At 35.4% G+C, this 72,089-nt stretch overlaps 4 protein-coding genes across 5 annotated transcripts in view; 2 read left to right on the top strand and 2 right to left on the bottom strand.

Annotated features, from left to right (window-relative positions):
• Window positions 1-7,048, top strand: part of LOC11446268 (protein TPLATE) — an 8,660-nt gene extending 1,612 nt beyond the window's left edge. Inside the window, exons 2-7 of the mRNA XM_003622164.4 lie at window positions 258-854; window positions 1,777-2,138; window positions 2,478-2,781; window positions 3,171-3,293; window positions 5,203-5,658; window positions 6,248-7,048. Of these exons, the coding sequence (XP_003622212.2) occupies window positions 258-854; window positions 1,777-2,138; window positions 2,478-2,781; window positions 3,171-3,293; window positions 5,203-5,658; window positions 6,248-6,754 (2,349 nt within the window). The 3' untranslated portion in view covers window positions 6,755-7,048. The remainder of the gene's footprint in view (window positions 1-257; window positions 855-1,776; window positions 2,139-2,477; window positions 2,782-3,170; window positions 3,294-5,202; window positions 5,659-6,247) is intronic.
• Window positions 7,049-13,139: 6,091 nt separating this feature from the next.
• LOC11446895 (sister chromatid cohesion 1 protein 2) lies at window positions 13,140-19,718 on the bottom strand. Its single transcript, XM_003622161.4, has 14 exons — window positions 19,470-19,718; window positions 18,102-18,357; window positions 17,976-18,013; window positions 17,843-17,889; window positions 16,917-16,975; window positions 16,010-16,806; window positions 15,767-15,884; window positions 15,313-15,449; window positions 14,872-15,242; window positions 14,675-14,761; window positions 14,124-14,160; window positions 13,989-14,010; window positions 13,769-13,901; window positions 13,140-13,507 (listed from the first exon to the last, which is right to left on the bottom strand). The coding sequence occupies exons 1-14, from the start codon at window positions 19,585-19,587 to the stop codon at window positions 13,406-13,408; spliced, it is 2,322 nt and encodes a 773-aa protein (XP_003622209.2). The 5' UTR covers window positions 19,588-19,718; the 3' UTR covers window positions 13,140-13,405.
• Window positions 19,719-34,561: 14,843 nt separating this feature from the next.
• Window positions 34,562-39,516, bottom strand: LOC11439820 (ankyrin-3). The gene is made up of 4 exons (XM_003622157.4): window positions 39,079-39,516; window positions 37,243-37,518; window positions 36,745-36,882; window positions 34,562-36,296 (listed from the first exon to the last, which is right to left on the bottom strand). The coding sequence occupies exons 1-4, from the start codon at window positions 39,376-39,378 to the stop codon at window positions 34,773-34,775; spliced, it is 2,238 nt and encodes a 745-aa protein (XP_003622205.1). The 5' UTR covers window positions 39,379-39,516; the 3' UTR covers window positions 34,562-34,772.
• A 31,386-nt stretch (window positions 39,517-70,902) lies between these two features.
• Window positions 70,903-72,089, top strand: part of LOC11437846 (protoporphyrinogen oxidase 2) — a 9,780-nt gene continuing 8,593 nt past the window's right edge. For both annotated transcript variants that reach the window (XM_003622154.4, XM_024770596.2), the window contains exons 1-2: window positions 70,903-71,041; window positions 71,205-71,244. In XM_003622154.4, coding sequence (XP_003622202.1) covers window positions 71,011-71,041; window positions 71,205-71,244 — 71 coding nt within the window. In that variant the 5' untranslated portion in view covers window positions 70,903-71,010. The remainder of the gene's footprint in view (window positions 71,042-71,204; window positions 71,245-72,089) is intronic.

Below are 72,089 nucleotides of genomic sequence, written 5' to 3'. Positions count from 1 at the left end.
CTAGTCATATGAAAATATCTTTGGTGCTAAATAGGTCAAGCTTTGAACTATGTATATTTTTGGTTTCTCATCTTTATATTAGTTATTATGACATTTATGTTTGTCGTTAGTGGCTTAGTACTGTCTTGTGCTGAAATGCATTTTATTCTGTATTCTGTATCTTGTGATACTTTCGGTTTGTCTAAAAGTACTGCATGTTTGATTAGACAAAAGTGATACAGTAGTGCTTATTATTGTCTATACATGACTTGTTGTAGGTTTCACTCTTCAAGAGGCTACTTTTGATGGTGAGAAACCTGAGAGCAGAATCTGATCGCATGCATGCTTTAGCTTGTATTTGTAGAACAGCTCTTTGTGTGGATTTATTTGCTAAGGAAAGCGTCCGAAGAGGTCAGAAACCTCTCCCCGGAACTGATATTGCTTCCCTTTTTGAAGATGCTAGAGTGAGCGATGATCTTAATAGCGTTACAAGTAAAAGCATTTTTAGGGAGGAGTTAGTTGCTTCACTGGTGGAAAGTTGCTTTCAGCTGTCTCTACCTTTGCCTGAACAGAAAAACTCGGGCATGGAGGGCAGGGTCATTGGAGCTTTGGCATATGGAACTGGTTATGGTGCATTAAACTGGACGGAACCTTCTTTAGAAGTGGTGGAAGTTTGTCGGCCGTGTGTTAAATGGGATTGTGATGGCCGCACCTATGCGATTGACTGCTACTTGAAGTTGCTTGTTAGGTTATGCTGCATATTTGATACTAGGAGCGGTGTAAAGAGAGTCAAAGATGGAGCTTCTCAGGACCAAATTTTGAATGAGACTAGATTGCAAAACTTGCAACGTGAACTTGTGAAGAATTTACGGGAGGTACGCAAACTATAACACCTCATATTCAGCATTGCTTCCATATAAAGATTTCTTTTTCTGACGATTGCATGTATGTGGCCAATAGCATTCAAACGGTGCTAATTATAATTATTGATTTTTTTTAATTGGTAAATATAGAGTTAAAGACCTTCAACTTTACCCTACTCCTCAAACTTCTTTCATTGTGGCAATTTAATCTGCTATTATGACATCTGTGTAATGCCAAGAAAACTGACAATGAAACTATGCTGGTAATATATGAATTCATTGGTGAACACTCAGTTACTCGCCTCCATGGTGTGCTGAATGATTTTTTACCTTTTTTGAACTTGCAAGATTTTTATGAGTCCCCTAGGACATTTTTTTATTTAACCCTCAATTAAGACATCGGTTATAATGCCAAAAAGTTAATCATGAAATTTTGTTGTCGATGTGCTTCATTTGTCAATCATCACTTTAGTTCAGTTACTCACCTCCATGGTATGCTAAATTAGTTTTACATTGTTTGATCCTGAAAGATATTTTATGAGTCCTCTAGGACATTTGTGTTTTTAAATTTTGTATAGAACCTCAAGGGCAATGTTTGAATTAGCAGGTTGCTTTTCTGAGCAATTTTGTTTATTCTACAACTACATATGATATACCAAAGAAAATTTCTGTTTCGTTTTTGATTGAAGAGGATAAGTTTCTTCACATAGATGGTGTAATTTAAAATAAATGTCTGTTGAAATTATGAAATTTTATATTTCTAGCCCCTTGTACATTTGCCATTGCTTCCTTTATTTTATTACATATGCAAATCGATTTTACATAATTGGAGTTTCCTCAAACACTTGAACTTTTATACACGTGTCTTGCATACTCAGATATAGGTGTTTCCTGGACTTCAATTCTTGTATATTAATGGCTGTGAATGTAACAGGTTAATACACCAAGAATATTGGCCCGACTTATATGGGCTATTGCGGAGCACATAGATATAGAAGGATTGGATCCACTCCTAGCAGACGACCCAGATGATCCTCTTAATGTCATTATTTCAAATATTCGTAAGGTTCTTTTCAATATTGACTCAACCGCAGATACAACAAATAGAGTTCAAGATGTACAGGCAGTTCTTATATCTGCTCAAAGATTGGGATCACGCCACCCTAGAGCTGGACAGTTACTTACTAAAGAGCTTGAAGAGTTTAGGACCAATGCTTTGGCTGATTCTGTAAGCAAGCACCAGTGCCGTTTGATATTGCAAAGAATCAAATATGCTTCAGGTCATCCTGATAGTAGGTAGGAATGTTATGCAATTAATGTTTACTACTGCTGTCTATTCACATTGTCACTGGTCTTTATGTCATTCTTGTGTTTCGTCAGTTCACTCTTTCTTTTTCCTTTTATGTGATAATTTTATTGAAATTCTTGTTTATTACCATTGCGAAATTTTACTTGTAATGGTGCTGGTTGTAGAAAAGCTCCCTGCCATTTTATTCCTGCTCTAGTTCGTGCTTAATGGTCATTTCTAATGTAACAATATTGTGTGACCTTTGTTACGCAAATCATAGATTTAATTCATTATATTATAACTTATTGCCATTCTGTCTCTTATCATTATTATTACCTTTTCCCCAGGTGGGCTGGTGTTACAGCAGCCAGAGGTGATTACCCATTTAGCCACCACAAATTAACTGTTCAATTTTATGAAGCATCTGCTGCTCAGGATAGAAAGTTGGAAGGTTTGGTTCACAAAGCTATTTTAGAGCTATGGAGACCTGACCCCAGTGAACTAACCCTTTTGCTGACCAAAGGAGTTGATGCCACTTCACTTAAGGTTCCTCCTACTGCAAATACTTTAACTGGAAGCAGTGATCCTTGCTATGTTGAAGGTTATCATTTAGCAGATTCAAGTGATGGGAGGATAACTCTGCATTTAAAGGTCAAAGCCTTCTCAATTTTTAGGGTTCCATATGTCATTTCAAAACATTTATGCATTATATTTACATATACTTTTTCTTTTGTAATGGTCGTTATATTAGCGTGTGAATAATATTCCGGTAAAACCAAGTTTACAAATTCCAAAAAAAAATTGGTGTAGTTATTCTACTCAGGCATGCAATAGATTCCTAAATTCATATAGAATTGACAATAGTTACAATTTTAATAGATAAAATAAAAAAATAGAAGGCATTATAGAATTGCTCAATAGTTACAATTTTAATGGTAAGATTATGTAGATTGACAATGGACAAAGGATATTATTTATTTTATGGATAAATTATTTAGATCGACAATGTTTCTCATTTATAACAAATGAAAATGCTTCAGGTCTTAAATTTAACCGAGCTCGAACTAAATCGGGTGGATGTACGTGTTGGATTATCTGGTGCATTATATTATATGGATGGTTCTTCTCAGGCAGTGCGGCAGTTGCGTAATCTTGTTTCACAGGTTTGTTCTTCTCTTAAGTGCATATTCTATTCCCTGTTTGAGATAGCTATTTTTCACCTGCATCTTGGTTATTCTCTCTCTTTTTGTTTTACATGTCTAGAATTTTGTTACCGATATCTTTATGTCTGAGTAATACGATGCCTAGATTGGATTCAGACTGACGTGTCAAACAGGAAGGCTTTATGAGCTCAGCCTGTTTTGACTCTTTCAAATGAATTAAACACAGCCTCTGCTTGATTTATACTGACCATATTCTTTAGCCCGACTAATATTTTTGAACATATGAAAACATGGCCTAGCCCAAACTTTTTTACAGGCTAATCAAGCACGATGGACTACTGCGATATCTTGACCATTTATTTAGTTGGTTTCGCTAGAAATTTACAACTAACTAAATTTTAGTTATAAGTAATCACCCGCAGCTCACTGTTGTAATTAACATTAACTTGCATATGGAGTGTGTTTGGGTTACGTAACCCAAACACACTCCATATGGAGAGGTACTGTAGAGTGACGCATATTGAACTGGACTAGGACATTCTGCTGGTTAGTGAAAAGAATGTGACAAGGACGTAGACAAACTGATGTGATGAATTCAAACAAATTAACATAACCAAAAAAAAAAACACATACAGATATGGAAAATGATGGTAATGATGTCAATCTCTGGCTCTTGAATTATGGAAGTTTTTGCAAATGGTTTTCAGTAGTCAGTTTTGTGACCATCAGAATGTATTTACTACCCCATCAACTGTGCTGAATGGGTTTGTCAGCGAGGAATGTGGGCAATTAGTTGGTTATGTTTTGAGAGGTCTGTCAACGTAGAAAGAAAAGAATATAGAGAGGTGGTATCATGAGGAATGGGGCTATCTTGGCATCCTCTGATGTAGCTTAGTTCTGGGGAGTATAGTGGAAAACTCATTTAATCTTTTTCATTTATTAAATAATACACTTACTTTTTACTGTTATGTTCTTTGGTTTCTATCCAGGGAAACACTTGTAATCATTCAGACTTAGTAAATAATACCCTCACTTTATACAATTTTGTTCTCGGGTTCCTATCAGATTCATCAGAAGTTTACAGCCAGCTATTTCTAAGTTTGAAGAGGTCTTACAAATGAAGGAATTAGGAATAGATCACCATTTTAAATAATGTGATACACAATAACATAAAACAAGAACCAACTCTAAAGAAAATGTCACCCATCCTTGTAGTAGTAGCTCTTTACCTTTTTTTTATTAAAAAAAAGATCTTAACTTTCTATTATGACGATTTCTATCTTCTTCTGTGTTGTCGTTTTTTCCTTCCTTTCTGTAGTTTTTCTACTCTAGTTGATCCTGTCCCCCACTAAACTTGGTTCTGCATGCTGATAATGAAGACAAGTTAGAAGGTTACCAATTTGTGATATATGGATTATGTTCCTGCTTGTTATATCTTGTTAGGAATGTAAGAGTACCCAAGTTAATAGTGTACACTAGAAGAGACATGTATAAATAGAAGTACGAGGGGGAAACTGAGGGGTATTCAATTTACAAATTCTGTTAACCGTTTCGGTTGTAACTGCCTTGCAGTTGTGAAGGGGAATTCCCCTTGATCAATAATACTCACTCCACTATCTTTTCTTTTGTCTAATCTCAATCTATCTACTATAAATCTCAATCTTTATACCGCAATCTGTTCTGGACTATATACATATCTTAGCAGCCTTTTAGGCATTACTACCTGATAAGTTGGAGTGTAGACCTTCGCAAGTTTGCTGGATTACTTCAAATTTTGTGCTAATTATTGATTTTAAATAGTTGTACTATTCAAGGTTTGCATTGTCTCGTTATACACATTCTTTACTATTCTTCTATTTGCAATAGCACTACTTGACCCATGTTCCTGGTGATGATGTTACCTTTTCAGGATCCAGTGCTGTGCAGTGTAACAGTTGGTGTTTCCCACTTTGAAAGATGTGCCCTTTGGGTTCAAGTGTTGTATTACCCATTTTATGGTAGTGGTGTTGTTGGAGACTATGAAGGTGACTATGCTGAGGAAGATCCTCAAGTCATGAGACAGAAGAGAAGCTTAAGGCCCGAATTAGGTGAACCCGTGATTTTGAGATGTCAGCCTTATAAAATCCCATTGACTGAGCTGCTTCTACCGCACCAAATATCACCTGTTGAGTTTTTCCGACTGTGGCCCAGTTTGCCAGCTATTGTAGAATACACCGGTACATATACATATGAAGGGAGTGGCTTTCAGGCTACTGCAGCACAGCAGTATGGTGCATCACCTTTCTTGAGTGGACTGAAATCCTTGTCTTCCAAGCCATTCCACAAAGTTTGTTCACATATTATCCGCACAGTGGCAGGGTTTCAGGTTAGAATTTGCTGTCTTATCTTCTTTTCCTTTTTATGTATTTCTGTTTGAAATAGTTAAATAATGTCCCTGTTGTACCATTCCTGGAATTACCTAGGGTGCATCTAGCCAAACAGTTTACAAGTGTTTATCATAAAGCATTTAAATATAAACTATTTGTATAATAAAGAGATAATGTGGCTAAACTGTTTTATTAGTTACATGTTTTCATAACCTATAAGCCATGGCATGCAGAACTTATTGAAATAAGTTGAAAACAACAAAGGAACATGTGATAACTCCTAAGATTTCATAACCTCTCCCAAACTTTTACACAAGTCCTTATATCATAGATAAGCTTTAATAAGTTCTTTAAATTTAAAATGCGCAGTTTTCTTAAAATTTAGCAGTGTTACTATTCAATGTATGTTCTCTGTTTGTTTTTACTTGTATATGTTTATATTCTTTTTTTCCAGAAACAGTTAATGTGTACCTTAAGTTTGAGAAAATAACTCACATAACATAGGATAATAAGCAATGGACTAAGTAGGGATTATATGCATTGCCTCATGAATTTGCTGACCTTTTGCTCCGTCCTATTCTGGAACAGTTGTGTTATGCTGCTAAAACATGGCATGGTGGCTTCTTGGGGTTGATGATTTTTGGTGCAAGTGAAGTAAGTAGAAATGTGGATTTGGGTGACGAGACGACAACCATGATGTGCAAGTTTGTGGTACGAGCATCCGATGCATCTATTACTAAGGAGATTGGGTCAGATCTTCAGGGTTGGTGTGATGACCTTACTGATGGTGGGGTGGAGTATATGCCTGAAGATGAAGTGAAATCGGCTGCTGCCGAGAGACTCCGAATATCAATGGAAAGGATAGCCTTGTTAAAGGCAGCCCAACCACGACCCAAGACTCCAAAATCCGACGACGAGGAAGATGAAGAAGAGGATAAAGAGAAAATGAAGGATGGGGATGAAGATGAGAAAAAGAAGGGACCTTCAACACTGTCCAAATTAACTGCTGAGGAGGCTGAGCATCAAGCACTTCAAGCAGCAGTACTACAAGAGTGGCATATGCTCTGCAAGGATAGGACCACTGAAGTTAACTAACTATTTTCCCTTTTCTGTATTAATTTGTTATGTTGTGTGTTTTTGTTTTTCTTCTTTCGAGGCTTTGAGAAATGAATGAGTATATTCTTGGTAATCCCTCTTTTCTTATACAAATTAGATAGAAACCAAACTTCGCCCGAGAAACTGTCCAGTATCTGAGTGTATTCCTTGTATTATTCCCTTCCCAATTTTTCAGGAAAGCGTTTTGTATATGTACTGTCGAGTATTTGAGTGTATTCCTTGTATTATGTTTGAGCATTTGTTGGAAATGTCAAATTTTTTAGTTAAAATGTACTTATATTTAGCTTATAAAACCTCTATCATTTTTCAATGCATTTTTATTTTTATTTTCTATAAATTAACCTGTATGATGTTTTTTTTTTTGGTCTAGTAGCCTAGTGGCTAGAATTCACCTTTTTTGAGGTGAATAAGTGGGGTGTCCGGGGTTCGAACCCCTGCACATAATAGTGCATGTCCCTGCCAATTGAGCTATGCTCACGGGAACACCTGTATGATGGTTTTATTGATAGAAAAATGGATATGTATGAGGTGCAATATAAGTCACGCCTGACGCCTTGCTCACTTTCTTGTATTTCTTATTAATAAATTAGTCAGTTTAGTGCAACGAAGAACCATTTCTTGTCCCACTTTACATCGAAGGACACCGATTTCATCCTCAAAACAGGACCCTGGCACTTTGATCGAAGTTTCCCAATTCTTACGGGAAGGTATTTCTGGTGATGAGAAACATGTTGATCTTAACAAGCATTCACTTTCTAGGACATTTTTTAGATCGGTTAAACTGATTTAAAAAAGGATTGAACCAATTTAAAAGGTGTCCAATGGAAGTTAATTGCTGCTTGAAAGCCAAACGGCGGCTAACTGCCGCTGTGGTATGTTTTTGAGCAATTTCAAATGTGATATGAACAAAACTCGTTAAAGATTGTGAAGCAATATAGAGGTGAAGGCCGAGTGTCTCCTTGCCCAAGTTTACCTATGACTGGAGGGAACACGAGAAGGTAAATAGTTCAAGCAATTGCAGCAAATCACAATTTACTCGCTCCAGCAGCGACAAGGTTGAGGCAAAGCAACCATTATTTTGTATATGCTTCCTCTTTCTTCAGCTCAGTGCCATTGTTTACATCAAACAAACAAGAAACGTTAAAACAATTTTGTATTTTCCATTTATGTCCAAAATTATTATCATCACATCCCCACACGCACATGCACATACATATGCCGTACTACACACATAGTTATTTATTAGCTTAATTGGACTTTTGGTCCCCTAAGTAATTTGTTGTTTTCATTTTGGTCCCATAACTCGTAAAATTAACGTTTTGGTCCCTAAAAAATGTCTCCGTTAGTCAAATTAGTCCCTAACCGTTAACTTTAACTTCAAATGCCTTAAGTGGAATAAAAACAATGTGGTCCACCATAGATCTTATTAATTCTTTTAATTTTAACCATTCAATATTTTTTTTATGAAAAAGTGATTGTTAGATCGTGAACATCTATTGTATCTTACGGTATACCATCAATAGCTAATTTTTTTCGGATTACATCATCTCCTTCCTTCATCTTCTACCTCATCTTCATACCCTCTTCATCAAAAATTCAAAATCCAGAAGAAAAAAAAACCAGATCTATCACAAATAAAAAACATAACAACACTCAAAATCATGAATGATTTTCATATCTATCATATGTTTTAAACACAAACTAATACCCATAAATTTCAATATCTATCAACACAAACTTATAAATTCATTCCGGTCATCCATCATAAACAATCGTTACACCATCTTTTCGAATCCCGACTAGGCGTGACAGTTGGTGTGTATTGAGGTGAATTCATGCATAAAACAATTATTCATGAACATTTATAAAGGAATCAACAAACCGTTAAATTAACATAGGTAGTTTCATCTTGGATTTGTTAATTTTACGTTAGTTCAACATATTGAAAACTAACAAATCACTATAAATTGTGGTTTTTTTTTTTTATGCTGTTGTTTGGAGGTTTTTTTAAGGTTGTTGTTGTTGGGGTTCTGTCTTGTTGTCGTGAAAATGAAGGAGGAAGAGAAGAGAGAAGGTTTTGTTTTATATTGTTCTTCTTCACCATTTTCATTTTCAGATCTCTCTTTTTTTGTCCCCTAATTCATTCCTACTTCAACTTCTTCGATTTCAATTAGATTTTGTTTCTACTTCTCAATTCACTCACCCATTCGAAATGATTTGTTCCAGAAATTAATCATATTTGTTTTTGGTCTCACGTGGTGAAATGAATAGTGAAGAACAAGATTCAAGGAGATGATTTCTTGGTTTATTACAATCATGTTGTTTTATTTTGTGTGATGGTTGTTGTTTCTGGAAATTTTTTATGAGTTTTGTATGAATGTTTATGAATGTGGTGTTGAAGAAGATGAAGAAGGGGAAGGAGGAAGATAAAGAAATGGAGAGAAGATGATGGAAAGTGAAAACAATTAGGTGCTAACGGTCCACTATTAAACGCAATGGACACTCAATCAAATGGTTAAAATCAAATCAAAAATTTTAGACATTAAAAATCTAACGGAGGGGACTAAATTGACTAACGGAGCAAAACAAGAGGGACTAAAACGTTGATTTTATAAGTTATGGAATCAAAATGAAAACAACAAATTACTTAAGGGACCAAAAGTCCAATTAAGCCTTATTTATTTCAATGTGTCATCTTCTACACCTTTCACATCATCAACTTAATTTTTCAAATTCAAATTTCAACCCAAAAATAATAATGGACCCACAAACAATTAATTTCACACTTTTGAATACAAACGGAAAAAAGCAGCAGAAAGTATTTATTTTGAAATATACTCTAAGGCAGGGCTGTCCATGAGAATTCGGAGGCTCAGCTCGGGGAATGAATAGAGGTCAGTGATTAAATCAAATTTTTTTTTTTTTTTAAAAGAGCGATGTTCTATTTATATTTTTTAAAAGATAAATATAAGGTGCCGTATATATGCGGTACACTCAGAGGTGAAAATGACTACCGTATACATGAGGAACCCCCACCTAACACCAAAATCAATCATGAGGAACCCCCACTCTTGAGGCCCATCCTTGAGGGAGGCCCAACTCGTTTGAGCTATTTGCACCCCCTCAAGGACGCCCCTGCTCTAAGGTCTATTTAAGGGTGAAGATTTACATTCCCGTCATTACTATAGTGGAAGTTTAAGAAATATATGGATACTTTTTTTTTCCTACTCACATTGAGAAGATTTTTCACTTTAATATGTGTTCATTCATGTTTTTCTTAGTTCATATTTTAAATTCACAAAGGAGGAAAAATATGTAGGCATTTTCCAACATACATAACTAAATTAATTTTACCTTTGAGATCTAATCGACCTTGAGAGTTGATAGAGTTGTACTGTCTCATTAGACATATGACATACAAGAAGATGTATGTTACACGGTTTCACCACCCAAGCAAACCGCATGAACATTCCTGAATAAAAGACACATACCTGCACAATTCTATTATTGTTAGAACATTTACAATATAAGTAGAAAATTAAAACCATATCCTCAGTTGGTAAAAATAATATATAATATATGTAAGGTCTGGGGTTTGAACCCCGAGGCGACCACTACCCAAAAATGAAAATTAAAACCATAAAATTGGAGGAGAAGCATTAAAGGTGTGAATCCAATGCAATTTTTAGTTTCTGAATGCTGCCATGCAAAGCTTCAATCATTTTTAGAAATAATTTTAAAGAATACCATAATATATATGATTATACGACAATTCAATCATATTTCGTTCATTTTTAAAAATATTTTATAGTTTGTTTAATTTACCAAATCTAAAACAAAATCCCCCTCTCATTTCGATCTAATCCAATCATTATATATTAGAATATAAAATATTCATTGATTAATTTATTAATATATTGTATATTAGTTAAAGAATTCATTCATTCTCGTGAGTGTTTCATTATGCTCTGATATGTATTTATACAATGATGTTGTCTTGGGTCTCATGTATCTCTAACTTGGGCATCAAATGTTTCTAACTTGTACCTCAATTATCTCTAACTAATATACAATATATTAATAAATTATACAATAAATATTTTATATTCTAATATTATATATAAACTTTTCACGCTTTCAATCACATTACATTGGTTATAGTTGATGTATAAATCAATAGGAAATGTGTCGAGAATTATAGAATCATGCAGATGAAGATTATAGATGTAAGTAAAATAGAGAGCATATGTGTATTTATGAGAATAATATTCATAGAAATTAATATTTGAATAAATATAGATTGAATAAAAAGACAACATGTATAGTCTTATTTATAGACCTGATACTAACTAGAGAAGTTAACTAACCATAAACACCTAATTATAGTGGTTAATTGACTATAACCACCTAACTAACAGTTAGCTAATTTTAACTACCTTAATAACTAACTCTATCTTCCATCCAAAGTCTTCACGCTTTCAATCACATCACATTGGTTATAGTTGATGCTTAAATTAATAGGATTTGTTAGGTATATCTGAGCACTATTTTGCATACATAAGAGTATGTTTAACTTGGTCAATCCAGGAACCTTGCAAGACTAGCATGATTCATAAATGTATTTAGATAAATAGAATTTTGCATAATCAATTTTGGAGAAAATTTATTTATATAGAGTAGTTGAAACCATATTACAAGCCTCTAATTTGTATAAAAGTCCCACATTGCTCATATTCTCGTATTGTTAGGTGTATAAATATGGGAATAACACATAGATATAATAGTGAACAAAATAGGGGAAGAACAAAATATTTGATTTGATCCTTTCCTATTTTGCACATTTTTTTATGGAAAATCTGAAAACTACTTAAATATTTTTTGGGGAAAATTTGCTTCACATTCTAATATTACGTATATTATGCATTGTGCAAACCAACTGAGTTAAACTTACGATGATAGACACGGTTATTTAGCAATACAAAAGAACTCGAAAGAAATGCCAATGAAATTATTTGAAAGTCTAATCTAGTCAATTATAATAGATATATAGATAGGGAACATGTCATTTTACTTGAAATTTACTTGTCTTCACGTGGTAGTTTTCCATTTTGTTGGCCTATTTTTTCACAATATATTTTTGATTAAATAAGTTTTTGATTTCTATAAAAATATTATATTCTTTTAGTCTAATTAAAAAATTTCTTCAAACAATGGTTCTTCAAATGTCTTCGATCAATATTGTTTGTCTCCTTTAAATGAATTCATTTGCATCTTTTTAACCAATGGTCTAAAATTCCAAATTGTCATCCAGCTTTTAGATTTTAAAAAGCGAATAGTGTTTTAGCCATTTTCAAAGTGCAAAAACAAGTACTTAAAACCTAAGTTATCAATGTGATTTACACAAACAGTTACAACTTACAACTCACAGCAACAGTGCAGTAAGTAGGAAAAGTAAGACAAGACAGAAACATTCTACAAAAAATCACAGATAGTGCTATGCTATGGCGTCTCTTCTTCGTCTTCCTTTAATCCTTCCCAAATAAACTCCCTTTGAATTTTGACCACCTCTCTAGGTCTTCAAAAAGGAAAGATAAAAGATTGGGTTTGCACTAAGAACCACATTAATCAGCACTACTCTACCTTCAAGACTAACATACTTAATCCCCCAAGAACCTAGCCGCTTCCGAAGGACATCTAACATAGGTCGTGAAACACTCAATTTCTGTGGATTAGCCCCCAAGAGTAGGCCAATATATACAAATATCCGACAGTTAACATGGATGCCATCTACAAAAACTCCCATTAATGAACTCTTCCACAAATTAAGATTTAGTCCTGATGCCAACACGAATCCCCTCAACACCGCTTTAAGAACCCACAGATTCTCCATTATTGCCGCCTCTCCTATACATAAGATATCGTATGCATATTGAGATTTGCTTTTTGTATTTGTGAGGTGCTAGGGAGAATCGACGACTATGGTGCAATAGTAGAGACAAATTTTTCATCATAGTTCCTCGGATGTGTTGAAACTATGGGAGGAAGGACAATAGGTGGTGTGAAGGGAAAAGGAAAGAGTAGGAAAAGATAAAGCAATGATTCTCAGAGGAGATTGAACTACTATAGGAGAATGGAGAAAAATTATCCTCAGTACATAACCTAATAACAAGGTTTATAAAGTAAAGTATAACCCTTCAATAGGTAAAATTTCATCCTAGTGCAATAGAAATATTCATCCAATGACCACATGGAAAACAAACTTTAGAAGGATATAATGACAGAAAGGCTTCAAAAGAAAGTAGTGAAGATGAGAAGAGTAGTTATCAGGTAATGTGACAAAGGTATTTAAAATCATGCACAAGACTTTAAAAACAACTGTATCTTTTTCAAGAGCACCATCATTTGATGAAATGTAATAAATATGAAAGAAAAATGCAGAAGATTTTCCTGCAAATTGGAGTTTCTAACTCTGCCATCACTGTACAAAGGAAAATTGTGGCAGAGTATTTCTAAATATAATTTAAACTAATGCCATATATTAAAAAATTTACTTTCTAATATACCTATTTCCTTTCAACTTTCTTTTCCTAAATGAACTCTGACATCTACCTATGTCAGTTAAACAGACTATCAAACTCCAAAAGTTTTATCAAGTTTGGGGAGTTTCTTAACAGCAATATCACCATAAGCTTCATTTTGTTGCACATCCACATAATTGGTAGTTTTCAAAACCTGAAATATTAAACAGAAAACAAAGATTAAAATCTCATTTCTGCAAAGAACATTCTCAAAATCGTTAAATTTTTTAAAAATAACGAGTAGTTGGTGCTTAAGTAAATCCTTTTCATCAATTAATTTTGCCAGAAAAAGATTATGTTTTTCTATATTAAGATTTAAGACACGAACCCTTTTTATAACATATACTTATTTTATTTTTATTTTTTTGAGGAAATTCATAACATATACTTATTATAAAACACAAATTAAACATACCAGGATTTCATAAAATAGCCTTGCTGATTCTTTCCGGGTTCTTCCTTGTGAAACTTGGGACAAGTTCACAGATCCCGACTCTTTCTGTTTCCCTGCATCTTGAAAACTTTTGCTCAAGTATGAGGCTACCTTCCTGTACATCATCATAGAAACAAATATAAGCCAATATTGCAAACAATGATAGAAATGTTGATATTCAAAAAGCCGAGAACCATCTCACCTGGTTCTCTCAGACCACCCAGCTGCCGTAAGGAAAAGAATAAAAAAACAACATAATGTTAGAAGGACCAAAGATTATTAAAATTTAACGAAAATTATTAAGATTTAGAAATGAAAGAGTTTATGGAATTCTTACACATTTTTGAATTCTCAGTGTCAGATGGATTCATCTCCTGCAAAAAACATAGCATATGCCAGGATAAATCATTTAGATAAGCTTGGGAACAAAATAACATTGTGAGAAACCATATTTTCACATTTGCATCGCTCGAAAAGCTGACTATGATTATTTTTCATCAGAAAAATGATAGAGCTAAGCTTTGGTACTTGAAAACAAAAAACATAACTCTATCATGAACCAAATATCACAAAAGCTTGAACTGTTATGTGATGAAATATCAATGGTTTCATGCTACATCTAGAAAACAGCCCCTCATACTCTTTGTCCAGGTATGACCAACACCGGTCCTGGTGATTGACCAGGCGTGGTCGACAACAAATAGCTGCCCCGGAAGTGAACAGGGTGTGATGGACGGTGGCCCGAACATCATCGGAGCAGGCATCGCTGCTGCTGCCTGGACAACCCGGACCAGGGCTGGCAGTGGCCTCTGTTCTCTCTAATTCCACACAAGCTACTCAAGAATAAATGTGGTAGAAAAACAAAACTTAATACATGATAGTTGTTACCTCATTCACGAGATTGAGATCTTCATCCACTGCAAAGCATTGCTCATTATCCATTGGTTCATATGTATTTGAGGTTTCTTCATTGAACTGCAATTTGGTTTTTCTAGGTTAGTTGTGTGGAGAATAATGAATTTACGTGAAAGATCTCACGGTGTACCAAATATCAACAGAAATTTCATAGTTTAGTTCTTCATTACCTCTTCAACCATATCAGCACTCCTTTCCAAAGATTGCTCTCTCTCATGGGGACTTGAAGGCACAAAATCATCTGAATTTTGAGTTTCAGTTCTCTCATGTTGCTTAACTGTCCTAACTTTCACATTTGGGCACAAAGGAGGTGTTTCTGGAGCAGCTGCTGTGTGATCCGAACTACCACAAGTTTGAGACTGAGACACATCTAACTCCCCTATAGTTTCTGAGAACCTTGGAGGAATTTCGATACGGTCTGGAATGCGAACAGCTCGAGATTCTGACACACCTGACTCTGGTAGAGTTTCCTTTATCTTAAGAGAGTTTGGAATCTTCATTTTCTTACTTGAAAACAAGGACTTGAGCTTTGCGGAGTGGCCTGCAGAAAAACAAGGTTAGTAAGATGTAAAGTTTATAACAAAAAGAAAAAATGATAAATTCAAACTTACAAGTAAACAGAGATTCATTGAATCTATCCAGAAGACTGGAAAGCTGATATTTTCTGTGTTTATCAAGCAAAGAGAGACCTAATGGTCTTCGGACAGAGACCAAGTCACTTGCATCAAGTATGCTCCTTTTGAGTACCCTGAAATGGATCAAAATGCAGCGTGTTCAGTCAGAGTTCAAAGTAACACTATCTTGAGGGCAAAATGAAGACTTGAAAGTCCTAAAAAGAACTGAATTAATAAAAACTCAAGTCCAAAATATATATTAGAATGTAAGAACTTCAGATATATAAAACTATCCTTTTGAACTAGTCCTGTGTTCTAGGAAGCAAATAATAAAAACATTTAAATCTCAATGACATTAAACAACTTCAGACATAAGAATGGATAGCAAAAGAGCATGGTTGAAAAGAATAATAGGTAAGAATATTTTCTGTATTTATTATCTATCACATACTCAGTAGGCAAGACCATCGTTTTATCAATAACAAATTTTCTTTTCCTTGAAAAGCGAGCAGATTCGGTTGCAGTTGGTGTAGGAATAAGCTTAAACTCCGACGTAGTAGAAGTAGAACCTGCCAAAATAGAATGTTGAGTACGAAAAAGAAATAAGTAGAATAATGAAGTACATACGAAAAATGAAGAAAAACATTCAGTAGTTGCATTTTCAAAGATTCTATAAAATAATGGTTTTATAAACCTGGTTTTGGCCTTCCGATTGAACCACCTTGAAACTTAGACTGAGGAGTTGGATCAAGAATTGTGGACTCTGCAGGATTAACACTAGATTGTCCATGTTCAAATGAAACCTTTTTTTGAACTTCTAAATTTCCTTGAAACTTAGACTGAGGAGTTGGATCAACAATAGACTCTTCAATGAGTTCTCCGGTGCACTCTTTGACAACAGAAGACTGGTTGTGAAGAAAATTTTCATTTTCTTGGAAAGCTAATGTTTCATCAACGCCAACATTTTCCAGATCCATTTGGCATAATGATCTTAATGATTCCATTGCCATATTATGCTCGATACCAATTTGTCGAGACTCATTAAAGGATGCAGAAGGTAAAACCACTTCCTTCTGTGTTCCCAAAAACATACTGATATCTGTTGATTCCTCTTGAGAGATTCTACTCTCTTCATGGAACTCGTCCACATTTTGACTGGATACGCGGAAAGCTAGTGTTTCATCAACGCTAACATTTTCCTGATCCATTTGGCATAACGATCTTAATGATTCCATTGCCATATTATGCTCGATACCAATTTGCCGAGACTCATTAAAAGATGCAGAAGGTAAAACCGCTTCCTTCTGTCTTCCCAAAAACATACTCTTATCTATTGATTCCTCTCGAGAGATTCTATTCTCTTCATGGAACTCGTCCACATTTTGACCGGATATGCGGCTTTGCAATATATCCTTGCTTGCCAGTAAATTTGTTGAACTACTCGAAGGAAAAGCTTCGAAGTCAAAGTTCAGCAATGGAGTTTCAAGAACACTGTAATATGCATATCACAAAATCAATAAGTTTGATGGAGAAATTATTCATTGATTCTAAAAGATATTCAGCAGCATGAATTCAAAATTTTCAAAAATTGAGAAATGTACTTTTCAGCCATAAAGTGGTCAAGAGAGCAGCTAGTTTCACCCAAACCAAAATCGTCAAACTGCAAATCACAAAAACTAAGATTTTTAGGATTGCCAATCAAAGAATCAAAACAGAACTGTTTCCATATTTTCTAAAGTCATCAAATCTATTGTTTCGTAAAGTTAATACTGTCAACAATATGAAATCAATGAGCTTATAACATATTATGACTTCAATTAAGACGGAATTCAATTTAACTGGGTGATCCAGTCCAGTCATTCAAACATACATGATGACCATAGTTATTGTACAATTATTCAACTCTATTTAATACAAACTTATACCGAATTATATCATATAGATTTTGTAAGAAAAATGTTATTAAATATTTTCTGCCTTTGTTTTTGCTTCATTATTATCACAAAATTCATAATTGAAGTAAAAAGTAAAAAACAATTGCACGACATTGAATGTAGTGAAAAACTATGAGGTGGTTGTCGAATATGAATGTCAAAAGTACCAATTCATTTAAAAGTTTACGCTTTTAACTGGAGATTCAAGCAAATATAGCATCTTGTATGCTGATAGAAACCAACTGGTATTACTAGCGAAAATACAAAAAATCTCAGAATAACAAATTAACAAACTCCTTAACTAACTAACTAACTAACTAAGCCTCTTAACCAAGGTTCTCAAACTCTGAAGTTTACGATTCTAGGCCACAAAATATTTTCTTGAAGCGGGAAGTAATCAATAAGAGCTACACATATATAAACAGGGAAAAGAAAGAGCATTTATTAGACAGACACGATTCAATTGGACATATATTTGCAAAGAGCCAAAGATAAACAAAACAGTTACATTGATCAAGTTAAATGGAAGAAACATCATTCAGATAATCCTCAAAGGATTGATAAACTATAATGTAAAACCATGGAACACGTACCCTCTCCTGAGAAAACTGCATGAATCCCGCAGTATTTGACAAAACATCTGTTTCATTTCACAGTATATTACGTAAACATTAGTACAAGATTAAACATTTACTATGAAATTAAAAAATTAAAACAATTTAATACCTTTTAGAGTGATTTGTTCTGGGAGAGCAGTATGGAATCTGAAATCAACAGAAGACAAGTTATGCAATGCTTAAAACAAAGAAATGTCCCTAACCAGTTAAACTTCAGAAATTAATGAAACCTTACCTGGAAGTATCTTCAGGTGTACCGAGATCGATAGCATCCAAATCAAATGTTTCTGGCATGATAAAAGACATGCGCAATTTCTCCACAGGTGTGTTGCTCTTTGTTTTGATCACAAATTTGTTGATTCCAAAAAGCACCTTGTTGCAATCATCGAGTAGATACTCAACCTGCTTTGAGTATATTTTAACAACACCAGAAAGAAGATATCCGAGCAGTCGATAGGAAACAGCATCCATTTCATGATGCAAAATCTGGTCTGTCGAAGGTAAAATTTGAAAAACATGTTAGCTAGATTCTACATGGAGGATCATAGCTAGAGCTTACAACATCGTTAATAATCTAGTTCAACTCGCTTATAATCCATATTTAAGTTCTCTTTACCGATCTTTAATAATATATTTAGTAATAATCAAATAGATTAAACTAGAAAATAGGATAAGCTAAATCCGATCAAATAACACACCACATCCTATCTAAATAACAACCAAATCCTATGTAATATATCAAATCAAATCAGATATTAACTAATTATAAACTACATTTGATTATATTTTGATATTGCCCTACAGGGAATCTATCAAATTTGACTCATTAAATAAAAGTTAAAATGCAGATGCTTCTCTTAGAATGTATGTTTGAAGCCTAATTGAACGACCTAAACTAAACTCCTAGTCTATGTTTCATGTTCAATTAAGCTACTGTTATGTTTCATGTTCAATTAAAGCTACTTGCCTAGACCTATAATTTATCTGGGAATTAGGTTTTATCAAATATCACAATGTCATAGACAAAAATGTCTTCCACCATTGATTTTCACTGCAGTTTATCCAAAAACATAAATAAACTCAATAACATGAACAAAATTGTAAAACAGTCTCCCTGATCACCAACTTTTTAAACAAAACGATGACACACCAACCAATTAACAAAAAAATACATTCTTTTTAACACAAATTTCCCAAATAATTTAACACAGAAAAAAATCACAAGTAAACACAAAAATGAAGAAAAAAAATTAAACACAAAATTAAATTAAAAAAAAACACTAAAATTCTCTGATCACCAATGCATTCTTTTCTCATTCAATGCCCCTTTTTACCAGAAATTTCCCAAATTAGTAAAACAGAAAGAAAAAAACTAAATTTCTCAAACCACTTACAAACACAGAAGAACATCATAAGTAAACACCCAAAAAAAAAAAAAAACTGCAAAACAACCATTTTCTTGTCTCTCAATGAACCAATAAACAACAAAAACAGTTAAATTTGTAACTAAAAAAAATAAAAAATGTTGTTTTTCCATCATATATTACAAAACAAACTGAAAAAAAGGGGAAAGGGTAAAGAGAAAGAGAGAGAAAAGACTAACCCACAGCAGAAGAAATGTCACTATCCAAAATTTGAGCTTTCTTAAGTTGTTTGAAGAAAAAAGCTGCAACCCACAATGGATTTTTACTTGAACATAACCCTTTCTTAGATTTCAACATTTTCTTCTTCTTCTTCACAAAGTACTATGTTGTTTTCTGTCTTTGAATGAAAGAAAAAGTGTACTATGATGTCACTTCACTCTGCTATGTTTCAGAAAACATTGTATGAAAATAAGAAACGGTCGAGTAAAGTTTGCCACACCAAAAACAAACTACTTATATATCAACTAACCTTTCTCCAAGTTCATGAATCAAACAAAATTTACAATAAAATAATATTATTTTTTATTTTTGTTATAATGACAATTAAGGTATCTACTATCTACTTTGACTATAAAGTGTATTAAATTTATTTTATTTTCTTATGAATAAAATTTCTAATTTTATTTTATTGCTTTATTTCATTTTATTATTGTGTTAATAAATGATTTTGAAACTTATACTCTTTTTATTTTTATTTTTTTGACAAAATTATCCTCTTTTTCATTGTTATCTAAATAATACTAAAAACACATTTTATAACACTTTTTTTTTTTGACACATTCTCTTTTATAGATGTTTCATAAAATTTATATGAAACCCACCAAGTTTGGTGGGTCATATAATCTTTAACGAGTAAAAAATATGAGTCAAAGGAATATAGGTATTGGCACAAAAATCAAAACAACAGAAAGAAAAAATAAAAATATAATGAAAAAAAAAAAAGTTATCATAAAATAGTTGTTCAAATATCATTTATCTTAAAAGAATATTTACATATATTTAGTTTTTATAATGTCATTGTAAACATACATCTGTCATTGTAGACATTGAATTGACAAATTAAATTGTGGAATATGTTTGTATTATTATGTAAATAAAAAAATTATAGAAATAATATTTAGATGACGTATAGTCAATACTTACTTGATAAATTTCAAATATTTTTAAAAGGAAAGCATATGCATTTTTATTTTTTTGAACAAGGAAAGCATATGCATTTATTACAAGGTGCGTTAATTTATTTTATTTTCTTAAAATAATTTTAAATGATTGATAGAGAATAATAATATTATTTGTCAAAAAAAAAAGAGAATAATAATATAAAAAAATTAATATATTTTTTTTGTAAATTAAAAGCACAATAATGTTAAAGAGAATGAAATGTGTTACAGCTAGACTCTAATAATTAATTTGTGCTCATGTATATTAACAAACTGGGGGACATTAATCTAACTCAATAAATCCACACAAAAGTTAATCTAAAAAATCTAAAAAATTTGTGCTCGTATATAAGAGAAAATTAATCTTATAAATTTATGATGTATTCCTATTATTATAAATGCAAAGTAAAATATATCAAAAGTTATATATATATATATATATATATATATATATATATATATATATATATATATATATATATATATATATATATATATCAGTAGGATCTTATAGTCAATATTTTACTTTTATTTTATAAAGTAATTATAAGTTAAATGAATTTACGTGATATAGTTTCAAACATTTTTAAGAGGAAGGAAATTGCATTAATTACAAGGTGCAGTGAATCTATTTTATTTTCTTAAAACTTATTTTTCCTTTTTAATTATTTTTTTACAAAGTTTTTTTAATTAGGCTTTGGTGATAGAAGCTAAATTTAGTTGAGTGATTGATGCTCAGGGATGAACTTTGTCTTTCGGTTGTGGATTCCCTTATTTTTCATGTAGAGTGTTACATATGGTTGTTTTAGGATTTTTTTTAGCAGCATTAAGAAATGCATTAAATTAAAGATTAAGGTAGAAAGGCCAAGAGATAAAAATGTTGAGGAAAAATAAACTTGTTTGGTTGATTGGATGTGTTATTTACAATATATTATACTAATATGTTGTGATCTACAATGATAAGCCTTTGCTCGACTAATTTCGTAGTTTGTGTGTGAAAACTCCCTTGCTGGTGGGATCGTGAGCCCCCACATTAGACTTCAGTTTCTCTTTCTCAACATGATATATTGACAAGGTCCTTTAGTGCACAGCTCCATGGAAATCGTGTCCTCCCCCTCATTCCTCAACGCGGTTTGTGGTGTTATAAACATGGTACACAAGTTTCCCGCATCTTTGTATAGTCCCACTTTGTTTATTACTTAGTTTTGAGGTTTCAACGTCTCACATACTGAGTTAGTGGCCTTGAGAAATAGTCATCTCCCTCGCTCGGCTGCTTTATCATCAGTTAACCTTCAATCGACCGGAAGGCTCCCTAGCCAAATAGTTCAATCGCCTATTTGTCGAGCTCGGTTAACAAGATAATTTATTTAAGTGTAAATAAAAGCAACGCCTAAATCGTATCATTTGTTAACCCTTGATAAATGAGTTTATGTGACACAATTAATAGAGCTACGCGTGAACAATGTCATAATTTCACCTAAAGTAGGGAACTAGTCGTTAGAACCTATTACTCGGCCTATGATATGTCAAAACATTAACTCTTGCCAATTGACTTAACCTAACAATAGCCTTGATTGTCCAACTAATTAACTGATTCACTTTCCTAATCATTAGGTTGTTGCTTAATTAAAGTATCAATGGCCGATATTTTTTTCTCATTTTATTTCCTCTTTCTCCGAAGCAATCTTTCAAATTCCCATCTCATGTTCCCTCGTCTCTAATACTCAAAATGGCTGCCCTGAGATCAATCAAATTACTTTCCTATCCTGATTTTAATCAAAGGTGGTTTCTCCATATAGTTACTCTAAAAATAATACGATGCTCTGGCGATTTTGTGATGAACAGTAATTTACCATCTTCTAGCCTCGTACCAACCACCACCACCATGACCAAAACCACCTCCATGCCTAAAACAAACATCTTAATACCTTGGACATGGTTCACAGATAACACCCAACTTAAGATCGCTACCAAACCACCACCCCAACCCAAACAAACAACTCAAAAAACCTTCGAACAAGCCTTAAACATTGTGTACGAAATACATCTCAGCTTTATTCCAAAACCATGTTTGAAAGGCAATAAAACAGCTACGCAAATCCTTAAGGATGGATATGTCAAATGATTGGAAACATGCAAGAACAATTTACATGCATGCTTGATCTTTCCCAATGGTGCAATCTCTTTATCAATTGTTGCCTTTCATGAAAAGCTACAACCCTTATGGAAGAATCTAGGACGATGGGGAGTAACTTCTCTAGATAAGGGCTATTATGAGCTCTCATTCTCTTATCTAGAGGATGCAAGAAGCGTAAGAATGGTTGTCTCTTGGAACTTGAACCCTGGTTTATTGATGCTTTTTGCTTGAACCCCTGATTTCAACCCTAGTGTGCAGAAGAGTACATCAACTCATGTTTGTTTTTTTCTTCTTCTTTGGTCTAGGTATTGGAGACCAAAGATTCTTTGGGCTTATTTGGTTTATTGGTCCCTTAATTAATTTTCAGTTTTCATTTTGATCCCATAACTAGGCAGACTATACAAGTGATGAGGCCGTTTGGATGTTACTAACCTAATCGGTCGTTAAACTGCACTTACTGGTCACAAGGTGATCCTCACGTGTGGGGTATATACTTCTCAGTTAACTAGGTTTATCCCCTAAAGTTTAGTTGCACCTGTTGGTCACACGGTTATCCTTACGTGTGGGATCTTACCAACTCAAAGGTGATTGAAAGCATAGAATTTATATTGGGTTTCCAAGATTTCCCAAGGCAATGAAGGCCAAGGTTCCTGTATGTCTAGCCATCTATTAATCTCAGGACACTCATAACACACTCTCTCTCGCACTTAGTAGTTCTACAAACGGGAAACTCTATCAGCCTCTACCTTACCAAGGGTTTAAGAGAATGGTTCTGCTAGGCTACAACTTATTTCCTTCAAGCAAACACTTGTTTCCTTAATTATTAACTAGTTACCTCCTTGGTTCAACAGATTTTACTCAATATCAGTAATATCACCTCCTAAGTACTTACTACTAGGTGGCTCAATTGTAGGATTTACAATTTTTTTCATTGACAAGTGAAGCATGCTCATCTCTTAAACTTTCAAAAGCTTCCTTAAGTTTAGAAATTTCAGTTTCTAGTTTCAAAATGGTTTTCTTTTGAGCAATTAATTTCTCAAAATCAGTCAAGGATTGTGCATGCATTTCTTCTATGGAATATTGTAAATCCTTATAAGTAGGTTTATAATCGGAGTAGGAATCAGAGTCGGAGTCGGATAAGGTTACCTCATTTTTAGCTTTCTTCATATGACCCATGAAGCATAAGTCATATTCTTCATTGTTTTCGGTGTCACTGGTATTATAGGTTACTTCATCTTTTTCCCAAGCAATGTAGGCCTTCCTTCCTCTTGATTTTCGGTTGGATCCGGATCTCCCTTTGTCCTTAGCTAGTTCCGGACATTCATTCTTATAGTGGCCTACTTTTCCGCAACCATAACAGCTAACAATTTTCTCATCCTTTTCTAATTCTCTTGCATTTGGCAAAGCCTTCCTAAAGTTGACAAGGTTCTTGTCATTGTGCTTTGGCCCATTTATCTTAATGTATTGGTTGTATCGTCTCACAGACAAGCTCATTTTTTCTTCATTGATTGAATATTCATCGGATTCATCTTCATTTTGAACCAAAGAGATGGACACGGACAAATTGGTGTTTAAAGCAGTGGACTTCCTTTCCTTCTTCTTTGAGTATTCCTCACTAGATTTCAAACGGATAATCTCATGTTCATGTTCCTTTAGCTTTCCAAAGAGTGTGATCATACTAAGAACATTGAGATTTTGCGCTTCCTTGATAGAGATAAGTTTGGGCTGCCATTCCCTTGCCATTCATCTCAAAATTTTGTTAGTTCAGTCTTGATTTGAAATGTCCTTACCAAGGCTTTGCAACTTGTTAACAATCTGAGTGAATCTCATTTGCATATAGGAGATGGATTCACCTTACTCCATGGGAAAAAATTATATTGTTGAACAAGCGTATTAATTTTTGAATGTTTGACGTCGTCGATTCCTTCGTGAAGGGTTTCCAACGCATCCCACATAGCCTTAGCGATCTTACAATGAGAGACGTAATGATACTCATTCAATCCAAGAAAGAAAATGAGAATGTTTCGCACCTTCAAATCATATTGTACCTTCTTTTTGTCATCATCACTCCAATCGACTTTTGGCTTTTCTAGTGCGACACCATTGGCAACAACTTGCGGTTGGAACCGCCCATTGACTACGGCATCCCACACGTCCATGTCGACCGATTGAATATGAACACTCATGCATTATTTTCAATAGTCATAATTTTTTCCGTCAAAAATAAGTGCTCTATTGTAAGCCCCATTGGCCTCTTTATTTGCCATATCGATAAACTCTTCCGGTAGTTAACCGTTAGTGAAGAGACCAAACTCTAGATACCACTTGTTGGTCTATATGGTCAATAAGGATGTGTGCTAAAAGGGGGTGAATAGCGATTTAAAAATGTTACGGAGTTTTGGCGAAAGTGTTTTGAAAGATATTAACTTATTGGAAATATGTTTTGAACAATCACAAACTATGACAAATTGTTAAGACTATGCACTAATAAGATTTACAAGAGAATTGAGAGTTTCACAAGCTAAATCTTATTTCAATCAATTACTAATAATACTTGAACAATTTGCAAAACAAGACAATTTCAAAACCAAGCATATAAGAAAATATAACAAACTAAAAACCAAAAACACAATGTATATGCAATTGATGAATTGGCTAGGAATTGAAACTAATTGATCCAAGTGAAATAGTGAAAACCTAATTCAAGGAATTAGGCCAATTTTAACCAAAAAGAACTTAGATCAAAATCAATTTATATTATATCAGCTAATCAATTTAAGCATATACAATTATCAAAATTAAAGAGGATAAGGAAGAGAGAACGACACCGAAATTTTTATAGTAGTTCGCCCTTTTGTCCTTGTTTTGGGATGCTCTACTCTTCTTGGTGAAAAACACATCCACCAAGGACTTCCACTAATAGTAACAATGTTGAATTACAAATGTAATTACAAAAGTTCCTTGAAACTATCCTAGTTCTTCAACCCCTATGTAACCACTCCAAAAAACTTCAAATACCCTTTGAATTTGGTGCTTCTTGATGTCTTTGAATCATCAATCACTAGTGTGACCCTTCAAGCTCTTCACTTAAGCTCTTTGATGCTACGTCCGACAATTGGAACCCCTTGAACACAAGAACAATTAGAAAGAACCCCCAAGACCTTTCGAGGTGGAATGAGATTATTCACTTCACTTTAGAACCTTAATTATGCCAAATCAATTTCCTTGAAAGAACCAACTTACAATCCCTATAGCACCTTAGCAAATCTTATGACTCAAAGAACAAAGCGATTCTAAGAAAAAAGTGTTTAATGTTAAAGAATGTATGAACAGTGAGTTTTTGAGACCTAGATAGAATAGAAATGATTCCATAATTTGAGTGTTATGAGGAAGTGAGTATATATTGAAAAGGAGGGTAAGTGCAAATTTTCTTCCAAAAACAACTATGTGAATTGATTCACTAAATCCGTGAATCAATTCAGACAACTAAAAGATAAAACTGAAGATAATGAAGATACTATGAAGATTGACACATATCATACAAGATTTGAATCGATTAATAAATCCCAGGATGAAGGTTGATACGATTCAAACTGATATTATTCGAATCAAAGCAAGTCAGAAAGATTTTATGATACAATTCATGCATTTATGAGTCGATTCATAAGTGATATGATTCAAAATAGCTTGAATCGATTCACCCCAAGTCAGAGACTTTGGGTGATACGAATCAGACAGTAGTGACTCGATTCAAAAGATCAGAAAACAGTTTTAGACAGAAATGAGGTTACAAGGGACACTAGTAAGGTAAGCAAGGAAAAAACATAGAGATGTTGATGAACCATAGTTTTGCTAGGTGCTTTAACAAAATCTAATCTAATTTAACCAGCGTAAAATAACAACGTAAAGCATACATAAAGCCTAACAACATCAAAACAAAACTTGGGACACAAGAAAGCTTCACTAGGAGCTTCAAGGGAGGAGTTTCTCTCTCATCACTCCAAGTTTATAGGTTATGTTTTATTTCTTTTGTAATTTGTCTTTAGTTACCCTAAGTAACTAAATCTTTTTAGGCTAGGGTTCTAAGATGAACCTCTATTATGTTTGTTGCGTATTTATTTAATTTAAAGTTTTTATTCAGTTATTTCTCGAATGTTATTTAATTTTACTGTGGTGTGTAAGATTTGTCTCCTCTAGAGCATAACCCTGATAACTAGGCACTTAGGAAGGTGACATACCTAATATTGGTTTATACATATATAATCAAGAAGTAATTAGTTAGTAACTAGGGAAACAATCCATAGAGCAGAACCCTGTGAGAAAGGTATCGAGGGAGGTGACATACCTAATATTGGTCCATACCTGCGAGAATCAGGAAGTAACTAGTTAGTAATTAAGGAAACAAGTGACTTCATGATTTATATCATCACAATAATATCATTTTTCTCACACCTTGGTAAGGTAGACGATTATAGGGTTACCCGTTTGTAGAACTCCAGAAAGGGAGAGTGTGTTATGTACTTCTAAGATTCAATAGGCGAGGGAACATTTAGGATACTTTGAATTTAGCAACCCTGTTATCCGTCATTGTTTCAAATACCATTGAGAAAGTAAGAACCTACACGTAAACCTCCGAGCGTAACTGAACCTTTCTCTCTTAGCACTGAAACTTGTAGGCACTCTGGTATAATGGTTGCAATTGAAAGCTGGAGGGAAAGAACCCATATCTCTCATAGAGTAAGACCCCACACGTATCGTTTTGTGTGATCAGCAGGTGTAACTTGACAGTTGATAGATAGTAAACCCCAACAAACTCATCACTTGAATAGTCCCCCTTTAAATACTGAAATTGACTTGACTGATACTTAATTCCTACAAATAAATAGAGAGGATTTAGCCCATAACATTCTCCAATCAAAACAGATAAACTTTGCTCTGCTGCAAACAAATTAAATTACAAAACTCTAAACCCTTATCTTTATTTATTTTTGTTGTTCTCAAATAAGTAATGTGAATTGTTTGATTGAAACGACAATCCATGTGGATACGATACTATACTTATCACTTTATTACTTGGTAAACGATTTGATACACTTGCCTAAATCCAACCATCAATAATCCTAGTTATGTTTGAAGAAGTATTTTGCATGCCCATTTCATTGTTAGGGGTGGTGCACGGTGGTGTATTGGCTATGGGTCCTCCATCCCTATTCTTGATGAACCATGGCTCCTAAATGGTAGATGTATCGATGATAATATACCACAAACACATTTTGTTTGAAAATTTATGGTGCATGCATTAATTGATGCATCGAATAAGAGTTGGAAACAATGTTTGTCTGATTGACTTTGAGTGAAGATATAATCTTTGATATTCTAAATACCCCTCTAATTTTTCAGGTTGCGATTGATAGTATGGTATGGAAAGCAGAGAAAAATGGCGTGCATACGCCTAAGAGCGCGTATAGGCTTTGTGTAGATGAATTGGTTGATGTTTCCCATCTTTGATGTCTGGGTTTCTAGCAGAATATTTGGCCTCTGAAAGTGCCTTCAAAAGTCAAGAATCTTGTGGCAAGTGATTAGGAATTGTTATTGTTCTAAACAAAAAATAAACACCAAGGACTAACTTTGATGATGGGAATTTTTGGGACAATGTTTGAAAAAAATACTTACATGTACTAAAACAAAGTTGATAATTTTTTGAAGGGAAGTCGATAACTATAGAGTGAGAAACAATATATTTAATCTTTAATTATTTATATAATATGTAATTGATTGATATTTCTTTCATTTTATTATTAACTTATTAAAAATTTATTGTTATAAAAATTATTTTCTACTTTTATTTTCTTTATTTTTTTTGTAATTTTCATTGATTGTAATGAAATGCTTATTTTAATTTATTTTTATTATATCTAGTTTTTGTGTAAGAATATTTATATTAATTTTTTGGCAGTATTTTTAGAATAGTTTATATATGCATAATTTATTTATTTTTTGAAAATATACATAAATTTTGTTTGAATATATTTATGTCACTTTTTTGGTAATATGTTTAGGAGAAAACTTAGGTACAATTCCTTAGGTGCTTTTCGTATGGTTCTTAACTAAAAATACATATTTTTTGGTTATAACAAACTTTGAGAAAATTATAGATTTGAGGAAGTCATGGTGAATTTAGTTAAGAACCGTACGAAAAGCACCTAAGGAATTGTACATAAGTTTTCTCCATATGTTTATAACAGTTTATATATATACATAAATTCAATTTTTTTACAAACATACATGAATTTCTTTCTATCATAATTTCATTTCATTTTATCTCATAAAAAATTATTACTAAATAATCCATTATTTTCACTTTCTTTTCTTTTGCATCTATTATTCATCTATCAAACACACTATAAAGAGGGTAGGGAGTAAATTTTCTTGATTTATTTTTCTCGAGAACTAAATTGGGTCTTGCAAAAAAAAAAAGGCTTAAATATGTATTTCATCCTTGCAATTAGGGGTTGTTTAAAAATTGGTCCTTGTATTCGCTAATCCTTGCAAACTAGCCTTGCAATCATTAATCATTTAAAATTTCGTCCTTTGGACAACTTAATCATTGCCGCGTCACTAATTAGATGACGTGACAATCATTACCACACATGAAATTCCAATTTTGCCCTTAAGAAGAGGACAAAATATTGAAGAAAGAATTGGAAATCCAGGGGTAAAATTGGAATTTCATGTATGGCAGTGATTGCCACGTCATCAAATTAGTGACATGGCAGTGATTAAGTGGAGAGAGGGACGAAATTTTAAATGATTAAACAATGCAAGGGTAAATTGCCAGGATTAGCGATTACAGGGACCAATTTTTAAACGACCCCTAATTGCAAGGATGAAATACACATTTAAGCCAAAAAAAAATTAGGACTAAAGTGGGAATTCAATTAGATACGAGTAGGCGTAGCTAAAGGATCTTGTAGTTAAAATGTCAACTATTAACCATAAGATTTTTTTTTTTTTTGAAAGGATTAACCATAAGATTCTATAGCTAATATTTGACTTGTATTTACGCTCAATAGAATTTACTAGGTTTCAATTATTTTTCAAATTTTATTAATATTCAATCTTTCATATAATCAATCAATAAATACTATTATTTTAACGGTTGGATTGATATAAATTTCATATATAAAAGTAAAATGTATTTATTCCAAATTTCAACTAAATACATCTGACCTTTAACTTTTTTTTTTTGTTGATAAATACTATTATTTTAACGGTTGGATTGATATGATTTCATATATAAAAGTAAAATGTATTTATTCCAAATTTAAACTTAATACATCTGACCTTTATCTTTAAAAATAAAATAAAAAACATCCGACCTTTAACTTTTTTTTTTTGATAAAAGATAGGTATGAAAAGTTATATTAAACAACCTTAAATCTAAATAAAAAAAAGTTAAATGTATTTAGTCCAAATTTGAACTAAATACATTTGACCTTTAACTTTTTGTTGCTGTTGATAAAAGCTGGGTGTGAAGAGTTATTAAGCCGTCTTAAATATAGGGAAAAAGTTAAATGTTTACTGTTCAAATTTAAACTAAATACAGTTGACCTTTAACTTTTTTCTGTTTTTGATAAAAGCTAAGAAGTCCTTTAACTTATATTTAAAAAGTCAAATGTATTTTGTTCAAATATGAATTAAATGCATTTGACATTTTATTATGTTTTAGACCAATAAATTATATTAAATTATGCTATCACTATCCATAAATATAGAAATTAAGAGGGTAGTAACGATGGTAAATGGATTTAAACTAAATTATAGGAATTAAAAATATTGAAATATATATAAGGTTTTTCTAGATTACCGCCTCTTGATTAGGAGGTAATTTACCCCTCATGATATCAATCAATCAAAATATAATATGCATAGGCATCATTAAATGTCAAATAAATGAATCAATTTTTTCTTTAAAAAAAAAGAGTCAATGTTAATCTTAAGGTAAATTTTAGTAATTTTTTTAAGGAGTAAATTTCAGTACTTGTAATTTTTAATTAATTATATTTATATGTTCAATTTTAATTAATTTACACTATAGAGCTTATGTCAATTAAAATTTTAATTCAAAGTTTCTTTATCTTTTATTCAGATCAATTATCACTTTCTTCTTCTTTCTTGTTGCAATTGCCATCGATGCCAATCCAAAAGTATCTCCTTCATTTCAATTGCATCTCTTTTGTTTCTGCAATTTAGGTTTTCACACTAGATCACCTTGATTCAAGAATCATATCCAATCATCGACATTGCTTAAAGAATCGCATCTGATCGTGTTTCCTGGTAGTTGTTTAACCATGGTTTGAACACCTAAATATAATTAAATAAAAATTAAAAGAATGAAAAGTTACCTTAAGATTAGAATTGACTCTTTTTCTTTTTAGAAAAAATTGACTCTTTTATTTAACATTCAATGTTGCATGTGTCTATATATTACATTTTGATTGGTTGATAACATAAGTTATTAGCAAAAGTTCAAATACTCTCTCTATTATTCGAGGAATGCTTTCAACACTCATGTTTTAACACTCTCTCTATTATTCATTCTTTTATTGGATAAAATTAATATATGTCTCACCACTTTGTATGGTTTCTATTTCCAAAGTATAAACCCACAATGATTTAAACTAATAAGAGATTGAGTATTAAAAAGAGCGTTCAAAAGAGAATGTCGTTAGTACTTCTCATAAATATATAAATTCATTCCATAAGGCCACTCCTCTCTCTCTCACACACACTCTTTTTACAAGCACCATAAATGCCTAAATTTTAACATCTCATTCATTCAATATACCCATTACAAACATTTCACTTTCCTTTCCCATCTTCTCCAATTTCCGGCCACAATAAAAAATTGCGATTTTCCTATTTATCAATTTTGCTCAACATCTTCATTCACATGAAATCCTCCATTTTTACATTGAATGAAGCTTGTATTGGCAATTAAGGATTGGGAATTAAGGATTGGGATTTTACCAAGTTTCTTTGGTTGGGCAATTAAGGATGAAGAAGGATTGGGAATTTCGGAAGCTCACACATTTCGGAAGCTTAATAGTTATGTGAGATAGGCGAGAGTATATAGTTGAGAATTTAAGGAGGTCCAATAATCATGGATAACTAGGGAGGAATCAGTGACAATGATTCTTGATAATTGAATTAAGACTAGAAAGAACTAAGCTAACGTACTCAAGTATCATGGAACGAACGACCATTTAATACCCATCATTGGAGGCAAAAATTAATTCGCTATGGAATTTTGTAAAAGGAAGCTTTGTACTTTGGAAGAATATGTAACCTTAAGAAACTCCAAGTTGGTAAAAGGAATTAAGGAGTAAGTATGTATATGGATTAAGTGATATGATTTTTGTTTAAGAAAATTTGTTGAAACATCTTCATGATTAACAACACCATAGATGAGATGTATATAGAGTCAAGATTCATTTCTGTGAAACAAAAATGAATAATAGTATCTGAGTATGTTGGAAGAAGTGGAAAAGTATTTAGTAGTGATAGAACCTATTGCATATTGATGTATAAGGTGAATATATTGAGTATTTAGTAGTAATATTAACCTTCTTTAAAGGAATGATATGAATGAAATCTTTGTTTACTCAAGGTTGTAATATACCAGTGATTCAAAGATTGATTGGAAAAATTTCATGAGTCAAGAATTATATGGGACTTCGTTAATATGAAAAACCTTAGATGTTATGAGGAAGTTTGAGAATGTAGGTTTGAGTATCAAGAAGTTAGATGTTTTTTATTTAATGGAATACTTTGAGTAAATATTCTTAAACAATAAATTGGTAACCTATGATCGACTGATATTATTCGTAGAAACCGAAATTGTCTCAAGTAAGATCTTTAAGGGTGTGTTTGGTTTGCAAAACAGTAAGTACTGGACAGAACAGTACAAGATAGAACAGTACAACACACGGCAGAACAGCATAGGACAAATTTTTTATGGCATTGAGTAATTTTTTGTTTTATACGATTTTTGAGGGACAAAATGCTATTTTGGTATTTTAGACAACTTGTACGTGGGACAAAAAGTTGTGTTGTAGTTTGGTGAGGGACAAAAATATGAGTTTTTGTCCTGTCCCTTGCCTCCAGTTTGTCCTGTACCTGAAACAGTTTTACAAATCAAACACTGAACAACTAGAGTTGTTCTGTCCTGTCCTTCATTTTTTAGCAAATCAAACGCACCCTAAGTGTGATTTCCACTTCAAAATGACTGAGTGCACACTTGAATCTAGATTTTTCATCATATACTCAATTGTTTGAATGTGTTTCATTCTTACAAAATTTTGGTTATCTTGGTTCCTTGTATACCTCAAACTTGTTTAATTTGTTAAGGTATGTGGTTGGGATTTAAAATATGAACTTCACATGGGAACACATTAGATTAACCATACCACATTCAAATTATAGGGTGCAACAAAAGAACGAAGCTAAGAAGGACTTTGAGGAATACTTAGAAGCTTAAGGTTTCAGAGCAACGATGTTCATAATATTTTGACGGGTTAATATATATTTACACCCCTGTAATATTAGTGATTTCTGATTTATCCTTTGACATATCATCGATATTTCAGTTTACCACCCTGTCATATCATCGATTTTGTACAATCAAAATTCATGAAGGTCCAAAACCAAAATTCTTCAAATTACAGGGTTGAAATCTAAACAATTTTTTTTACATTGGATAAACCGGAAATCACTAATATTACATGGACTAAACATATATTAACCCTATTTTGACACATACAATCCTGGTAAGATGCACATATGTATAACCTTAGTCACATGGTTTATGGGAAGATAAGTAACAACACAAATTTATAAATAAGGTCAAAGGATTAGCTGCACGAAGTGTTATTTGTTTGAGGACTTTCGTGCAAAAATAGTATAAGATGCATGAAGCCTTTGTGCTCTAGCTGGTGTGTTGAATTTTTTTCCTTTGTATAGGAACCTGTTTCTTAGTCTATGTTGATCCAATTTTGTAGTTTCTCTCATAATCAGTGTTTGGGGATTGGAAATAAACCTTAGATTTTGTAAGTTATTGTGTAAAAGGAGTCTTTTACATGGAACATGAATTTGGAGGCCTTCGGTGTTGGAAAATATAAGCTACGCACGCACACGTGTGTGTATAAATTCAAGATTTTAGTTCATTTAACCTAAACTTTAATCTTAGGCAGTTGAATTCTACTAGAAAAATAAGAAATTATAATTTTAATTAGTTTAAATCTCGTAATTATTAGGAAAATTCAAGTCCCACGTTAAAATAGATAAAACTCTTGATAAAAGTTTATAATCACATTACCCACCTTAGAAGTTGGTTTTGTAAGGATGAGTTAGGTCACATTTTAACATGGTATCAGAGCCTATCGATCACGCCACCCACTACATATATACATGCACCGAGCCCGAGTGCGATGGGCGTGAGGGGGTGTATTGGAAAACACAGGTCTTACGTCGGACAAATAGGACTTTTGATAATAATTTATAAAAAGGAGGCACTCGTCACCTTACAAGACAATTATGTCTGTTTCTGTATCGTATCTCTAGATGGAGCTAAGTAAGATTGACAACTCAAATTTCAAAATGGGAGAAAATTCGCAAAATGAGTTTGAAACACAATGGTTATGTTTTTGTCTATTGTTGTTCTATAACAACACGCAACGCAACGTGAGTTAAGTCACATTGTGTTTACAACCTTCGTGAGTTAACTCACGCTGAAAGTATCGAGCGTGACTTAAGTCACGCATGGGTAATTTCGTCCATTCAGTTAAGAGTGAGTGTTTTTTTATGGATGAAGAGCAATTTTCGCAAAATTATGTTTCATCAAGAAATGATATGAGGAAACTAACTCAACATTACTTTGTAAGGAATATAAAAAATATGTAAATATACAAAAACATTAAAAGGACCAAATTTCTCTCAAAAATATTAAAAGGACCAAATTACATCCACTTTCTATGAGAGATAAACCCCGGATGTACAAAAACATGTAGAGATCAAAATCCTTACAATACAAAAAAAGCAGCTAAAATACTTCGAGATGAAGTATTACCCCAAACAGGAAACACCTATATACATCCTACTACTATCGACACTGATGATGTTACTACTTATACACCTCTCGTTACAAGTTTAATACCCCTCACCCAAAGCTTAGCAGCTTCTGACCCCCCCTCACATACGAAATGCACCTCCCTATTCTTATTAGTAAGCACCCTGAACATTCCAGGTTCTTCTGCATCACCTGTGTTGTGCCTATTTCTACGCAATGTTGAGCTTGGCCCTAACAATGCCTCGCGGCACAGCACGTTTCTCCTGCTAGACTGACCCCAACAAAGCACACCTGAAGAACGCAACATACGTAATTGTTTCACATGTGGGTTGCCCTTCCCACATTTTGTGTGCTTCTGAACATAGGCACCGCCTAGTACCAGTTTACGGGCAAGTTCATCTAGTATAACGCCCTCTGCGTCGTTTTTCCCTCCTGCGAATTTCCTTGCGAGTAGAAGTGCAGTTTCACCTCTTGCATTTTTAGCATTACAATGAGCACCGTATGAAATTAAAAGCTTACAAAGCGATGCATGGCCTTCCCTTGCGGCTAACATGAGTGGAGTGTAGTCCTCCCCATCTGGAACATTCACATCGAAACCTTTGCTGGTCAGTAATGTAACAGCATCCAAATCACCACGACGAGCTGCACAGTGTAAAGCATAGAAGCCACCAGTATTTTGATTACCCTTTTCAAGTGTAAATTCAAGCATGACCTTTTCAAATAAATTACAGTTCTGATTCAATTCAGATAGTGTTATTGCTGTTTCACCAGATTTATTGCATAACTTCACATCGGCTCCAGCATATACAAGCAATCGAAATGACTCAACGTGACCTTTCACAGCTGTATGCATAGCCGCTGAGAAACCACTATCATCTTGATAGTCAAGATCAAATTCTCCAGATTCAATGACAGTTTTCAATGCTTCAGCATCTCCTGCCTTAGATACAAAAATCAAAGGGGAAAAAGTAGAAGTATTGCTGGATTTGGGTATCTTGCCATTTCTAATTACATCCACCACTGCTTGTTGAAAACCATGGGACCACTTGTATGACTCGGCAATTGAACTTGCAGATTGACCTGCACTGTTCACCAAGCAAAAATCAGCACCAGCCCTTGTTAGTACTTTGAGACACTCCTCTTGTTTATATTTTGCACAAATCATCAAAGCTGTGTCACCGCAGTCTGTTCGAGAGTTCAAATCACAACCGAAATCAATCAGGCATTGAGTTATTGCAGGTAAGCCTAGACGAGATGCCATGTGTACAGGAAGGAACTCGGTCTTGCTGGTTGTTTTGACTAAGGATTCCACATTAGCACCACATTCTAAGAGTATCCTAACAGCCTCGACATTGCCACAAAGGATAGCATGGTGTAGAATAGTTCTTCCACAGTGACAATTATTTGAGACATGTTGCAGGAGCAAGCGTAATATAGCACCACTTTTTTCAAAATACTCAACTGCACACCAGGTGATGCCATATGGTTCTCCCAGTCCAGCACCCACACGAAGTTCTTCGCCAGTTGCATTATCCCATGACCATGCTCCAAGCCTTACTTCAAAATCCGTCGTAGCAACATTCTGTAGTTCATTTGTAAAAGAAAAAAAACCTAGTGAGGATCAGTTAAAATTAACAACTAAAAATGATAGTGAGAGGATAGATCCAATTATGAGACCATCAACAGAGCTAACTAATCAAATGTTAAACACTAACAATGAAGTAGAAATCGGCCTAACATCATTAAAAGAGGTGGCTGCCTTGGCAGGCTGATAACAAAAATCTCCAGATTTAATAAGTTGAGGTCACTGACTTCTTAGTTCTTTTGTGATTCATTATCGCTTGATGGGAATTGTTTTAGCAAAAGTAGTATTTTCTTTGTAAAATGTAACAGTAGTTCACAAATGGAAAATTGCAAAAGCAAGGATATATTGGCTTTAACAACTAGGAGTCTGCAGATATGTGAAATGTTCTTGCTAACCTAACTGAACTGGTAATCAAAAGTTTGAAGCGGTTAAGAGAAAAGTTTACCTGAAGGAGCAAACTGACAACATGGACCTGCCTATGAACTACAGCTGCAACTAGTGCATTACAATCCACATTTGTGTGGAGAGAAGGCTTAAGTGACTGTAAAAGCACCCGGTCCGTCGCACTTGCATCCACACCACACTGTCATTGAAAAAAGAACTCAAATTTAGCATATTGTACCAAGTATTTACCAATAACCGTAAGCTAAAACTACAAATAATAAGCTGAGTACTTGGCAGGCACATGTTTATTTAGAATCCTATGGAGGATGAAAGCTAAATAATACTCTAGGTGACACTAGTTTCATAATATTATTAGGGGATGTTGGGGGAATCTGTCAGTTGTACCCAAGCCTCTAGGAAAAAGACAATATCATGGACCCAACTTTTTAATGTGCCAAATAGTAGAGACAAAACAAATGCAGATGCTTCTGGATCATATATCTTCAGAGTATCCGTTACAAAATCTCTATAATCATGCATGCTGCTGCAGAACACGTACCTTTATGAGTGTCTCAACCACATCTACAAACCCCCTGCAGCATGCGGCCACAAGAGCATGTACAGCAATATGCGGTCGGATAAAATCAGAGCTCATGAGCAATTCCCCACACCCTGCTTGCCCATGGTAACTTGCCTCCAGAAGAGCTTCTTCACAAGCTAGCTGGGATGCCCCTGCATTAATTAAGGTCTCAAGAATATCAAGGTGCCCCTCCCTCACCGCTGCAGTAGTTGCAAAGCCTCTGAAGAGCTTTTGGTTTACATCAGCTCCAACACTCTGCCATTTCAAGAAAAATCAACCTGTTAATAGCCTGGAGTAATTTATATCCCTGACAAGATTTTTCATTTATTATTTTCTTCCATTTTGTTTGAAGTATTGGAAAGTAAGAGTATAACAACACCACGGTGACATAGTCAGATGTCAAGAACTTATACATTTAGAACTCCGAACTTACATGGTGAGCCACCGTGATTTTGTAAAAGTTACAGAGTGTAACTTTTGCAAAATTACGCTGGCTCGTAGTGATTTCGGCCAACCCACCATGATACAGAAATAACGTGGAGAAAAAATAAAAAGCGCCACCTTAAGTAAATCAGAAGATTGAAGGGAAGCAAAACCAATCAGAGATTTTTATTTCATATTTCTTATTTTATGTAGGTGGGGCCTAAAGAGTGATGCATAATGCATGAATCATGCTATGTCAATTGCATTATGTATTTATGTTCAATGGTCGGGACAACAGGGTATGGGGCACATAAGACATGTTTGGTACTAAAAACAAAAAGGAAATTGTGAAGTATTGTTATTTTGGACATTATTAAGTCATAAGTTATATAATTCACCCTCTTAACAATCATGATATAATGCAACCTAAATAATACACTCAACAATCAAGAGTGTTTTCATATTTCGTTTAATCTAGTGTGTAACTTTTAAATCATTTAAAAGTAAAATTTTCTTTGCATTTCATTTTCATTTGAATATTTCTTAACCTCGCTTTAGATTTAGAAGTAGGTGAAAATTAGAAAAATGTAATGTAAAAAGGGAACATATAATAATGTTAAGGACAAATTTTATAGCCATTAAAAGGGAGAAAAAGTGGAGTGGGGACCAAATCACCATAAAGTAAAAGTTTAACATAAGAAACTCCATCAATTTCAACGCGAAGGATTCATAAAATTCAAATTAAACGTTAACTTTTTCTTCCACCCATTACTTTGAAGATAAATTCACTTTAATAGAGTGAGATAACCATTTTGAAATTTTCCTTAAAAAAGAAAAAACACATTTTGAATTACCTACTTGTTTGGATCTCACAATACAACAAGATATTTGAAGCACCAACACAAATCCGGACACATTGATAATCTCAATAAATGAATTAATTAAATGTAATCACATATCTCAGTGTCGTGATACAACTACATAGAACACCAAATCATCTCGATTAGATGTGTCCATGATACAGAGGTTAAGATTAAAAATCAAATAGTATCCTTCAAACAACAAAAAACAATCAAATAGTAATTCATTTCACAAAATATTCATTCAAATTGAGCAAACAAAACAGTTCAAAATCATTGTTCATTTCACTTAAATCTAAATAATTTTCAAATTAAAAAGAAGAAAAAAACAAAAAGCATTTGAAAAATTGCAAAAACAGATAAGACCAAGTTTTAACAAAAAAAAAAAGTTCAAAATCGAATTCTTCATCATTTTTCAAAACAAATGGAGAAATGCTTTTGAACAGAAAAAACAACAACAGCAACAAACCGATAAAACAGTTGAAAATGAAGATCCGTTCGACTACGATCCGAGCAATGAAGAAATGATTACCAGTAACTTCCTAACAAGCGAAGCATTTCCAGCATGAACAGCAAGAAAAAGAGGCGTAACATCAGTAACAAATTCCTGAAACTCAACACAAACTCGACTCGACGATTCACAATTCACAACTAACTCAGTGTTTCTACTCTTCAAACTAACAGCTCCGGTGAAGTTGACATCAACAGAAGGATCGGAGATACAGTGAAAGGCTAAGGACAGATCGCCGGAGTGAGAGGCTTCTAGAAGGCGCTGTGAGACTTCGGTTTCGTAGTTTAGTGGGAAAATCTGTTTGGTGGAGAATACTGTCATTGTTGATGAATGCGGCGGTGGTGGTGGAGGGAGTGGTGGTTAGGGATAGGGTGAGCATGCGCCACGGAGGAACGCGAGAATCGAGAGAAGGAGTTGAAAGTTGAATGAAATGAGCGCCAGGAAGAGAGAGAGAGAGAGAGAGTTCATTTATAGCGAGAGAGATGGAATGCTGTTGACTATTTACTACTCCATCACATTCAAAAGACATTATTTTTAATTTTAGGGTTAAATATGTTATAGGTCCTTTTAAATATATAAACTTTTTATTTTAGATTTTTTAAAAATTTTCCTTTTAATTTTTAGTTCCTAAAAAACTTTTAGTTGAAAGAAAATTTTAGAGGGACTAAAATGAAAAAATTGTATATTTATAGGGACCAAAAACATATTCAACCCTGAATTTTATCTTTAATATATTTAATTATTTAAAATTAAAAAATTAAAAAAAATAATATTTGAAAAATATTCATCGATACAAATCAAACAATATTTGATATGTTAACATTTGTATTTATTCCCTCAAAAAAAACATTTGTATTTATATTTCCTCAAAAAAAAAAAACATTTCTATTTATATATTAATTTCTAGGATCTATCTTAAAACTAAAAGCAGAAAAACAAACTAATCTAATAAAAGATAAAATCGAAAAATTAAAATAAACAGAATAACAAAAAAAAAAACTTACCTAACCAAACCTAATTATTCACAAAATAAATCTTACGGATTATCTGGTCGAAATATCAATAATCCATGGCAATAACGCCAAAAACTTGATGAATTTTTTTATAGACAAGTGCACCAAATCGTATCAAGTAATAAAGTAGTAAGTTATCGTCTTCATAGGGATTTTCGTTCAACTCGATAATGAGCAGAACTTATTTGAAAAGCAAATAAAAGAAAGGATTGGAGTGGTTGCAGAGTTTTAATTGTCCTGCCCAATGCAAGATTGTGATTTTGTAACGGCGATTAGGAAATCCGTGAATCCCCCCTTCGTCTTCGTTGAAAATTAAATCGAGTAATTATTAGTTTATAACTTGTCTTATGTTTGGATTTAAGAAAGTATAACATAACTCCGTGATGAATTAGTGGAAGTTTATTTTAATATCCCTGCAATTCAATCATTTACAATTGTGGGGTTCCCTTAAGATGAGTTATAGCCCTAAATTCATAATGTTGGAACATAATTAGATTTGTACAATATCTCTAGAGTTTTGATGATAACAAAATATTAAAGAACAATTGGATATATATATATATATTCAAGTGTGCAGGACCCAAAGTATAAAATCAAGTTTTGATCTTGGAAGAATGTATACAAGAACATTTGGAAACTAGGGAAGCTGAAAACTGCATCAGACTCTGAAGGCTACCAGAACCTGAATACCATCAGACTCTGAAAGACAAAGACTCTGAGGGACCCATAAGTCATGTCAACTTTGTCTTCTTCTGAAGTTGTCTCTATCAGACTCATGAAGCTTGCTTTGCCTTTGATTTTTGTTTTGATGATGTTCATTAGGACTCTTAGATTTTGTTTATTTGTTTTAGGTAGTGTTATACCCTGATTTTGGACCTAAAAATACTCGTTCAAATTTCTTTTTTAACACTGATATTTGTCAATTCTCTGTTATTTTACTCTGAATCTTTACTCTCTTTTCATCTGCATATTTCACTGTCTCTGTCTCAAAGTATGTTCAATCATGATTTTCTTGCATAAAGCTATCCAAAATGTTTTTCTTGCATTACAAGTCATTTGAAAAAACTCTCTGAATCATTGCATTACTTTTCTTGCATTTTATTTCAAAAAATCATACAAAAAGGGTATTTTGGTCATTTCCTGCAGTGGAACCCATTTTAGTCCCTGTGTTTGCCTCTGAGTCTTTTCAACTTGTCTATACAAATCACTGTTGAGTCTTTGTTTAAAAAGTCATTTCAAAAATTGCATCTGAGTCAGTTTGAGTCAGTTTAGTCCCTAGGGGCATTTTGGTCCTTTCCTGTCAAAATTTCGGCTGGGAGGTATTTTAAAATACCTCATGTCAGTAATTGGTTCGTTTTAGTCCTTTTGTTGATTTTATTTTTGGTTTCACTTTACGTTTTGTCCAATTTACCAATTTTAGTCCAATTTTATTTTTTATTGCATTTTAGTCCCTGAGACAGTTTCTAAAATTGCATTTTAGTCCAAAACATTTAAAAATTTCATTTCAGTCCATTTTTTTATTATTGCAGTTTAGTCCTTCAATTTTTCTTTTTTGCAGAAAGGTCCCTAAGTCAAAATTTCAGTCCAAGGACGAGCCATTTTCATACAAGTCCAGGTGTCACCATTTCATTGGGTCTCAAGCACACTTGTCACATTATAAATAGTGCATAGTGCCACATAGATCCATTAACCACACGCCACATCACAAACAGAAGTCACCATCTCTCTCCTTTCAGTTACAGATCAAAACAGAAATCATCAAGAACACAGAAAAAAATCCCAAACCCTAACTCACAGATTCATCACAAATTCACCATAATTCAACAAAAATCTCTCGGATTTCTCTACAGTTCTCAGCGATTCGTCCTTGAATCGTCATCATCGAACCGTTCCTTTCGCAATTCCAGTGCGAATCCATCGCTGTTAGCAACAGACTCAAGCACGATCACGAAAGGCTCGCACCAGAGAAGAAGAGGGAAAGCGCGAAAGGCTTGAACCAGAGAAGAAGAAGAAATCAAAAAAAGAAAGAGTTCGAACGCGACGAAGCACAAAACCAAATCCAGCACCGAATCCGGCAACAAGACCGAATCCAGCGCCGAATCCAGCAACAAATCCGCGCCAAGAACCACCAAAATCAACAAAGTCCGAACCAAATCACCAAGAACATCACCAAACAACAAGCACAAATTCGGTCAAAGAGTCACGAGAAGAAGAAGAGAAAAAAGGAAGGAATATTCCGGATCTGGAAGAAAGCAAAGCTCTCTCCCTTGCTCCACAACACATCACAAATAGGTAACAACTTCTTCTTTCCTCTTTCCTCCTTTTGAATTCAAAAATTTCTGAATCTTTGAAGTTAGATCTACTCCGATTGGGACCTTTTTTCAAAAAATTAAGTTCGGATTCGTGAATAGCATAAAAAAGGATATCCAAAAATGTAAAAATTTTCGAAAAACGGAGAAGTTTGTTCAAACTCCGGCGGCGGCGGCGCCACCCTTGGGCGGCCGGCCACCACGCCGGAGGAACAAACCTCACCGGAGGAGATGAAGATCATCCTCCATATGCAGTTTCCGGCGAAGGAGAGGGAGGAGAGATGCGGTTTCCGGCGAGAGAGGGAAGAGAGAAGTGAGAGCTTCTCTCACTAGGATGAGAGAAGAGAGAGAAAGAACTTGAAAAAATGAAAAAAACCGGTGCACACATCCTTTTATAAGCCAGTGAACCGGACCGGTCCAAGACCGGTCCAATCCCCTTCGTTCCTGGCCGTTGGATCTAGGGTTTCCTTCCCTGGATCAATCCAACGCTCCTGGTGAATCCGGATCTTTTGGTTGGTTTGGGCCTAGGGTTCTGTACGTTTTTTGCTTTTTGTGCTGCTTACACCATGTTTTCTTGCTGATTGAACCCCCAGTTTGCTCAATTTTTTCTCTAAAAATTCCTAAAAAAATTGTTATATGTTTCTTAATACATTTTAAACACTTTTGTGATATTTTCCAGTGGTTTAAAAATGATAAAAATGTGTGTGTTATTTCTTCTTGATTAATTTTGTGTTTGATCTAAGTTTGTGTATTTTTGTGGTATATTTTCTCATAAAATGTTGGCATGTGATGTGGATGATTGGTGTGTAATTTCATGGTGAATATGTTGCTGATCACATGTATGTTTTGCTGATTGTGGATGTAGATTTTCATGTCTTTCTTGTTTTGCAAGCAATGTATGCTTTTATCAAGAAATAAAGCGCAAAATATCTTTAAAAAATGTGTCATGATTCTTGGCTTGAATATGTCCTATTTGTTCCCACATTATAGCTCAAAATCAAACCCCTTTAACATTGCTATAATGAGGGGATTATAGGTCATATGCATGTCTAAGTATCATAACCAATTTTAGGTATATTTTGCCATTTTATTTCATTTCAATACTTTTTTTTTTCTTTCTTCTTTCTTTCTCTTGCTATTCTATTCAATTTTGTTTACTTTTCGACTATTTTTATGCCTTATGATACTAACCATTTCATTTCACATTTCATTCATCCCATAGTTTTGGCATCATTTCTCTATTCATTTCTATATCAAATGGGTTTGTAATAACTTTAGATAGATTAGTTTTTTTTAAATTCCTTGCAAGACCATAGCATGTATTTAGGACTCAGTGTAAAGGACTATGGACGCTATAAGCGATGTACACCGACACAAGCACCGACACGCACACACGTTGCATGATTACCGTTTAGATGTATGCTTAGGAAACGCGATTTTTAGACAAATGTCAATTTTCAAAAATAATAAACCAATTCCATCACTCAAATTTTTCCAAACAAACCTTGGAGTCAAAACTCCATTGAATTTTTTCCTTTATTTTCTTAAACAAATCCAAATGAATCCTAATTCCTACTTAGACTTTTTTAATAACAATTGAACCAACCATTCACCATTTTTCTCTCTTATGCCTTTAAGGCCTCTTTCTCTTCTTCAAAACCATTTTCCAACAAAAAACTAAAATCAACCAAACACACAAAAAACATTTTTTGAGAACGAACTACGTTTGGTTTTGATCCCTTAAAAGGGTACGTAGGCAATGAGTTAAAACTCCTCCAAGCCAAGTAAAATAAAATCTCAATTATCTTCTCTCCCCCCATTCTTCACTCAAATAAAATTTCTCTTTTAAATAAGTAGGCGATAAAAATAAAGCGTAGAAATAAACTTAGGAGAACGGTTCTTATGGAATACCATAATCGTTCCGGGTGCCTAACACCTTCCCGTAGCGAAAACGACCCCCGAACTTAGAATCTAAGGGTTTTTTCTCAATTTTGCCCTTCCCAAGAAAAAATAGAGAATATCAAAGATTGAAAGGTTCAAGCCTAATTAATGACTTGACACCCGAAAATCGCGATAACAGAAATGGCGACTTCACTGGGGACACTTTTAGCGGGTCACGCCTAGTTTTCCTTAGTTTATATTTACGCTTTGTTTTATTGCTTACATATGTGAATACTTGTTTATTTTCATTTGACGTGTGGGGTGAGAATATCAAAAGTCCTATACCCGGGCTGAGTGAACTTATGAATAGGTAGAGATATAATCGACAATTCGATCCGACGGTTGCCTCGTGTATTGGGTTATGCGATAAATCTCACATAGCTGAGGCATTTTGGAAGTAATATTGTCGGCGTGTGTTGTCATGCTTAGGCACTTTGCTTTCAATTGTTCGACGATGCTATGGACCGTAGTTACCAAACCCATCCCTGGCCTTTTTAGGACGTAGTGCGGTGGCTAAACCGAGTGTTGTCTCGAGTTTTAGTCGTCACGCGATACTACACTCAAGCTAGACCTTCTTGCGAATAAACATGGAACGGACGTTGTCCCGTGCTACCATGGTATACGTAAGAGAGGTTGCAGTTTGGGAACTTGATTAGAACCTTGGTTACTATTATCCTAAGCCTTAGTTTACCGGGCACCGTGTCCGCCCGTGGCTCCTCGACTTTAATCTCAACCCTCCATGTTTTCTCTGTAATTGAAAAAAACAATCATGCATACATGCATAAATTTTTTTCTCATGCATTCATCGAAGGATTGGACAAATTAAAAACTTTGTAAACATTACAGGTATGAAGAAGACTAAATCCTACAAGTTCAAGGAGGTTGATTTGGTTAGTTTGAGAGAGTTGGCACTCAAGGTGAAGAATCAAACAGGTTTCCGACTCCGGTATGGTGGTTTGCTTACTATTCTCCGGACTAATGTTGAAGAGAAGCTCGTGCACACTCTAGTGCAATTCTATGACCCGAGTTTCCGCTGCTTCACTTTCCCGGATTTCCAGTTGGTCCCTACTCTTGAGGCTTATTCCCACTTATTGGATTCACCTATAGCGGAGAAGACGCCTTTCACCGGTCCCGGGACTTCTCTTACTCCTCTGGTTATTGCTAAGGATCTCTATCTCAAGACTTCCGATGTCTCTAAGCATCTTACTACCAAGTCTCACATCCGAGGGTTCACTTCAAAGTATCTACTTGAGCAAGCTAATCTCAAAACTACTTGTCAGGACGCACTCGAGGCTATTCTTGCATTGCTTATCTATGGGCTCATTCTCTTCCCGAATCTCGACAGCTTTGTGGACATGAATGCTATTGAGATCTTCCATTCTAGGAATCTGGTTCCTACCTTGCTAGCTGACATGTACCATGCTATCCATGACCGGACCCTCAAAGGTCGTGGGTATATCCTTTGCCGCGTGCCTCTCCTATATAGGTGGTTTATTTCTCACCTTCCGAGCTCCTTCCATGACAACTCGGAGGATTGGTCCTACTCACAGCGGATGATGGCTCTCTCTCCTAACGAGGTGGTCTGGATCATTCCCGCCGCTCAGGTTAAGGAGATTATCACTGGTTGTGGAGACTTTCTCAATGTACCTCTTCTTGGTACCCGTGGGGGAATCAACTACAATCCGGAGCTTGCTATGAGACAGTTTGGGTTCCCAATGAAGACAAAGCCCATCAATCTTGCTACATCTCCGGAGTTCTTCTATTATTCGAACGCCCCCACCGGACAAAGGGAGGCTTTCACAAGGGCTTGGTCTAAGGTCCGAAGGAAGAGTGTGAAGCATTTGGGTGTGAGGTCTGGTATTGCTCATGAGGCCTATACTCAGTGGGTAATAAACCGAGCCGAAGAGATTGGTATGCCATACCCTGCTATGAGACATGTGGCTGCATCTGCTCCATCTATACCTTTACCTCTACCTCCCACAACCCAGGAGATGTATCAGGAGCATCTGGCCATGGAAAGTCGTGAGAAACAAATGTGGAAAGCCCGATACAATGAGGCTGAGAATCTAATCATGACTTTGGATGGTAAGGACGAGCAGAAGACTCATGAGAACCTGATGTTGAAGAAGGAATTGGTCAAGGTCCGAAGGGAACTTGAAGAAAAGGATGAGCTGCTTATGCGGGACTCCAAGAGAGCTAGAGGACGACGCAACTTCTATGCTAGATACTGCGGTTCGGATTCGGAGTCTGAGTCTGAGGATCATCCCACTACTTCCTATGCTTGAGAGTTTTATTTGTTTATATTTCAAAGTCTTCCCTTGGCTTAGTATTTCAAAGGGATTCATCTTGTAAACGCTTCGTTTTGCTTTGCTTGTTTAGATATTGTTTACAAAACTCCTAATTTGTCTAAAAATCCTTCGATGTCCAAAAACAACTTTTGCATTTGCATTTGTACATATCATGCATCATGTGCATCATTCATCAAGCCACAAAAGGTTTACAAGTGCTCACTGCCTCCTGGTTCTTCTGCCACAGAGATTGAAAGGTGGCTCGTGCTCGGAAAGTTTACGAATCAGACAGAATTCACCGGACTAAACTCTACAGAAAGAAGAATTCGGCAGCCATGGAAGAAGAGAATGCTTAGCTCCGTACCGAGTTAGCCACTCTAAGGGAAGAATTGGCTAAGGCTAATGATATCATGACCGCTCTGCTAGCCGCTCAAGAACAATCAGCCACGGCTATCCCTATAGCCACAGCTATACCGGTGACTACAAGCGTGCTCCCAACTGCATCTACAGACGCTCGCTTCGCTATGCCAGCTGGGTTTCCGTATGGGCTTCCACCGTTCTTCACTCCCAGTACTGCAGCGGGCACTTCGGGCATTGCTAACAATGTTCTGATCCCTGCAACAAATGCTGTCTCCATCAATGCTACTTTGCCACAAACAACGGCAGCTGTCACTGAGCCTCTTGTGCATACCATGCCTCAAAGTGTTAACATCAACACACAGCACGGAAGCATCCCCGTGATCAAAACCATGGAAGAGATGATGGAGGAACTTGCTAAAGAACTCTGTCATGAAATCAAAGCCAATCGAGGGAATGCGGACTCTTTCAAAACTCAAGATCTCTGCTTGGTGTCAAAGGTGGATGTCCCTAAGAAGTTCAAAATCCCAGATTTCGACCGATACAACGGGCTGACTTGTCCCCAGAACCACATCATCAAGTACGTCCGAAAGATGGGAAATTACAAACACAATGATTCCCTTATGATCCACTGCTTCCAGGATAGCTTGATGGAAGATGCTGCAGAGTGGTATACTAGTTTGAGCAAAAATGACATCCATACCTTTGATGAATTAGCCGCTGCTTTCAAGAGCCACTATGGGTTTAACACCCGATTGAAGCCGAACAGGGAATTCCTCAGATCTCTCTCCCAGAAGAAGGAGGAAAGCTTCCGTGAATACGCACAGAGATGGAGGGGAGCAGCTGCCCGTATTACTACCGCTCTTGATGAAGAAGAAATGACCTAGACATCCTTAAAGACCTTGAAAAAGGATTATGTTGAGAGAATGATCATTGCTGCCCCGAATAACTTTTCGGAGATGGTCACCATGGGAACTCGTCTGGAAGAAGCCGTTAGGGATGAAATCATTGTGTTTGAGAAAGCTGAATCCTCTGTGAATGCATCAAAGAGGTATGGTAATGGACACCACAAGAAGAAAGAAACGGAAGTAGGGATGGTGTCAGCTGGAGCCGGTCAATCCATGGCTACTGTTGCTCCTATCAATGCAGCCCAAATGCCTTCGTCATACCCATATGTGCCGTATTCTCAGCATCCCTTCTTTCCGCCATTTTATCATCAGTATCCTCTGCCACCGGGTCAACCTCAAGTACCTGTTAATGCAATCGCTCAACAGATGAAACAACAGTTGCCAGTTCAACAACAACAAAATCAGCAAGCTAGACCTACTTTCCCTCCGATACCGATGTTGTATGCTGAGTTGCTTCCGACTTTACTCCATAGAGGGCATTGTACAACCAGACAGGGCAAGCCCCCACCTGATCCGTTGCCTCCAAGGTTCAGGTCCGATCTCAAATGTGATTTTCATCAAGGCGCCCTGGGTCATGATGTCGAGGGGTGCTATGCTTTGAAGTATATCGTGAAGAAGCTCATTGATCAAGGAAAGCTGACTTTTGAGAATAATGTCCCGCATGTCCTCGACAATCCTCTTCCAAATCATGCCGCTGTAAATATGATCGAAGTATGTGAGGAAGCTCCTAGACTTGATGTCCGTAACGTCGCAACTCCTCTGGTGCCTCTACACATCAAGCTGTGTAAAGCTTCTCTGTTTAGCCATGATCATGCCAAGTGCCTAGGATGCCTTCGTAATCCTTTGGGTTGCTATACTGTTCAAGATGACATCCAAAGCTTGATGAATGATAATTTTTTGACTGTTAGTGATGTCTGCATGATTGTGCCAGTTTTTCACGATCCGCCTGTCAAGAGTATACCTTTGAAGGAGAATGCTGAGCCTCTGGTGATAAGGTTGCCCGGACCGGTACCGTATACTTCAGATAGGGCTATCCCGTACAAATATAATGCTACCATAATCGAAAACGGAGTAGAAGTGCCTCTGGTGTCCTTAGCTGTGATGAACAATACCGCCGAAGGAACTTCAGCAGCCCTAAGAAGCGGAAGAGTCCGTCCACCGTTGTTTCAAAAGAAGGCAGCTACGCCTACCGTGCCACCCATTGACAAGTCAACCCCGACTGATGTTTCTCCCGTTAACAGAGACGCGAGCCAACCAGGCCGGTCTATAGAGGATTCTAATCTGGACGAGATTTTGAGGTTGATCAAAAGAAGTGATTATAAGATTGTAGATCAGCTACTGCAAACTCCGTCGAAGATATCCATTTTGTCTCTACTCCTGAGTTCCGCTGCTCACATAGATACCCTTTTGAAAGTATTGGAGCAGGCTTATGTGGATCATGAAGTCACGGTGGATCACTTTGGTAGTATAGTGGGGAACATTACCGCCTGCAGCAATCTGTGGTTCAGTGAAGATGAATTGCCCGAAGCAGGAAAGCATCATAATCTTGCCTTGCATATCTCCGTGAATTGCAAGTCCGATATGCTATCAAATGTGTTAGTAGACACTGGCTCATCTTTGAACGTGATGCCCAAGTCAACGCTGGATCAGCTGAGTTACCGGGGAACTCCCTTGAGGAGGAGCACTTTTTTGGTCAAAGCCTTTGATGGAACCCGCAAGAGTGTTCTCGGGGAGATAGACTTGCCCATAACTATCGGCCCCGAAACCTTTCTAATCACCTTTCAGGTCATGGATATTAATGCCTCTTACAGCTGTCTCTTGGGGAGACCATGGATACATGACGCGGGAGCGGTGACCTCTACCTTGCATCAGAAGTTGAAATTTGCAAAAAGCGGAAAGCTTGTTACAATTCATGGAGAGGAAGCATACCTGGTTAGCCAGCTATCATCTTTCTCTTGCATAGAGGCAGGTTCTGCAGAGGGGACCGCTTTTCAAGGATTAACTGTCGAAGGTACGGAGCCCAAGAGGGATGGAACTGCAATGGCTTCTTTGAAGGATGCACAGAGAGCCGTCCAAGAGGGTCAAGCTGCCGGCTGGGGCAGATTAATACAGCTTCGTGAGAACAAGTATAAGGAAGGTCTTGGCTTCTCCCCAACTTCAGGAGTTCCCACCGGGGCATTCTATAGTGCTGGGTTTGTCAACGCAATCACAGAAGAAGCAACCAGATTTGACCCGAGGCCTGTATTTTTTACACCAGGAGGCATTGCGAGAGATTGGGATGCCATTGACATTCCCTCAATCATGCATGTTTCTGAGTAATATACCTTGTTGCTTAAGTATCTTATTTTTTTCAAAATAACAATCCTCTCGCTCTGCCCAAAGCGAGAGTGATATTTTCTGTAAGGGCATGTTTGTTTCGGCATTGCCGTTGATTAATAAAAAATTGTCGTTTCTTTCACGACTGCTTTTTTTTAGTGCCTTTTTTCCTTGGAAATAATGGTAATGCCAGAAAAAACCAAAACATCTGTATTTTCTTATTAATTTCAAAAATCTGCATAAAAAACCTCTTTCTAAAATCATCCAACCATTTTACGCAGATTAAACTATAATGAACCCGTTGGGCACAGTAACCCTGCATTCCCTCCGAATTTTGAATTCCCAGTGTATGAAGCCGAAGATGAGGAAGGTGATGACATACCATACGAGATCACTCGGTTACTTGAGCAAGAAAAAGAAAGCCATTCAGCCTCACCAGGAAGAGATTGAGCTTATCAACATAGGTACCGAGGAGAACAAGCGAGAAATCAAGATCGGTGCTTCTCTAGAGGAAGGGGTTAAAAAGAAGATCATCCAACTCCTCCGGGAATATCCGGATATTTTTGCATGGTCGTATGAAGATATGCCAGGTCTAGATCCTATGATTGTGGAGCATCGGATCCCCACCAAGCCTGAATGTCCTCCCGTCAGGCAGAAATTGAGAAGGACTCATCCAGATATGGCTCTCAAGATTAAGAGTGAGGTTCAAAAACAGATTGATGCGGGTTTCCTCATGACAGTTGAGTACCCTGAATGGGTTGCCAATATTGTACCTGTGCCAAAGAAGGATGGTAAAGTCCGAATGTGTGTTGACTTCAGAGACCTGAACAAAGCTAGTCCAAAAGACAACTTTCCATTACCTCATATTGATGTGCTCGTTGATAATACTGCTCAGTCTAAGGTGTTCTCCTTCATGGATGGTTTCTCCGGTTACAATCAGATCAAAATGTCTCCTGAAGATAGAGAAAAGACGTCTTTTATCACTCCATGCGGTACTTTCTGCTACAAAGTGATGCTGTTCGGCCTAATAAATGCTGGTGCTACCTACCAAAGAGGGATGACTACTCTGTTTCACGACATGATTCACAAAGAAGTCGAAGTATATGTGGATGATATGATTGTGAAGTCAACAGATGAGGAGCAACATGTTGAGTATTTGACGAAGATGTTCGAAAGGTTGAGAAAATACAAGCTTCGATTGAATCCTAACAAATGTACGTCCGGCGTCAGATCCGGAAAGTTATTAGGCTTCATTATCAGCCAAAAGGGCATTGAAGTCGATCCTGATAAAGTCCGGGCCATCCGAGAAATGCCAGCTCCACAGACCGAGAAGCAAGTCAGAGGTTTCCTCGGGCGTTTGAATTACATCTCCCGATTCATATCTCACATGACCGCAACCTGCGGGCCGATCTTCAAGCTACTCAGAAAGAATCAGCCTATTGTATGGAATGATGAATGTCAAGAAGCTTTTGATAGCATCAAGAATTACCTGCTGGAACCACCTATCCTTGTCCCACCCGTGGAAGGAAGGCCTTTGATTATGTATTTGGCAGTATTTGATGAATCCATGGGATGCGTACTTGGTCAACAAGATGAGACTGGAAAGAAAGAACATGCTATCTACTATCTAAGCAAGAAGTTCACCGATTGTGAAACTCGGTATACAATGCTTGAGAAGACTTGTTGTGCTTTGGCCTGGGCCGCTAAACGCCTGCGTCATTATTTGGTGAATCATACAACTTGGTTGATATCCAGAATGGATCCGATAAAGTATATCTTTGAGAAAGCTGCTGTTACTGGGAAGATTGCACGCTGGCAGATGCTTTTGTCTGAATATGATATTGTGTTCAAAACTCAAAAGGCAATCAAAGGTAGCATTCTTGCCGATCATCTTGCTTACCAACCTCTTGATGATTATCAACCAATTGAGTTCGATTTCCCCGATGAAGAGATCATGTATTTGAAATCAAAAGACTGCGAAGAACCGTTGATTGATGAAGGTCCAGATCCCAATAGCAAGTGGAGTTTAGTCTTTGATGGTGCTGTCAATGCTTATGGTAAAGGAATTGGGGCAGTCATTGTATCCCCACAGGGGCATCACATTCCTTTTACCGCCCGGATTCTGTTCGAGTGTACAAACAATATGGCTGAGTATGAAGCATGTATCTTTGGGATCGAGGAAGCAATTGACATGAGAATCAAACACCTCGACATCTATGGAGATTCTGCGCTCGTCATCAATCAGATAAAGGGTGAATGGGAGACCCACCATGCTAAGTTGCTTCCTTATCGTGATTATGCGAGACGTTTGCTGACATATTTTACAAAGGTTGAGCTGCACCATATTCCTCGGGATGAGAACCAAATGGCTGATGCTCTTGCTACTCTATCCTCCATGTTTCGAGTAAACCATTGGAATGATGTGCCAATAATCAAAGTGCAACGCCTTGAAAGACCTTCACATGTGTTTGCTATTGGGGATGTGATCGATCAGGCTGGTGAAAATGTGGTTGACTATAAACCCTGATACTACGACATCAAACAGTTCTTGCTGAGCCGTGAGTATCCGCCGGGTGCTTCCAAACAAGATAAGAAGACCCTGAGAAGATTGGCCAGTAGATTCCTGTTAGATGGAGATATTCTGTACAAGAGAAACTATGACATGGTATTGTTAAGATGTGTTGATGAACATGAAGCGGAGCAGTTGATGCATGATGTACATGACGGTACCTTCGGGACCCATGCTACAGGGCATACTATGTCAAGGAAGTTGTTACGGGCAGGTTACTACTGGATGGCCATGGAGCATGATTGCTACCAGCACGCCAGAAAGTGCCACAAATGTCAAATCTATGCTGATAAGATTCATGTGCCTCCGCACGCTCTCAATGTTATTTCATCCCCATGGCCGTTCTCAATATGGGGCATCGACATGATTGGAAGAATTGAACCGAAGGCTTCAAATGGTCATCGTTTCATCTTAGTGGCAATTGACTACTTCACCAAGTGGGTTGAAGCAGCATCTTATACCAATGTGACCAAGCAAGTGGTAGCTAAGTTCATCAAGAATAACATCATCTGTCGATATGGTGTTCCCAGCAAGATCATTACCGACAATGGTACAAACCTGAACAACAATGTGGTGCAAGCTCTTTGCGAAGAATTCAAAATTGAGCATCATAACTCTTCTCCTTATAGACCTCAGATGAATGGTGCAGTTGAGGCCGCCAACAAGAATATCAAGAGAATTGTCCAGAAGATGGTAACCACTTACAAGGACTGGCATGAGATGTTACCCTATGCTCTGCATGGCTACCGTACTACAGTGCGCAGTTCAACCGGGGCAACCCCTTTCTCTCTTGTGTATGGTATGGAAGCAGTTCTTCCTTTGGAAGTGGAGATCCCATCTCTCCGTGTGATCATGGAAGCAAAGTTATCTGAGGCTGAATGGTGCCAGAGCCGGTATGATCAGTTGAATTTGATTGAGGAAAAACGTATGGACGCCATGGCCCGTGGACAGTCATATCAAGCAAGAATGAAGACTGCCTTTGACAAGAAAGTCCATCCTCGAGAATTCAAGATAGGAGAACTTGTATTGAAAAGGAGGATAAGCCAGCAACCCGACCCAAGGGGCAAGTGGACGCCTAACTATGAAGGTCCTTATGTTGTCAAGAAGGCCTTCTCCGGTGGTGCTTTAATCCTTACGCACATGGATGGTGTAGAACTTCCAAATCCAGTGAATGCCGATATAGTCAAGAAATACTTTGCCTAGAAATATGAAAAGAACAGCGTGGTAGGTCGAAAACCCGAAAGGGCGGTCCAGGCAAAAATAAGGGACAAAAAAAAAATATGAAAAGCTCGCTGAGATTGTACACAACTCAGGCAAGAATGAGCGTCTCGATGGACCGAAAACCCGGAAGGGCGGTTCATGCAAAAATGAGATTGAAACAAAAGGCAAGTAACTATATCTGGCCAACCACCGTCTCCCTTGGGGCATCTGCCGCTGTTAACGACTATCTTCATCAAAAGCTCCTACGCTTGCGAATACAAAGTTTCTAGGAAATGTAATGATTGCTGTGTTCAATGTATCACTAACCCATAAAATTACCATTTTCCAAGCTTTGTAAATCCGTGGAGTCACGCCTTCGGCTGACCACCACTCTTATACATCAATTTGAGCCTGTGCTTTTGTTTGAAACTCTATTTTCTTTTTACTTTCAAAGTTATGTACAAAAACATTTTCCTTCTATTTTTAATAATGACAAATGCTCGAAACAAGCATCTTGAAAATTGAAAAAGTTTTTTGAAAAGCAAACCTGAGCAACATGGTACATTCAAACGAACATGCATGAGCGAGTGTATGTTGGTGTCTATTTCAATATATGTTACAAGCAGGTTCTCCTCCAGGATAGTCTGTGGTCAATGGCAAGAATGAAAAAACAGAATGAAAATGCATGAAAATGAATAGGCTCGCTAAGTTGAAAACCCGGAAGGGCGGCTTAGGCAAAAATGAGCACCCCGCTGGATTGACAACCCGAAAGGGCAGTTCAGGCAAAAATGGGGCATTGAAAAGAATTTATTTCCCCGGTGGATCGAAAACCCGAAAGGGCGATCCAGGCAAAAATGGGATGCAAAAATGAATGAATGAAAATTGAAAAAATAACATGCAAAAAGCATTGACCACAGATGCGACGTCCACGATACATCCGGCATTATTCCCAGTAGAGTCTCCCGAGATTCTATCCTCAGCAAGTTGCATAGCTACCTGCCCTCAGCCATGGTCCCGATACGTCTCCCAACAACGTCATCTCCAAAGAGGATTTCCAGGAATGTGTAATATAGCACGAGCCATTACGTGCCCAATACTCCAGTGTCTTGTCTGTCTCTGCTGAACTGTGTCTACAAATCGCCAACAGTCGTGCATTACAAGCATTCATACATGCATAATCATGCATATTACGTGCCCATGCATTTAATGAAACTGTTATATCATTCATACATATTGCATTTCCAATGTCAATATCAGTCTCAACTCAATACTCATGTCGGGTTCTCTGTCAAAACCTTGTGAGCCAATAATATCGGTCAATTTCTACCTTTCAAATCAAATCGACGTCAAGTCAATCTCAATCTATATTTTGTCAAAAAAAAAAAACAATCCCCAGTGAATATGTTTCCGTTTGGTCAAGTGGCTAGTTCAAGTCCAAGAACAGCTTGTACCTATCAATTTGCTTATGTTATCGGTCGAGTTACCAGTTCGAATCCAAGAACAGCTCGTACCTGTCTATGTGTCTATGATTTTGGTCGAGTGCCCAGCTCAATCCAAGAGCAGCTTATACCTATCAATATGTTTCTGTTTGGTCAAGTAACCAGTTCGCATCCAAGAACGACTTGCACCCGTTTACTTTTCAATGTTATCGGTCGAGTTACCAGTTCAAATCCAAGAACAGCTCGTACCTGTCTATGTGTCTATGATTTTGGTCGAGTGCCCAGCTCAATCCAAGAGCAGCTTGTACCTATCAATATGTTTCTGTTTGGTCAAGTAACCAGTTCGCATCCAAGAACGACTTGCACCCGTTTACTTTTCAATGTTATCGGTCGAGTTACCAGTTCAAATCCAAGAACAGCTCGTACCTGTCTATGTGTCTACGATTTTGGTCAAGTGGCTAGTTCAAGTCCAAGAACAGCTTGTACCCGTCTATCTGTTTCTGTTCGCTCAAGTGGCTAGCTCAATCCAAGAGCAGCTTGCGCCTGTCTATTTGTCTTTGTCTCCGATCGAGTAACCAGTTCGTATCCAAGAACAAGCTCACACCTGTCTATTCGCCTTTGCTTTCAGTCGAGTGGCCAGTTCCGATCAAGAACAACTCGTACCTGTCTACCTTTTCCGTATCCCCGGTCGAGTGACCAGTTCGAATCCAAGAACAACTCGCACCTGTTTGTCTGCTTTTATTCCCGGTCAAGTGCCCAGCTCAATCCAAGAGCAGCTTGTACCCGTCAATTTGTTCCTAGTCTCCTATCTACTCTGTTATCTGTTATCGTGCCAATGTCTACCAATCCCGCAATGGATACGACATCTTTTGTTAGTTCCAACTCTCGTTTGTCTCGCATTCATAATCCAAATGTTGCATGGCATTCATGATATTTGAAAATGTACAAACGTATTTTTACGTCCAAACACAGTGCAAATGTTAATATTTAAGTATCTTCGTCCCGTCAAGCCAAAGACTCCGTCTCTTGACCCTCCGGACAAAGAAACTTAAATAGGGGCAGCTGTTATACCCTGATTTTGGACCTAAAAATACTCGTTCAAATTTCTTTTTTAACACTGATATTTGTCAATTCTCTATTATTTTACTCTGAATCTTTACTCTCTTTTCATCTGCATATTTCACTGTCTCTGTCTCAAAGTATGTTCAATCATGATTTTCTTGCATAAAGCTATCCAAAATGTCTTTCTTGCATTACAAGTCATTTGAAAAAACTCTCTGAATCATTGCATTACTTTTCTTGCATTTTATTTCAAAAAATCATACAAAAAGGGTATTTTGGTCATTTCCTGCAGTGGAACCCATTTTAGTCCCTGTGTTTGCCTCTGAGTCTTTTCAACTTGCCTGTACAAATCACTGTTGAGTCTTTGTTTAAAAAGTCATTTCAAAAATTGCATCTGAGTCAGTTTGAGTCAGTTTAGTCCCTAGGGGCATTTTGGTCCTTTCCTGTTAAAATTTCGGCAGGGAGGTATTTTAAAATACCTCATGTCAGTAATTGGTTCGTTTTAGTCCTTTTGTTTATTTTACTTTTGGTTTCACTTTACGTTTTGTCCAATTTACCAATTTTAGTCCAATTTTATTTTTTATTGCATTTTAGTCCCTGAGACAGTTTCTAAAATTGCATTTTAGTCCAAAACATTTAAAAATTTCATTTCAGTCCATTTTTTTTATTATTGCAGTTTAGTCCTTCAATTTTTCTTTTTTGCAGAAAGGTCCCTAAGTCAAAATTTCAGTCCAAGGCCGAGCCATTTTCATACAAGTCCAGGTGTCACCATTTCATTGGGTCTCAAGCACACTTGTCAGATTATAAATAGTGCACAGTGCCACACAGATCCATTAACCACACGCCACATCACAAACAGAAGTCACCATCTCTCTCCTTTCAGTTACAGATCAAAACAGAAATCATCAAGAACACAGAAAAAAATCCCAAACCCTAACTCACAGATTCATCACAAATTCACCAGAATTCAACAAAAATCTCTCGGATTTCTCTACAGTTCTCAGCGATTCGTCCTTGAATCGTCATCATCGAACCGTTCCTTTCGCAATTCCAGTGCGAATCCATCGCTGTTAGCAACAGACTCAAGCACGATCACGAAAGGCTCGCACCAGAGAAGAAGAGGGAAAGCGCGAAAGGCTCGAACCAGAGAAGAAGAAGAAATCAAAAAAAGAAAGAGTTCGAACGCGACGAAGCACAAAACCAAATCCAGCACCGAATCCGGCAACAAGACCGAATCCAGCAACAAATCCGCGCCAAGAACCACCAAAATCAACAAAGTCCGAACCAAATCACCAAACAACAAGCACAAATTCGGTCAAAGAGTCACGAGAAGAAGAAGAGAAAAAAGGAAGGAATATTCCGGATCTGGAAGAAAGCAAAGCTCTCTCCCTTGCTCCGCAACACATCACAAATAGGTAACAACTTCTTCTTTCCTCTTTCCTCCTTTTGAATTCAAAAATTTCTGAATCTTTGAAGTTAGATCTACTCCGATTGGGACCTTTTTTCAAAAAATTAAGTTCGGATTCGTGAATAGCATAAAAAAGGATATCCAAAAATGTAAAAATTTTCGAAAAATGGAGAAGTTTGTTCCAACTCCGGCGGCGGCGCCGCCCCCCTTGGACGGTGGCGTTTAACCAAAGGTTTGGACGGTTAGTGAGGTGTTTAATGATTTTTTGGACGGTTAGACTGTGGAAAACATTTTATTTGATTGTACTTGTACTTATGACCGATGACTGATTAAGGCTATAAAAATGTTTGGATCTTCAACAATTTCCTTCATTCTTCACTTCACCTCCTTTCTTACATTTTCTTCAAAAAAAAATTAGTTTTTTAGGTAGTTTTTTATTTTAGGTGTGTCTGTGATGTCATGGTTATTGTTGATCGTTCATATACCTCTGCAATTGCATTGTAAGGAGTTTTAAGAACTTTCAAATATGCTTTATAATTAGGGACAAAGAGAGATAGAAGAGAGACACAAGATGAAGGATTTTTTTTCTCGTGAATTTTACAAATCCTAAATTACCCGACCAATACAAGGGCTAATAAACAATAAAAATAGAATCATCGTCTCCTCTATCTTTTGTTCAGCATGGATTATAGTCCATTCACGTGTGTTTTATTTTTTTTTAATCAAACCATTCACTTGTGTTTAATTAAATCTCTGGATGTACTCCAAAATTTTTTTTTGGCTGTACCAAAGCATTGAAGAATGACGACAATTAATGCTACGTCGTGGATCCTAGATTCCAGTGTCACTACTCAGCCGACAGTGAAGATGGAATAAGAATGGATCCAATGCGGGACAGGTACCTTGACATGCTTCTCGAGTCTTAACTAATTTTTATAGAATGAAATATAAATGGGTCGTACTAACAAATAAACGAGCATTGCATAAGAATGATTGCATTATATGATAAAATATATTTTATAGTTTAACTAGAGATTTTGGTTCAAACTCGGTTATGGGATGGATGCAGTAAGGTTAAATCTCTAATGTCTGAGTTCGAATCTAGCTTTAAGAATGCATCAGTATCAAATATATTGAGATAGAGTTTTGTCACTCATTGTTTGGTGGCGGAGCAATGCTAGGTGATCCACAACCCATCCCACGATAAAAAATTACTTTGTGTCTCACCCTCTTTTCCCTCATGATACGCGTTGAAAATCACACTTTCAAGACACTCGGAAGGCGTAGAAAACTATTTTCAATTTTTAAAGTATGTAGTTTAATGTTTTGATGAACAACTTTTACAACATAAATTGGTGGTTGTATGTTATAGTTTATTTTGGTGGTCCACTCAAACTTTTTTTCTAACTCCGCCACCGTCCATTTTGGTTTTATCCAGCTCGATTGATTAATTTATTCGGAAGGCGTAGAAAACTATTTTCAATTTTTAAAGTATGTAGTTTAAAGTTTTGATGAACAACTTTTACAACAGAAATTTGTGGTTGTATGTTATATTTTATTTTGGTGGTTCACTCAAACTTTTTTTCTAACTCCGCCGCTGTCCATTGTGGTTTTATCCAGCTCAAGTGATTAGTTTATGTGATTGCACGCTGAAGATACACAATTCACGCAATAACAAAAAAGTATATTTAAGACATTTGTAATTTTTTTACCGAATTAATAATTTTTTTATTCAATGATAAAACGTCTGTTGTTTTTATTAAAAAATAAAATAAAATATCCCTGTTCGATTTAACTTTTTGTGTTTCTAATGAGTATCGTACTATCCTTAGATATCATCTTATGATTCCACTATTTCTCATTGATGAGGTGTGCCCTATTTGTCGTAAGGCTTGCCTGGATACTTTTGGGGAGCATGTTGTTCATTGTAAGGAGCTTCTCGGGTTTAAGTATAAGTATGAGTTTTTTAGGAATGTACTTTTTGATATATCCAGGAAGGCGGGAGTATCAGTGAAGAAGGAGGAGCCTATGAACTTTCTTGTTGATCCACTAGATATAAGATCGACACTTAGGCCTGCAGATGTTGGTGTACGGATGGATAGGAGGAAAACATGCATGTGTGAACTTGACTGAGGTTTTCACCACTTGTTGGATTAAGAGTTAGGACTTTTATGCCCTAAAAGCTGCGTCAAGCAAAGTGGCCAAATATGAGAAAAAGTGTTCTGACACTCAACATGCTTTATACCATTTGCTTTTGACACTTTTGGTTGCCTAGCACCAGAGTATGTTGACCTTCTACATAGAGTTCAAAGAGCCATGCATAACAATGTCATGTCTCCTAGGTCCATGAATGTCGTGTTTACAAGGATTGATCTGACCATCCAAAAAGACCTAGTAGCGCAGCTTGTTACCCTCTTGCATTCTATTCATGTGTAAATAATTATTGATATATATTGAAATTCATATAGGATTTGAGAAAATAAAAATAAAAAATGAACGAACTTATTAGTCAAGAGTAATTTAGTGTTCAACTTCAATTAAACTAATCAACGAACTTATTAGTCAATAGTAATTTAGACAAAATACTCAATATTAACTGCATTTTTTTTTTTAAAGATCTTAACTGCATATTCATAGAAATTTAGATATATCATATGTGATTTCCAAATGAACCATAGTCGTGATTTAAAATAATATGTCAGGACGGCATTTTCTTTTTAATATGTACATAGATGCACATATAGATGATAGAGTATTTAATTAATAAACTAACAGAAATATGAAAGTTTCTTTGTACTGGGGAACAGGAAGCAGCTTCATCAGTAATCCATGTGATCCTCTTAATAGCAGCCTTTGTACTAGATTTGTCGACCATTGACTCTATTATAGTTAGATATACACTCTGCTGCTACTGCATGGTGATTTTGTCCCTTATTATTATTGTTATTATTTCTGTCTTAAATGTGTACGTGTTTCTGAGAAGGTACAGAACAAATATATGTATTTCAGTACCGAGTATATTTGTGGCATGGAATGCCACAAGAGATGCTCCTCAATTTCTAGCATAGTCCCATACTTGTGGTTCTTAAGTGTTGTCTTGGATCCATGATCCTTCATCATTCATGTTGAATCGAATCTCTATGCTAGTGATAGTATGTAAGTCAAATTTTAATAAGTGCATGGTGAAAATGACATGGCATTTATAAATTTGTTTACAAATCATTTTAATTTAGTTGCTCTTGGAACACTTTAACTAAGATAATTAAGAAATTAAATTAGGTCAGGTTTGATTCCACTACTGTCGATTCCAGTGGATTAAGTTCATACGAAGTTATGCTCTGATTTTGAATTGCCTCCAACAAGTGAAAGGTAGGATTGGACCCTTCAGATTAGTCGGTCCTTAAGTCAGATGCTGAGTTTTCAAAAAAAATGAAATTGAATTATGTCAAAATAATAAGAGTTTCGTACTGGCCTAAACCCATTCCATCAATATTACCTCGAGGTCCATTTCCACAAGGGGTCCAATCAACAAGATCATATGTTTGTAACTGCCCTCTATTATTCTCGAATGGCTCCTCTTCGGTGCCTATAAATGGATCCCTTCACATAAAATGTAAGGTGTACACTTCATTCCACCTAAAAGTGTTTGTAGATACCACCCCTAACATTACTCTCTCACAGACTTGTGCTTCAAAGTGTTTGCAGGTACCACCCTCTACATTCAACTCAACTAAACAACTCTAGTTCAACTAAACTTCTCGATAACCACAAATTAGTGGTGTCGACTGTGGGAACTCAAATACCCTATGGTAGTCGTGGACTATATTGGGAAAAACTCATGTCCCACATCGGATAGATAAGACTCTTGATAAGAGTTTATATAGAGGAGGCAATCCTCAACTTATGTACTAGTTTTTAAGAATGAGTTAGACCTCCAATTTCATTATGGTATCAAAGCCTGTTGAATTCAAGGGCCACCTACCGATTCACGCATCAAGCCCAAAGAGTGCTGCTAGGCGTGACGGGGGTGTATTGGGAAAAACACATGTCCCACATCGGATAGATAAGACTCTTGATAAGAGTTTATATAGAGGAGGCAATCCTCAACTGTTTTTAAGGATGAGTTAGGCCTCCTCTTAAGAGTCCCACATTGTCAGGTACGACCAGTTCTATTGGGTTTGGTTCGTGGTCCGATAGCGGAAACATGATAACAGGTGGCCCAATGGATCTTGGAGAAGCTCTGATATCATTTTAGTAATCGTGGTTGGGGCTAACACAACTCCACAAAACCGGCTTGTGAGGTGAGGATTACCCCTACTTATAAACATATTGTCAAGCCATGTCCTATTCGATGTGTGGACTCTTAACAGACTACTTCATAAAGTGGATTGAGGCGAAAGCTTTGACTATGGTGTTTTTTTTTTTTTTTCAAGTTTACCAAATTTATTCTTGGGATATAAAGATGTGAATTTTAGCCCAAGGTATTTATGAAAAAGATGTTTGGTTAACATTATAATATTCATTGGAACCTTAAAAATATGAATCATAATAGGCAGTTTACACATGAATTTATTCTCATCTTCATGTGAACTTTATTCCCTTCATGTGAACTTTATTCCCACCATTTTCTTTGGATTTTTTTTTTTCTATTCCCAAAAACATTTTATATCCAAAAATAAAATTTAGTAAACTTGTAACAAACATAGACATGTATATTTCTATCATTTTATTTTTAAAAATCTACTAATATAACCGCCTAACAAGGTCTCAAACCTCATTTCTTTAGAATTGATTTAGTTCTTCTTTCCTGGTTAAAAGTCAATGTTCATCAAGAATATTTTTTTTTTTTGTTGATTTATGCTCAATTTGAGATACGAGAGCAAAGTAATTACAAAAATTACTTATACAGTAGAAACTCTTTAAATTAATACTCGGTAAATTAATAAACTCTATAAAATAATAAATTTGTCCGGTTCCGACTTGGGTCAGTGTAAAAAATTGAATAATTCGATAAAATAATAAGATAATAATTTTTTGGAAGATCCCTTTATAATTTTCGGTCCCAAGAAAATCATAAATTAATTATTCATAGAAACTGAAAAAAAAAAAATATTACACTTCGTGAGTGAGATATGGTTTGAATACTTTTAACACATTCATGTAATTTATATATGTCAAACTTGCTTAAGAATACATTGAACATTCCACTTGTTTACATTTACTATACACTTCAAAAGTCAAAAGTCATATTTCCAATGGATATGAATACAATATTTATTAATTTACATTGAGTCTCAAGATTTGGTGCAACGTAATTCTAAGAGACATAGACTAATTTGCCTTTTTGTTTGGTATGTACAGTATAATTACTTAAAAACTCTTTAAATTAATAATTATTAATTTATCGATAAATTAATAACTCTCTAAATTAATAAATTTCTCCGGTCCCGACATTATTAATTTATAGAGTTTCTACTGTATCTGATCTTGGCTTGTGTTTTTTTTTTGAACAAATGATCTTGGCTTGTGTTGAATCCTATATTGTTGTCCCCAAGATATTTGCAAAGTAATCAACAATTTCGCTGGTTATCACTTGCACATGTGACACTTGCACATGTGACATTTGCAGTGCACTGATGTTTTTTTTTTTTGTCAAGTAGCCTAGTGACTGGAGCTCACACATTATAAATGTGGAGAAGTGGGGTGTTAGGGGTTCGAACCGCTATCCCCTGCATAAATTATGCAATGTCCATGTCAACTGAACTAAACTCACGGGGACTGATGTTTAATTTTGTTCTGTGTAAGCTCATTTAATTTTGTTCTGTGTAAGCTCAGATTGAGTTTGCCTTACATGTTGATGTTGACAATGAAACCATTAGTGATGAAATTGGTACTTATGGCATAGTCATTGACGACACTTGCACTGATTTTTCCCACTAACCTAAAAAAATGATGTTGCACATAACTCATTGTCTTAGGATTGGATTGGATGGATCTATTTCAAATTAAAAACCATTTTTCTCATTATTTATGATGGTTTGGAATATTTGAATATTCCCTTAATGCGTGTAATCATAATTAAAATTCAGAATTTTTTAAAAAATTAAAATTCTAACATTTTAAAAGATGAAATAAGTCTTATAGTTTGAAGCCTTGATTTTAAATATTGAAATTTTTGAATAGACAAGATAAACATGGTCCATCTCATTATTTATGTTATTTCAACTATTTTTTTTTTTAAATTCTAATATTCGATTGTCTTCCACTACCAACACATAGTTTGTTCCATAAAGTTTTTTAGAAAATCGTTTGTAAAACGGTTATGACTAATGAATTTGCAACTGTTAAAAGATCTCCAAAATCTAACAATTTTGTTCTGGGTCCGCTAGAACGCTCAATCCATAAAGCCACATGGACTAACTTCTCAGAATGAAGCACAACGTTATGAGGGAGCATGTTAGTTCCGATGTGAATCACCATCCTAGAACACGCCCTATAACCTTTCCTGCACCGTACTCGTGGCCTCCAATGATTCCCTGATTAGGCGTCGCATTTTACGGAACTCGTTAGCACCTCTTGCCCATATAAGGGTGACTCAATGTCATCCTCAAGGTACGATTCATATACATACACACTTAGACACATTCAACCACATTTATCTCACTAACTTGAGCGTTGCTAATATGCTCACATGCACCTTTCGCTCCACTGTAAAGACTACTCTACCACCGTGTCGAAACATCGCATGGAATTTAATAAGAAAATTTAATGAGACTGTTGCCTCTCTCTGATCACTACCGGACATATCAAATTTAATAAAAAAATTGATCCAACTTTGAGCAAGATGTTCGCAATTTAATCTCTTGTAACAACCAACAGTAACACAATAATTGCAAACACTTAAACAAACTTAAATCAAACCTAACTTTAAACTATAATTCACGACTTATGAAAGTTGACAATTTATTGAATCAAGATATTGATATTAAAAGTTATTGCAAACTTTATCAATCGATTGATAAACAAAGTTTATCTAAACTATTTCTTCAAATCAAGATTAATTAAATGAATGATCAATAATTCAACAATTCCAATATGATTCAATTTGCAAGGAATTAAAGAGATAAGAAAAGAGAGATATAGCACCACGATTTATAAAGGTTCATACAATCGTCCTCACTATGAGGTCAATCCTCCCTCATTGAATAAATCTACCAAAGTTTGTTGTAATCTTCCACTGTGATGATGTAAATTTACAAAGTTATTATTATTTTTTATCAAGTAGTCTAGTGGCTAGAAAAATTCACCTTATTATGCATTATTCCTTACCAAATGAGCTAAGCTCATGGGAACTAAATTTACAAAGTTTATTACAATGATTTCTTGAGCTACTAATTCCTATATATCTAAAGCTTTCAACACAAAGTAAAAGTTTAATTTGGCCAATCTTCAAACTCTCTTGAAATTGAAACTCCGAGGTCTTAAAATCTCTAAGTCTTCAAACATCCCATAAGCATTCTCCATCAAAATTCTTTCAATGTTTAGACTATTCCTTCAATTTGCCTCAACCTTGATCTTATGAGAAAATCCCTAACAATTTCCATTTGAGGAGAAAAGATCAACCTTTTACTTTTGAACTTTGTGGAATCGAGGTTCAAAAGTTTTTATGCAAAAGAAATTAATTCAAAAATCATGATATGACATGATTAAAGGAGAAAGGTACATACACAAGAACTACTAGAGACATCACTCAAAACAACTTAATCTAACTACTTAACCAAGGGACACTTTCAACTTATAGCATGTTTGCTAGAGCGGTGGAAATGAAAAAAACCACGTTTTTTCAGAAGCTAAAAAAGTTAGCTTCTTTATTTTCACGTTTGTCTTGCCTTGGGAAGCGATATTTGATCCTAATGTGATTTCAAAATTAAATCCAAACAGGCACTTAGTCACACACACAATTACTTTTTGAGGTTTTCCTACGCATACCATTTTTTTTAATAAGAATTGAATGATTTATCTTTTGTATACAATTGTAAAGATTAATCTCTCAAATCTAATATGACAAAACTCAATCAACAAGACATTTGAATCATCATTCAATTCATTTAATCGGACGGAAACAAATGACTAATAAATAAATAAAACTCCTTTCAAAAAAATTAAAAAAATAAAACTATATATGTTCCTAAAAAGAAATACAAGTAATAATTAAAAAAATGAGTAAATTGTTACTTTGGTCCCTGACTCTGCACCTCGCTGTCACATAGATCCTTGACCCAGGATTAAATACAAATAAGTCTCTGACTCTGCACTTCCGTTATCACTTTAGTCCCTGACGTTAAAAAAATCTGTTAAGTGATGATGTGGCGCATATGAGGTGTCACAGGGACCAAAGAGAAAGTAGAAAATGGTCACTTTGGTCCTTGAACCAAAAATCAATATTCCCAAATTGAATATCAAATTCCTAAATTCTTACATCTCAAATCCCTAAATGTCATCTAATTCTCTCATTTGTTCAAAATTAATCTTCCATTAAACACAACTTACTGTTAGGTCCCTGACTATGCATACTTAGTATCAGTTAGGTCTGTAACACCCCGTTTTCCCGACTTAAAAATTTCATTTAAGTAATCAGAGTATTCAACATGTAGACGGAATGCTACACTTCATAAAATCATAAATAAGTTAATTAACTAATTTATCCTTCAACATATTAATTCAAACTTTGCAGCGGATTAAATTCATTAACATAAAATGTCTTGGCACGAAGGCCTCATCAAAACATCTCATAAAAATCCGATTAACAACTTAATCATGTAAATTTATAAACAATACGTAAGGAATAGAAAAGCATGCAACTAAGTTCCCATCCCGTTACGTATCAGAGCACCTAAACGACTCAGTGAGGGATAGCCACTCACGACAGCAAAAACACAGCAACCTACTCTCGATCACCTGCAAGTTACTCATACGAAGAGCAACATTTTCAAGTAGAAGGGGTGAGATTCACAATCAATAATAATAATAATATATAATTCATCAAATGCATCTAACAACTTAAACTCCATCAATTAGTAATAATAATTCTTTTAACGACTCCTAAACCATATCATGTACTCATCATATCAACAGTCATAACTCGATATCATAAACAATCATCATAACAACATCATTTAACTTCATAATCAACATCTTAATCATAATCATATAACATCATACTCATAATTCGTATACAACATGACAACTTCATAATCAATGACATAAACAACGTAACAACATCATATTCATAGTTCATATACAACATAACAACATCATTAATTCCTATTAGCATTCTCCACCAAGCACCTTATTAACAACTCATGAATAGAGGACAACTTAGCAACTATGCGTAACATCATCATTTCATAATAATAATTATTCATAAAACATTCCATTAGCAATTCATGAATAAAAGACAACTTATCAACTTAACATAACCATCATCAAGTACATTTAACGACTCATAGATAACATCACATAATCATCATCACAACATTCATAACCATCATCATGTAACATCATAACAACCTCATATTCAACACCATAAACAGTCATCATAACATCGTAATCAATATCATAAACATCTTCTCATAATAATATAAACGACACAACATAATCATCACATCATAACAATATAAACAACTACATATATTCAACAATAATGTTCTTACTTCTTTAACTTTAGTAACACTTGCTAATTCAACCATCAACGACGACAACAACTTAATCAACAACGACAACAACAAATCTCTCAAGAACAACGACAGCTACAATTATCCAATATATGTATATATTTCATAATCAACAATATCATCAATAATAGATATCTAATTCATCAATTAAATCTAACACTCTGTCATAATAATAATTCATCAATTATAGTATAGCATCATTAGCAACTTCAACATCCAACAGTAATAAAAACAGTAAACAACGACTCATGCAACAACCCGACTTCACCTCTAAGACTCATGCAGGACATGACAACTCTACTAAGACTTCTCAACAAATGCAACTATGCATGTGGTACCATAACAGAGCCGAAGCCCTCATCTTTATAGAATGGTTAAAGCATTCTTTTATCAGGACATGAGTCCTCATCATAACATCGTTTTGAACAACATAGTGTTCCATCGTTTTGAACGACAAAGCGTTCCAGGACCGAAGTCCTCATCGTTTTTATGCTTATGCAACTGACTCCACTTGTGTATATCTGCATACAACTCAACGACAAATGCATATGTACTTATATGACTCACCACCCCTTAATGCAACTGACTCCACTTGTGTATATCTACATACAACTCAACAACATCAACGACAACCACCACTCATCAATGCATATATGTAAATATGACTTATGACTCCACTTGTGTATATCTACATACAACTCAACAACAGCAACGACAACAACAAATGTACATAATTAATTATGACATACTCCACCTCTTAGTCAACTATGACACAACGACTCTTAATAGCAAGATCCATCAACACATTCACAACAACATATATATTCACCCACCATATCATAATACATCAATTCAGTAAGCAATCATGTTCTTGGTAAACAATGCAGTCACATATAATCAATAATAAACGGCAACATGGCAGCACTCAAACATTCTTAAGATATAACAATATCAAATGGTAATCAACATCAACTTAAACATCTTATATAATCCACATAACGAATATATTTCACATTAACCAACATTACCCAACATTAACCAACATTACCCACAACATTAACCAACATTAGGTTAAATACTCTTAAACAGCTTAATTGAACTCATAATACTTCTAGTTTCGAGGTTTGGAATTATTCCCTAAGTTTTGGATTAACTTAGAAACGGTTGTGCTGAATTTTCATAAGATTTCCCTAAGACCTACTTGGAGTATTTTCATCATAACTCCTAAACTAAAAATCATTTTAAAGTCAAACCAAAGCCATTGGAAAGCTAACAAAATTATCTACAACTTTCATGTTTACACCAAAGGCCAATTCAAAACAGAAACGTGTGAAAAAGACACAAGAACGCGAAATAAGAAATGGTGTCAAAAGACACTTCGCTTAAGCGAACGAGGCTTCGCTTAAGCGAACTACTTACAGTAGCCGTTCGCTTACAGCTCGCTTCCGGCTCGCTTAAGCGAACAGTCATCGTTTCTGCATAATTTTTCACGGGTTTAAACCATTTTTCACCCCAAAACTCCCAATTTTGATCTCCCAATGCCCAAACATGTTTTCAAAGATTGTTTATAGGTTCATTATACAATTAGGCATCTAAAGGAACATAAAACATGCATCAACAACAACAATTACAGATCATTCCACCATCATACACAAATTCATCAATTCATCCAATCACTCATAATTTTCAATCAATTTATGATCACAGCAGCAACAAAGATTAAGTTTTCATTCTGAACATTATATTACAAGAGAATTAACATGATCAATACCCATTCCCCTCAGAATCATCATCAAACCCTAACCCACAATTTATCTTCCAAAAACTATGCAATTAGGTCAATTTTCAAAAATTATAGATTATGATTATTGAGAGATAGTCTCACCCTTACGTTAATTCAATTGCCCAAACAAAGCTACAGCAAAATCGATCCTCTCTTGCTCTAGCTCTCCCTTGTTCTTGATTTCTCTGGTTTTTCTCCCAAACTTCTCAGTTGTACGTACAAAACTATTTCTCCCTTATTCTTTCCTTAACTTCCAAAGTATAACTCCTCTATTACATTAAACTCCCCCTAAATTCCATTAATTACTAATCAAAACCCCACACTCCAAAATAATTCTATTTCTCCACTTATTCTATTAAATAATGAAAATAACCATTTAATAAAATACACCACACCACAAAATCAACATAAATCATTTAAAATCATATAAAAGACTTTAAATTAACTAAAAATAATTAAATAACAATTAGGGCGTTACAAGGTCCCTCACGACAATGAATTAGCAAATCCATTAGCATTTATTACTCTTGATTATTGTTATATTCACATGATAATTCATATCTCTACCCCATAGGTCTGAGCATACAATAATCAAGAGCTCAAGATATATTCAAATGATAATTCATTTCTGTTGAATTTCTTTTAACATAATTTCTAACTCAAAATTTGTTCTAGTTAGTAGGTACTAGTGCTACATCTAACATAAAGATAAAACAACTAAAGCATAAGTTCTTTCATGTGACTTAATAGCATGAATATGATATTTGATACTATTGAATCAACACCTTCTTGTACAACTCACCTTCCTGTACAAATTTGAATGTCATTGTCTATGCACAATGTATTAAACTATGGTAATAATAATCACAACAGACAACTTCAAGCTTGTGTATTTTAGTAAGTGAATTTATGCATTAGTTATTCAAATCTCTCCACCAAAAATTGGATATTGTTGTTGAAAGACACATCAAAAATACTTAAAGTGATTATAATTAAACACACCGTTCATAATTCATTTCTCTATATATGTAATCCTTATGCCATTATATACTAAAGGGAGAGAGGTAACAGAACCACAACACTATGACACTACTATAAAACTCCAAACCTGCCTCAAGATCAGCTTCCAAGCCAAAAAGGTCCCTAATAGCCAGGGACTTGAGTGAAATTAATTTTGTGTTTACTGTCAGGGACCTAACTGGTAGTAAGTATGCACAGTCAGATACCTAACATTAGATTGGTGTTTAATAGAAGATTGATTTTGAAAAAAAAAAAGATATTAGATGACATTTAAGAATTTAAGATTTTCGGATTTAGGGATTTGATATTCAATTTGGGGATATGATTTTTGGTCCAGGGACTAAAGTGACCATTTTCTACTTTCACTTTGGTGCATGTGACACCTCGTATGCGCCACATCATCACTTAATAGATTTTTTTTAACGTCAGGGATTAACGGAAGTGCAGAATTAGAGACTTATTTATATTTAATCTTGAGTCAGGGACCTATGTAACAGCAAACAATGTTTTGATTTCAAAGAGTAGCTTACACATCTCCGAGCATTGGTGAAACGTCAAAACCCCCGCGCGTAAGCTAAACCATACTGGACGGAAGCTGAGTCAGAGATGGCCTCTTCTGCAAAAGATGATAATCCAAGTAACTCTCTCTCTCTCACACTCACAGTTCATTCACATTTCCTCAATTTATTCTCATTATAACAATTATCAATCTCTTCATAATTAAAATGAAGAAAAAATATGTCTAGGTTCATGTTTAGTTGACTTAGATGATGTGTGATAATTCTTTAATTGGTCTGCAGGATCTGTTAAAAGAGTTGCTGTTGTTGGTGCTGGTGTAAGGTACGGTTGTTGTTTAACTTTTCATATCTTAAATTTACCTTCTTCTTTTTTTTTTTTTTTTTTTTTTTTTTTTTAAATTTTTAGTGTTAAATAAAAAAATTTGACGGAATTATGGTTCGCCGCAGTAATTTAAGAAAATGACATAATTGAATGTAATCACATGTGTTGGTGTCTGACACCACCAGACACGCCTTCAATTAGAAGTGTTGGTGCTACAGACCTGGTAACTGTAACAAGCAGACAGAGTTTATGGAAAGCTTGAATGGAAATCAAAAGCAGATAAATAATAAGCTACAAGATGAAGACAATCGTCAAACTCAATGATTCCAAACACGCCCTTAACACGAGGTCTTGTCCTTCAAGTTCTGTGAGGGTTTTGAATATCATATATTATAACAAATTAAAGTATGTGCGAGGGAACTGATTGCATTGTGTGGCAGATTGTGGATGAAAAATGAATTTACAAGGAATGATGAAATGTGATTTCACGTTATTTCATAATTGCTATTTGGCTGAAAAAAGATGATCGTTTGCAATTGGAACGTGATATGGACTGTTAAATTCAACTAGTGATGAATGGTATACCACATAACCTATGAATCACCAAGACGAACACAACATTAACAATGAAATGCCAACACCGGCAGTAATTTGAGAAAATGACATAATTGAATGTAATCGCATGTGTTGGTATCGGACACCAGACACGCCTTCAATCAGAAGTGTTGGTGCAATAGAGTTCGTAACTGAGTGTATTAACGTTTCCTTCCCTATTCTTAGTATCTTCAACCCAAACCCCTCTTGACAGCCCCCTTCCTCTATTACAGAATTCCTATTCTTAATAC

The sequence above is a fragment of the Medicago truncatula genome, chromosome 7 (genome assembly GCF_003473485.1).
Source record: "Medicago truncatula cultivar Jemalong A17 chromosome 7, MtrunA17r5.0-ANR, whole genome shotgun sequence".
NCBI lineage: Eukaryota > Viridiplantae > Streptophyta > Magnoliopsida > Fabales > Fabaceae > Medicago > Medicago truncatula.
The sequence above is the reverse complement of the archived record's forward strand: the minus strand, read 5'-3'. Positions and strand labels throughout refer to the sequence as shown.

Bases quoted from the DNA above. Each gene is read 5' to 3' on its own strand.
- LOC11439820 (XM_003622157.4), bottom strand. From the start codon at position 39,378: ATGACAGTATTCTCCACCAAACAGATTTTCCCACTAAACTACGAAACC. The intron at 36,883-37,242 runs GTACGTGTTCTG...TTTCAATGACAG, and splicing joins TGGTTGAGACACTCATAAAG to TGTGGTGTGGATGCAAGTGC. The intron at 36,297-36,744 runs GTAAACTTTTCT...AATGAACTACAG, and splicing joins TTGTCAGTTTGCTCCTTCAG to AATGTTGCTACGACGGATTT.
- LOC11446895 (XM_003622161.4), bottom strand. From the start codon at position 19,587: ATGTTGAAATCTAAGAAAGGGTTATGTTCAAGTAAAAATCCATTGTGG. The intron at 18,014-18,101 runs GTAAGGTTTCAT...TGTTGATTTCAG, and splicing joins ACACCTGAAGATACTTCCAG to ATTCCATACTGCTCTCCCAG. The intron at 14,762-14,871 runs GTAATGAAGAAC...ACCAAATTGCAG, and splicing joins GTGCTGATATGGTTGAAGAG to TTCAATGAAGAAACCTCAAA.